The sequence below is a fragment of the Cyprinodon tularosa genome, unplaced genomic scaffold (genome assembly GCF_016077235.1).
Source record: "Cyprinodon tularosa strain WSP-4 unplaced genomic scaffold, ASM1607723v1 ctg558, whole genome shotgun sequence".
Lineage (NCBI taxonomy): Eukaryota > Metazoa > Chordata > Actinopteri > Cyprinodontiformes > Cyprinodontidae > Cyprinodon > Cyprinodon tularosa.
In genome coordinates this window covers 390,548-462,636 of record NW_024039294.1, presented here as the reverse complement: position 1 = coordinate 462,636, position 72,089 = coordinate 390,548, and the positions used below count along the sequence as shown (strand labels likewise).

The 72,089-nt window shown below is 37.5% G+C and overlaps 2 protein-coding genes across 2 annotated transcripts; both read left to right on the top strand.

The window, feature by feature from the left end:
- The first annotated feature begins 32,261 nt into the window (after positions 1 to 32,261).
- On the top strand, positions 32,262 to 48,666 carry LOC119796725 (glucagon-like peptide 2 receptor). Its single transcript, XM_038305401.1, has 14 exons — positions 32,262 to 32,521; positions 33,577 to 33,579; positions 35,424 to 35,520; positions 35,601 to 35,705; positions 37,654 to 37,775; positions 37,883 to 37,989; positions 38,466 to 38,619; positions 42,678 to 42,837; positions 44,278 to 44,338; positions 44,423 to 44,489; positions 44,782 to 44,870; positions 45,174 to 45,312; positions 45,401 to 45,442; positions 48,095 to 48,666. The coding sequence occupies exons 1-14, from the start codon at positions 32,447 to 32,449 to the stop codon at positions 48,461 to 48,463; spliced, it is 1,590 nt and encodes a 529-aa protein (XP_038161329.1). The 5' UTR covers positions 32,262 to 32,446; the 3' UTR covers positions 48,464 to 48,666.
- A 14,213-nt stretch (positions 48,667 to 62,879) lies between these two features.
- On the top strand, positions 62,880 to 69,426 carry pts (6-pyruvoyltetrahydropterin synthase). Its single transcript, XM_038305400.1, has 6 exons — positions 62,880 to 63,061; positions 64,944 to 65,023; positions 65,134 to 65,156; positions 65,240 to 65,296; positions 68,649 to 68,719; positions 68,798 to 69,426. The coding sequence occupies exons 1-6, from the start codon at positions 62,970 to 62,972 to the stop codon at positions 68,919 to 68,921; spliced, it is 447 nt and encodes a 148-aa protein (XP_038161328.1). The 5' UTR covers positions 62,880 to 62,969; the 3' UTR covers positions 68,922 to 69,426.
- The last annotated feature ends 2,663 nt before the right edge of the window (positions 69,427 to 72,089 follow it).

The following is a 72,089-nucleotide window of genomic DNA, read 5'->3' as shown; positions in this document are numbered from 1 at the left end:
CTCTGGGACATTGATTTCCAAAGGAAATGCAAAATTTACTTTCATCAGAGAACATGACTTTGGACCACTCACCAGCAGTCCAGTCCTGTTTCTCTTTAGCCCAGGCAAGACGCTTCTGACGCTGTCTGTGGTTCAAGAGTGGCTTGACACAAGGAATGCGACAGCAGAAACCCATGTCTTTCATACGTCTGTGTGTGGTGGTTCTTGAAGCACTCACTCCAGCTGCAGTCCACTCTTTGTGAATCTCCCCCACATTTTTGAATGGGTTTTGTTTCACAATCCTCTCCAGGGTGCGGTTATCTCTCTTGCTTGTACACTTTTTTCGACCACATCTTTTCCTTCCCTTCGCCTCTCTATTAATGTGCTTGGACACTGAGCTCTGTGAACAGCCAGCCTCTTTAGCGATGACCTTTTGTGTCTTGCCCTCCTTGTGCAAGGTGTCGATGGTCGTCTTTTGGACAACTGTCAAGTCAGCAGTCTTCCCCATGATTGTGTAGCCTATAGAACTAGACTGAAAGACCATTTAAAGGCTTTTGCAGGTGGTTTGAGTTAATTAGCTGATTAGAGTGTGGCACCAGGGGCCATCAATTTTGAACCTTTTCACAATATTCTAATTTTCTGATATGATGAATTTGAGATTTTCATTTGTTGTCATTTGTAATCATCAAAATTAAACAAAATAAACATCTGAAATATATGAGTTTGTATGTAATGTATGAATATAATATACAAGTTTCACTTTTTAAATGGAATTACTGAAATCAATCTACTTTTTCATGATATTCTAATTTTATGACCAGCACCTGTATATCCGTAGCTCGCTAATATGCAGCTTCATATATCTGTCTCTCTCACACTCACACACGCCACTATCAGCTGTGGTAATTTTATGAAGCTGTGGCCTTACCTGTCCAACAGAAAACTGGCAACTTGAGCGTCACTTTGAAAACCTTTTTCCTCCGTCAGTGCCTTCCATCGTGTAAATGCCGTGCCAATGTTGATCCGTGTTTTTTGCCGTTTCTTGTCACGCTTGCGTTTATTCTCGTCGTGTTTCCGCTTCTTAGATGACGGGGGTTCGGTGTCCGCCGCTTTTCGTTGTGATACAGAGTAGGCATGATCCTCCATTCGTCTGATGTTTGGCCACACAGTGCCAAACAGTTTGCAAAGTCACTCACACCTGCCGCCTTGTTCACCTTTCTTGTTACTGAGGCGCAGTATACCTGCTTCTTCTTCTTCTTTGGTTTCAGGCAGACTAAACGCTTCTCAGGCATAATACTGCCATCTATTGTTCAGTACCGTCTCAGTTAATCTCTCTCAACTTGCCGTAGTTACTTTCGAGCGTAATGGGCGATCTCGCAATCGCTAGTTTGTTGCTTCTGCGCTGCCGTAGCGCAAAGATGTCTGCCTCCATGGCTGCGAGACCCGCTCCTATGTAATTATAAATAACGAATTCTAAGGCAACGTAAATATTATGGTTAAAAGGCTGAGCTCGTAGATGATGATAAATAACATAGTTATGTATAATATATTCAATTTCTGACTTTATATCCCTGTAATTATTACACACTGTAGCTTTAACTACATCAGAAGCTACTTAACGTTGTACCAACCTAATATCAATTCAAAATGAGTCTGACACACTAGTTAAAACATTTATTAAAGATCAGCCAATGACATAACACAGTGTAAACATTGCTTTATGATCAGCATATTAAAATAAAAAGTGAAGTAATTACTAATAGACAAACTAGTAAACAATCTGATGTTATTAGAACCAAATGAAAGGTACTGTGTATTGTTCTACACATCGAGACATGGCTATGAGTTTGCATTCAATGGACATCTCTAGGGAAAACAAAACCCTACAAAAGGCATCTTATTTCTTTAGGGTCTCCCTTAGAGAAAACGTCTTCAGACCTCAATTAAACAGTCGATTCAAGTAACAAATGAAACTGTTTACAAAAAAGGTGAAAAAATAAAGAAGCTAATTAAGTGATACATATATTTATGTCTCACCATATAATTTTATTTCAACCTACATATTTATTCATTGTGTTTTTGGGGGCAATTAATTGAATGCTTATTTATTTATTTATTGAGCATTTATTTATTTATGTATTTATTTTATATACGGTAGAGCTGTTCCTCCATAAATAAAAAAATCTTGTCTGTGCAAAGCCTAAAAACAGATTTATGTAAACATCCTGTCAGGTAAACTAGTTTCACTACTGCTCTCTAATTAGAGTATCTTAGTGGCACATATGGGAGAATTATCCTGCCATAATGCAAGAACACATCATTTCAATTTGAGAAAAGAATTTCATCTTCTTGCACTCAAAACTTATAATGCTCACACTCAAAACATGTGCTCTCTCTCAAATATTTTCTCTTCTCTCTTTGTTTCTTCTCTCAGATTTAATGCTTCTTGCACAGATATTTTCTCCTCTCGCTTGCCTCCTTCTCTTCGCGCACAATCCGCGCTCTGCACGAGTCTCAGATACGCTCGCAAACCCGTAGGCTCTGCTTGCGGATTTTTTTTTTTGCTCTCTCGGACTGCAGTTGGATCGTCGCCTAGCAACCATTCCAGCCAATAGAACGACAGACTCGGAAAGGGTGCGCTTGTTTAACCCTACTGAGTGTGCCTGCTATTTACAGTAGCTTGTGGCTGATTGTTGTTTCAAAATAGAAAACCTGGTTTCATTTCTTAGTTATGCCCTGGATTTTGTAGCGTTTGTGGACGCTACGTCGCTACTTGATCAAAACAATAACGTCGCTACAGGAAAGTTACTTCATAAATAAAGCAGCGACGCTACGGTCAAGCTACTGGAAAATGTAGTTAAACTAATAGCTTCGCTACATGTAGCGGCGCTACTGCCCATCACTGCCTCTAGAATAAAACTACCAAATAGACTGCAAAAATGTTGCGCTAATCGGGAACATAAGCAAAAGGCATGATGCAGTCCTATCAAAAACTACCCAATAAGCTATATCAACATGTCTATTATAATGCTTATTATTTGAACGTTCTCTGTGTTAGGAATCCAGTGTGTGTGAGCTGTGTTTTTTTTTTGTGTTCTCTCTCTCCACCACCAGATGGTGCCCCATTCTTGTTGGTCCTCCCACACACCTGCGGCTGGTTGTGCTCATTACTGAGGACTCTTAAGCGGTGGACTGCCACTACCTCGTCGCCAGAGTGTTTGCCAGGTTTAGGTATTCTCTGAGTTAGCTGAGTCAAACTTAGTCTTTGTCTCTCTGAGTTCTAACCTTGTTTTTTTTTTCTTTTTTTCGTTTTTTTTCTTTTTGGCAGGAAGTTATCCTGCAAACTGGATTTTTGGCCTTCTCCCCCTGGAGGGATTGTTTTGAGCTTCACACTGAGCAGAGGATTAATCTCCACACGACCCGTTCAAGTTCTCCTGGAAGTCTAAGTGGCAGTCCACTCCATTGCTCCTCAAGGAACCAACCAAACCAAAAATCTGTCCGCCCTCCATCGAGCCCTCCAATCTCTGGATAAACCCACACCGACTGGATTCTGGGAAGAGAACCTTTTTCTGCTAACGTGAGTCCCAATCATCTCGGATTTTTACAAGACGTTGTTCAAAGTTCCCACGGACCCTGAACTAACCTCTGAACTTCCCTTCTCACTTCCAGTTACGGTTCACAGCTCTCTCTGAGTTACCCTGGATCAACCTTATTGATTATTTCAATAAACCTGTTAAACTTTTACTCTGGTTCTCTGAGTAGTTTCCTGCATGTGGGTCAGATCTCCTAAAAACATCATGACACTCTGTAGCTTATTGCTTTGCTATGGCTGTCATGACAGAAGGAAATTCCCTCTTAGACTAAGATTTTTTAGTCAATCCTTCTTCTTACTGTTAGAGGCTGCTGGAGCACACGCCCACTAAAGTCCTTCACAAAATCAAGGAGAAGTTCCAGCTGATTTAAATTAGATTGAACCCAGCACTTCGAAGACATGATGCTTGGGGACAGTTTGATGACTTATGTGGATAATAACTCCAGCACCAAAAAATAGATGTATCCACCTATTGCTTTGCAACCTTCAACTTGAACAAAAAAAAATAAATACTACATGAAAAAAAAAATGCTACTTTGCTGGATTCTTAACTGTAATGCATGATCTCATTTAGCAGGAACATGGCAAATACTGTCAAGTAAATGAGAAAAAAAAGTAGAAAATGGAGAAAACTAAGTAAACTCGAACAGCATCTAAATATATACCCAAAGAGCTGGAGAAACTAAATTAGATTTCTTTTTTATTTTCCTTGATATTCTTCCCTTTAAATACTTTTATTAGTCTTTTTATTTTAAAGATTCCTTTTGATAGTTAAATTATTAAAAAATTTCGAAAATCTCTGTTGGTCGTCCCAAAGTAGCTGCATACAAAATATAACTGGTTGCCCTTACAGAGACCAAGGCAGATTTCCTTTCCCGGGACTATCCTGCCCAGCAGAGATGAATACCTTACTTAATAAACCTAGAAAGATGAGACTTAATCATTATTAAAGTTTACATCAGGGAACATTGACCCTACACAAAAACCAAATCAATCACATCTTAATGATTTGTTTGCTTAGTGTCTGTTTGACAGTCTCCTCCTGAGGCAGTTCCCTGTTGTGTCCTAATGCTCTGCTTTGAGCGTTGTTATCCTCTGCGTGAGCTCAAAGAACAAACAAAGCTGAGCAACAGATCTGGGATGAAACGCCAAAGAAATGTCCTGCACTGTGGAGTGTGTGTACGCCAAGCTGCCACAGCGAAGCACATAAATCCTGTAATATTAATTATTTGATCCTTATCTGATGGTTTGAGCAAAACAAAATTCAAGCTGAGAGCACAGAGAATGACGAGATGTGCTGTTTTGATTCTGGAAACATGCAAAGCACAAATACATCAGTTTTATGATGTGCAATTATTATTATTATTCCATAAATCTCTTTATGCATGCATTCCTCTTAATCTCTCACCTGCTTTTGCTCATCTTGTTAACTATTGTTGCTAATGGTTCCACTTTAAATATTTTTTCACTTCCCACCACAAAATTTTTAACTACTCACCCACCATGACATTGCTTCCCAGCAAGGAGAGCCGTAAACTGATGTAAGCTAAGAAGCAGTAGTGGTCACAGCTAACAACAAAAACTAGCACTAACCAATTGAGCACAATGTAAAAGCTGCCCACCTCAAAACGTAATCCCTCCTAAAAAATTATGTTAAAAGTATACAACAAAAAAAAAGTGCAAAGCTTGTCTGCCTCCTTGATGGACAGGCTACCTACAAAGTACGTATGCAATGGAGCAAAAGACTATTAACACAAACAAAGATAACTTTATCAATCATGCTATCACAGAAATAAATAAAAAAATACCCAATACCAACATGAATGTCAAATCCAACTTTTTACAACATTTGCAGGCTCTCAAACCATCTTTCTCTCTCTCTCTCTCTCTCTCTCTCTCTCTCTCTCTCTCTCGCTCACAGCACTGGTAAGAGGGATTAAGTCAGATAAAACAGTGAAACAATAGAGCACACTTACTACGCCCTATCTCCCTTACACGTTGCTCTCCATTGTTTACTATCCTGATTTCTGTCACACTCATGACATCATTAATTTGAACTCAGGGTGATGGTGTCACTGGACACGCAATGGCGGGTGGCAGAAGACCCGCAGCTTGGCAGCAGGGGGTTAGACACTGTTTTTTTTTTTTTTTTGGAAAGAAGCCAAATGCTGATTATTAACGGGTTGACCCATGTTTAAAAAACCTGTTAACCCACTAACACCAATGGGAAAGAGGCTTTACAAACACAAGTGGAAAATAATCCTTTACAAGAAGCTATTAAACATGTTGAAGTTGAATGAAACAAATCAGTTAGACTGAAGAAAACCAACATTGAATGCATTTATACAAAATAGACAAACAACTAAGGTTGTAATACTAAATCGGTGCTGTTATTGGTTGGGATCTTATTGCAAAAGATTTTACTCTGCTACTCAAAAAAGATCTTTATTTTTCGTGGCACCATACTATTTCATATTATAAAGTGTAATCTGATTTTTGTATTATAATTGCTTTGAGGTCCATCTCTGAGAAAAGAGTAAACAAAAACTTTATTTATGGGTTGGCGGGGCTCAGTCAAGTTCTAGATCTTAATATCGATTTGAATAAAATTCAGTTTATTTTTATAATGCCAATTTATTACACATATAATCCCAAAGCTCTTAACAGAGACAATTCAATCAGATTGTGCATTCTGATTGGTTAAAAGTCTACATGAGCAAACTGCTCTAGTTGTCTCAGGGTTGAAGACAGCCTGTTTCTTCCAAAGATGCTTAACAGGATTAGTTCATAGAAGGCCACTTCAGAATAGTCAAATATTTTCCTCTGTTTCTTAGGTGTCTTTTAATGTTTGTTTTGGGTCAAGTTTTTTTACACTGGGCAACACATTTCTCTCTAGAATCTGGATTTCTTGAATCTGTGGAGATTCAAGAAATCCAGTGCCAGAAGAAGCAAAGTATCTCCAGACCACAACCTGCTTCATACCCCACAGTATGGATAGTAGGCCTCATGCAACAACCTTATTTTATTCTTGTTGTAAATTTGTCTTGCTTTTTCTCCTACCGTGGGCTTTTGCGAACAAGACACATCAGATTCAACAAACAATCTTAGGTTCAGTAAATTATAATGGATCCTCATAAATGTGATGCAGTCCACGTAAGTCAGTGTGTGTTCCTGTGAAATGTAAATCTGCACAATTATAATATATAATTCCTTCTTATATTATAATATAAGTAGGAAGGCTACAACTGTCCACGCTTGTGAGAGGGTGTTCATTCATAGAAATTACATTGAGGACGAAGAAGAAAAACTATTTGGGTTTGATGATCGAGGATCTGCTGACTGAGAGCTGGGCAGCAGAATCAAGGATCACAAAAAGCTAAAAAGATTACAAGAGTTGTAAATGACGTGGTTGCATTATTACAGAAGAAACAATATAATAAATAAGAAAAACATAAAAAGAAAAATAATTTGATCAGAAATGATCAATGATAACTTTATGTAATAGTAAAACCAAGGAGCTGCCATGGAGGGGAATGAATGCAAGTCTTACTCTTAGTCGAGTTACAAGCAGCAAGTTGCTAAACTTTATTCTGAACTTCTACAGTATCCATTATCTGCTCCAGATGTTATCTCAATAGTAGCTTGAGCTCTGAAACTTATTTCTTTTGAGGAAATGACAGCAAATCAAACCAGAGTCATGATCTTGCTTGCTTATGACTGGCCTGATTACTCATTCCATTCACCTGCTAGCTCCGCCCAGTTTTTCACAACCGTTCAGCTGTTTCACCCGCTCGATATAATCTGCCTTCTTCCAGTCATCATTGCCAGATTATTCAAGCCCTTGGTGAGAGTCTTCTAGCAGATATTATTATCTCTGATTGCCTGACCCTGACCCGTTCATCTTTGACTTCTGAGCCTGCCTGTCCCCATTCTGATCTGTTTGCCTGACCTGTCTTCAGACTTCTGCTGAATTCTGCCTGTTTAACAAACCTGGAACGGCTTCCGGACAGCGTCCTGGATTTACTTTCAGTGCCTCCTCAGGTTTCTGATCTCCTGGCCCAGTTTCCTGAATACATCCTTGACACTGCGGCTTTGGCTTCACCCTCTAGATTATCCTGCCTTCCTTCATCTGCTTGGTTCTGATCTCCTTCCTGTTCTTCGACCTCCGGGATTTGAGTGTCTTGGACTCTCTGGGTGGTGCCCGCAGTGTCCTTCTGCAGCTGACCACCTGGAACCAACCTTGTCTTCTGGACACAGACTGAATTTTAAGTACAGATTAGTGACTTACACCTTCATAATTATCCTCTGTCTGATAGACGTGGTCATTAACCTGTGTTCTCTCCCTGCAGAGGTTCCTGCCTTAAACACTCTGTGTTCAGTAAAGATCCCTTTTCTTAATAAACGTTTTTGAGAAATCTGTCTGCCTGCTTTGAAAACTGGTTCCACTGTTCTGAGCCTTGACAACCAGTTTCTTTGGACATTGACATGCAAGCTGTGGGTGTAGCGATGCCTTCCATCATCAGTGAATAAAAGTGTAATTCATATTTGCAGAGTGGCTTGATTATAATGATGTAGGCTAATAACATGGACAATTGCTTCCAAGCAACAACAAATGTACTCATTTAGTGAAAAAACAGATTTGTGTAACAGCTGACTGATTGTGTAAGACTCGTACTTCAAGCCTGGAGCACTCATAAAATTTGATCGTACCTGAAGGAAGATTAGTAATAGGAGAGAAATTATGGATGTGACATTTCACCTAATCACTCATGTGAAAGATTTAAGAACAAATTTATTCCTATGAACTGTACTTGTATGAGGCACAGTGTTCTTTTCTTAACATGCTTTGTTTTTTCCGTCTTTGAACATAGAGCTGATGTGCTTTAGCATGAAAGAGTCCCATTTTGGTCTTATCTGCGCAAAGGACATTCTTCCTGAAGCTTTGTTGCTTTTAAAGTTTGGTAAATTCCAGTCTGGCTTTTTTATGATTTGTTTTCAGGAATGGTCTGATCCTTTTCCACCTCACATTTAGTCGACTTTGGCTCAAACGATGAAGTATGGTGTAATCTGAGCCTGATGTTCAGATTACACCATGTCACCAAACATCACAGGAACTTTCATGAGTTAATTTTTTAAAAACCTTACTTTTAAAGCATGATTGAAAAGCAATGTCTTTCATTTATTCATTTACATGAAATTTCTGTTTCCTATTACTTTGCCGGTTATTCTTTTTTCATTAAAAAGTGATGCAAAAACAATTGTGTCCATGTGTGTATATCTAGAAGAGAAACAGGACTAAACACTGAAAAACAACCCCAACTCTGTCATCTTAATCCTGATAAAATGTCTGAAGGCATATACTTATAGCCATTAACATATATTATTTTTAATATCTTGCTTTTGTTGATCTCCATTGCATAGATAAATAAATACAACCTTCAGTCTCTACATTTGCAAAGATTGGATACTGTAATGGTGCAAGGAAAATGGAAGACCACAAGGCATTTTTAGTTATTTTCTCTTGTATGCCCTGTATTGGTCTGTTGCTTCAAATCCCCAAATATATATACATCTTTGCATTTAAAATCTGACATAATGGTGTTGATGCTGATGCAGTTCACTGCATATGTGTCAGCAACTTTTTCCAACCTGTCTTTCAAAGATAAACAACAAAGGCAAAGAAACATGTTTGATTATAATAGCTTTCAGTACTAATAATTTATCCCCAGTGATTAATAACAAATGTCTTTTACTCCAACAAGCTCATAAATAACCCAGAGTGTTTCATTTGTAGATTTATATGTGACAATAACATGACTAAAAATATCAGTGGAAAACTTCCATGTTCTTGTATGTGGGGTTATTCAGGAGTCTTTGCCCTGTGTTTACGCTACGGTGCTGAGTGTGTGTTTGGGAGAATGTAAATGGGTGATAAATCTGTGCTGACATCCCCCCCTGCCTCCCCCTTGTCCTCTCTGTTTCCCCTTAACCAAAGCTAATCTCCTCGTCCATCTCCACTCCAAGTCTTTTGCATGATACTAATATGAATCTGGATTACATGTGATTGCTGCATATTTGTAAAGTTGAAGAAGATCCATCTGGCAGGGGCGTGTAGCTGATGGAGGTGGTACAACAGTTGGAAGTGAAAGGTGGGAAGTATGAGAAGCATCTATCTTTTTGCAGCACATCAGCCTGAGGACAAGTAAAGCTGCTGAAAGAGTATTAGAGGGTTGAACCGTGTGTCACAGCCCTGTTAACAGCTTCATTGGCCAATGTTATGTCCAGCAATAAGAGCCTGGCTCCTTTTGAAAAGTGCCCTCAGCTATTTATGGGAGGAGAAAGGTGTGTGGAAAATATACCAGCACATCGTAGAGTATGATAGTGAAACCCAGCAGTGGAGGAAAAGTAGCAGCATGTGGAGGGCATATATTTAGTTCTCCTTTTTCCCTCCACCATAAGCTAAGCTTTATATTTACCTTACCCGTGTCTCTAATGAGTCAGACCAGGAAACGTGGTGTCATGGCTACCAAAGTCCTGTATTTCTCTGTTGGCTCAGTCGTTTATCTATTCAGCTCCTTCAGGTGAAACTCCCTCTGATTGTGTCAGTGTGCACATTTTTACAGTGGGTAGTTAAAATATTCAAAGAAATATAACTATATACTCTGTATTTTATGGTATTTTATGTAATCACTCATCACAAATGAGTGTGCAATTTATTGAAGATATAAAAAGTGTGCAGAGAGTATCAGAAGAAGATGATACTGTTCGCCGTTAGACATTTAGTGTACGCATCAATTATGAAGTAGAATTACATCAAACTTTAACTTTCATACATAAACAGTCCTTAGCACACCGGCCCAATGTTTAAACATCGCAGGAGAAGCATTATGCTATGGGAATACTTTTCTTCCAAATGGAAATAAATGTCAGTTCCAGCTGAAGGAGGATTACTGCATATGCGGAAAATTAACTTTTAAAAGAGCTATAATGGAATGGTTTACATTTCACTATATGAGTTAAGCTGGGCATACATGTGTGATTTCTCAGTCGTTGCACGCAGTTACAGCTCACACTGTAGGACGAAACTGCAGGGTTTAATCATACAGTGCAAGTTCACAGCTCATGGAGAATGTTCTCCATGTCGGACTCAGCTCCGCAGTCAGATGGTGCTACTCGGACTCCTCTATCCGGAAGCCAAATGAGTAAAAGAGGAATATGAAGCTCACTAGAGTGAAATGCACTGCCTTGGCAATTTGTGCAATTTTGGTGCTCAAAGCCCTAAAAAGAATAGGCAGTGATGTATTTGGACAAAGACATGGCTGAGCAAACCTGGCTAATACGGTTTGTCAATTTTACAGAAAGAACACAATTTAACTCACACCCCCGCCACGCTTCTGTGTTTTCATCTGAGAGGAATAGGAAGAAACCTTGTTTGCGCATGCCCACTGAGCGATTTGCCACGCTGGCCGACTGAAAATCATACATATTTGATTTTCTCCTGACCTCACGATTCCTGATCGGGAGGTGGTCACGAGAGGCTTATCGTCCCTCGTTCCCCCCTGTACACTATATGACGCACAATGCACAATCAGGGTGAAAGTCGGCCTGATCAAAAAATTATTGCACGACTGAACAGAGAATGCCCGAGAAGGGCAAAAATTCGCTCAGTGTAAGCCCAGCTTTAGAACTGCCCAGACCAAAAATAATCATGAATTGGTGGCAAGACTTGAAATTCGCTGTTCGCAGATTTTCTCCAGCCAATCTGACTGAGCTTTAGCTTTTCCTAAACGACAGAGGATAGAGCAGAAAAACATACAGTACAAGTCTACTGCCTTTTAGCCAAGGTGTGAACTATTATTTTCTGATGGAGAAAGCATGAGGGGTAATGGACATCTCAGAAGTGATAAGCATGCCCAAGTTACTCCAAAATAACATCTACAACTACATCAGGACAAAATACGGCAAAACAACAGATAAACCACTACAATCCTCATTGGCCCAGTTAAAGGTATAGAGGACAATCTTTTATTTCTGGGTAGATCATTTAAATAAGTGGTCCTCCTTATTGTCAATCATTCTGGTGATATGTGTACTTAAAGCTGTCATACGTGCTTACCCCGTTAACTATGTGTGGGTGAGCTACGGTTTTAGACAGTCATTGTAGCTCATCTTTCTCACTGCGGTTATTTGAAAATGGCAGAGGGTCATAAGAGAAAAAAAGTGTCAACGAAGTGTATGAGAAGAAAAGAAAGGCCTCAGGAGAAGCAGATATATCCTAGAATTCTTTGCACGGAGAGCTCTCCTTGCAAAGCATTCTGGGATATGCTGTCACAGCGGCCCGCTGCCGCAATAGGCTGTCGCTACATGAAAGTGGCAACTAATAATAAAGATGGCACAGGCACCGCGTGGAGAAGGTGGAGATAGTTACAGTAGCAGTGATTATCTGTCAGACTGGTCCGTTAAATGAGTTTGCTACAAAGTACACTATATAGTCCCTGCTGCATGTGGACACAATAACCTTGTATGAAGTATGGGAACAGCAAATTTTAAACAAGAGAGCATGAGGAGGAAAAGGCTTGTGCATGCTTTTGCCTGCAAACTTGGTGGTGATAATGTTTGTTCAAACGCTGCTTTGTTCTAGATATCGCAACAACGCCCTTTTTTTTTTTTGGAAAAAAATTCCATATGAGCCAATACATTTTCAGTGGCTTTACGCCAATTTGAAAAGCTGGCATTCAGGAAGGGATTGTGTTTTTTAAATTTGTCTCCGGATATGACTTTTTTCTGAATGCTTTCAGACAAATAAAACACAAAATATGGTCTGTCTCTCCACATAAAGCAGCCACAGCCATCTAGCAAACCAAGACAGTGCCACAGAACGTGAGAACGTTTTATTACAACAACATCGTGCAGGAAATTTGAAACCAGATGGTGGCTGGAAGGGCATGTCAAATCCAGTGACGCTAGGTGGGGTTGCACGTTCTGGGACTGTGCCTGCCGTTGCAACTGCCATCAGAGGTGGGCGGACAGTCTTCTCACTCTGGCTTCTCTCCGCTGTCGAGGTTGTGGTCCAAGTGTTTTTCTTCACTGGAGTGGTTTTCCAAAAATCTCCGCAAAGCATTTCTTCATATTTCCTCCTCGTTATTTGTCATTAGACTATATAAATTTACTAGTCTGCTGCTGCGACTCAGATATTTCTTTACATTGCATCCACCAGCTTGCTTGACGTTGCCATAACAACGTAACTTCCATGAACTTGTATTGATCAGGCCTCAAAGTAATCATTTGAAAATATATGTAATAGTAAAAAAAAAAAGTCAAAATAATTTCCCAAAATAATCTTCCTCTCACCACTAGGTGGTGCTGCAGCACCCCAAGCACCCCCACTTCCCGGGGCCATGGTATTAAACCCCTCCAATTTAAAAACCTTTTTTCAACCTGTGGCCAATATTTGAAGGGACTTGTTTTTTCTAAGGTTGGAACCATTACTTACATCAAGCCATGGTGAATTGAGAGACCCCTTTCCAATGAAAGAAAACTTGTATTCTTTATTTGCACAGTTTATCTCTGCTATTACTAAACATTTATTTATGTCGATTAAGGGTAGGCCCTTTTAATGCTTTGTTTGTCAACATTTTTTGAGAGAACCGTTTTATTTACATCTGTTTTCTAGTAGCAAAAAAAAAAGAAAAAAACCATCAACGCTATGTCATCTTCAAACGTCACATCAGATATTTGCCATTATCCGACTTCCGAGAAAACAAAGAATCAGCTGGTATCCAATTATCAATGATGCCACTTTGATGCTTTATGTCGGTGGAATAAAACATCAATTTCCCTTGTGCACCACCCTGATGTGGCTCTGATGTTGTTATTTGGCTACGGTGCGATGTGGTGCCTGGAGCTGTTTCTGCTATTGACTGAAGTGAGCTGGTGGACAGGATGTTCCTGAGTGTCCCCAGGCTCCAGGTGGGCTCCTTCTATTTGCTTCTATGCAGACCTAAAGGTTGTTTGTTTTTCCGGCTGAGAGCTGCCATTTGCCCGTCGCAATACTAACCCATGCACCTCCCCTCCGCATGGAGGAGAATGTAAACACAAAGCGGATATGTTAGTATGTGCTGTATATATGTTTGTTCATTTACAGACAGATTTATAGGATAGAATATCCACCTTAAAGATACATGCTTAGAAATTTATTTGGATTATCCTCCAGCACCTGCAAGTAAATATGGACTCAGATACAATGTTTTGTCAACTTTTAACTGGGTTATGCAGGCATATATGAAAACATTAATTACAGCGTTCACCCCCTAGCTTCAACATAACACAGCAGCCTAATGTCTTCACACCACGCAGCCTCCTTACCAAGAAATGTTTGTGCTCTTGATGTGAAAAATGGCCACGGCTCCCTTCTGAGCAGTGTGCGGCAGGTCTGCAGGCATCAGAGACCCAAACAGTTTACACACCGGAACCACAGCATGTTAAACCTCGCACATAGCACCTGTCGTGTCTGCTAAACACTTTCTAACCCATTTAGGGGAGATTGTAAACACCGACCAGGCTATGTTTACGTAATACGTGTTAGAGCGGCATCTCTCCACGTTAATTCAAGCACTGACTAGCACAGAGGAGGTGGTGCAAGAAGGGAAATCTGCCTGACCTTTTACTACTTTCACTAAAAATTCACTCCCTGATTTCAGGCCTGTTTGTTTGGGTCTGAAACACCTTTTATGTAATCATGTTCATAACAGAAAGTCAATTTGATTAGTAGGGAGAAGGAAAAGTTGCATAAAAATATTTCAAAATGATTAAGAATTCTGTCCATCTGTCCAAAGGCGAGATCATCTTTTTGAGATATATTTCAGGTTAGAATGTTAAGCTATTAGAGCATCATTAGAACCAAAATGTAATGTCTAAGGAGCATATTAGTATTAGTCTGATTGTTTCAGCATCTTAGATAGATAGATAGATAGATAGATAGATAGATAGATAGATAGATAGATAGATAGATAGATAGATAGATAGATAGATAGATAGATAGATAGATAGATAGATAGATAGATAGATAGATAGATAGATAGATAGATAGATGTTATTATATCTATCTTAAACAAATTAAGTGTGTTAGACTGGTCAGGTTTAATTCCTCTCACAAAACTTGGGAAAGACTAGTAAACTGATACTGGCAGGTGTTCTTCTTTCACTTTTTCAGGGCTTAAGCCGGTTAAATCACCAATAAACATTGGGGTCAATGGGTAAAAACAAAACCAGTGTCTAGATATGTAGAGATAAGACATCATCCAAAAGCATTACAGCCAATCCTGAACACTTTTTTTTTTATATAAAACACTAACTAGCAGAAGTTTTTTATAAATACTGAAACCCTTGAGTCATTTCCTCCACTTCACATGTGTGCATGAGTTGTTTGATATCTAATAATTTTGAAAAAAATACTTTTTAACCTAGTATGAAATAATGTAAAAAGCCTTGAGGAGTATTAGCCCTTTGCAAACCATTGTGTACTGTAGGAGCTTTCTTGAACGGTAACTCGACAGCTTTACTGCTTTACTGTAGCATGGTATATAAGTCAAGCACATAGCAGAAAAGGTCGGCTGCTCTGGCGGGGAGCCTAAATCAATGTGTCGGCATTTAAGTGTTTTTAGCCTGTTGCATATAAAAGTCCCAGTGTTGTTCAGGGTTTAAGACATGAAGCCCTCACATGAAACATTCTGGCTATTCTCACATTTGTGTGCAGTAATAACCTTCTTTACATATAGTATATTCTGGACTCTCTGGATGATACATCAAATTTATATGTAGCTGTCTTGTTTAATTATTCTGCTACATACATTTACTTATCTACCTGTCATAAGTTACAATTTCTGGGTATATTATAACATTTTGGATTTTTTTGTACAAGTGAGATAATCTCACTTTTTGCTTGAATTTACAATTTAGGTTGTTTTTTTTTAACCGTTTTATCGTTATAATGTTGCTGAAAAGACAGTTACATTTTTATTACAGTTATCTCTCACTTGGGAAGTACTTCTCTTTCTTTACCATCATAAAGTGTCCCCTCCACTCTCCACAAACTTTCACCTCATTTCAGTTACTAAGAAATAAACAGTTGAGCCCTGGTGTAATAAACGCATTAAATAGACTAAATCTCTATATATATAAAAAAATAAAACAGACTAAATTGCTTGTGCAAACAAACAAATACACATATAAGTATCATGAAATCCTTCAAGGAATAGTACATATATATATACATATATTTATAAACTAAATAGGATTAAGAATCCTCTGTCAAAAACAATTCAAATTTTGTTAACAAAAGCAAAGCTTATCTTCATATTAGAGGCAAACCATTTCAATGAATATACCGATCATATGCTTACGAAGCATAATGCATAAATGTACTCCACCTTTTCTATTGCCTAGAATGTCATCTTTCTCTGAAGTGCATTTTTAGAATCAATGCTAAATGTTGGTCAAGAGGGCACGGTGTCTGCTCCAGTTCCCATTGACTCTCCAGTCATGTAGGAAAAGGATCCCCAATATTATTCCCACAAAGTCGTTAGCATTCGTTTTTTTAAAATATCTTGTTATGCTGAAGCATTAAGACCTTCCCTCACTGAAGCAAAGGAGCCTAGGGTTTATTCCAAATACCAAACTTTACGTGACACTAGTCAGGCAAATGCACTTATCAGAGCAACTCCAAGCAACTGATGCACTTAAGACTTGTCAATTGTAATCTTAGTAAGCCTACTTGATTCATTATTCCACTGCATTTGGTGAAGTAAGGTTGAAGCAGCTTAGACAGGAAAATCAACCCCATAAACACCTCTATGCTGTACACTTCTGTTTTTGAACAATTCTAACGTTGGTTTGGAGGTCTATAGCTGCAGAAAATTGGTTGCCTCTTTTACCCAATGCATTTTTGCTGGCTTACATCTTTATAGCTGAATTGCTGTTTTAACCATTCACTTCCACTTTGTTACGATACTGTCAACCGTTCTGTGTGGAATATCTATTTCTGAAAAATGTAAATGATCTAATCTAGAGGACTTATTACATATACTTGCATACTTGGAATTCACAATACTGAAAGATATAAATTATTCCTTTCTTTCGAAAATGAAAAATTTGTTTAAATTCCTGTATGGTTAATTTCTAAACACCTTTGGCAAGCACCAGTCTAAAGTAGCAAGTAGACTTTGGTGTTAGGCTCAATTTCCACTCAATTTCAATGCAAATTGAGCGGAATAATGTAGAGGGGGCTTAGCTCACATTTCTAGGACTAAGAGCAATCATTGCCTTTTTATTTGAATAAAGAAAGAAATTTATGACACAGGGGAATTAAAGAATGTAGTGTAAAATTGTAAATATGTTAACACAACAATCAAATAAAGAAGATTCAGATTTCCTAGTCAAATGCTTTAACTCGTCTTACTAGTTTCCTGCTGAAATCTTTAAAAGATATATAACAAAATTGTAATATTTTTATTAGAAAACTATGACAAACTTGTAACCAATGGCCTGTGTTAAAATTCAATAAATTACTGGAGAACCATGATTGTTTAGGGGCCCCTAAACTGCTGCCTATTTTGTCTATAACTACCCAGTCCTGTGGTACGGACTGAAAACAAAAATTCATTAACTTGAAAAAGAGCAAAAACTCTACATGAATAATAATACACATCATTCTAATACACAGGGAGTCCGCGACCCCTTATGGGTCCACAAGATTACTGTCTCGGGGTCGCGAAAGTTTTTGTTGATTAGACATTTTTTTTATATCCCCCCTGCACTTTTTTCCACTAATTGTGTCTTTAAAAACACATTACACAATACACATTAAATATAATTCAACACACTGTAGTAAACAGATAAATGGAGGCAGGACATGTCTTTCAGTCATTAATGCACACATTCAGCGACACACAGGAGCTCTTTCAATCTGGGCACCGTTTCATTTACAACACCTGTCCCATCAATGAGGAATCAGAATCAGAAATACTTTAATAATCCCAGGGAGAAATTAGTTTTGTTATATTACTCCATCTGTGATAGAGTGACTATAGGACCAGTTTGATATAACACAATTTCCTACAATAAAAATAATTAGGGGGTCTCCGCTCCATTTCGCCATCAGTTTTGGGGTTCATGGCCTGGAAAGCATTGAAGACCCCTGCATTAAAGTAATTTACAATTATACAGAAAGAAATCACAAAAGCAAATTAACTTTCTGGAAATGTGAATCACATTAACGCTCTGGAAATATTTGTTTCAAAATTGTAGGATTCATATTAACTACATTCTCCATTGACTGGTTCTGACTTGCTCAAAAATAAAGTTTATTTATAAAATGTTTTGTTTGCCTATGCTTTAACCACAGAACTGACCCACCCCTGGAATGCACAGCAAACTAGATCCCCCGTCTCTCCCTTCATCCTAATGCAGCATCAGTCCATCATTGCACCCTGCGGTCATGGAACTACCTGAGACTGATTCACAATTATGTTAAATGTTCCAATTTATGGCAGAAGGTTTTGATCTATGTACAGTATTTTCTCTCTAAACTGAACCTCATTTTCCACATTCAGCCACACAGTGAGGATATATGACCCAATGATATTTCCATGCTTCTAGAACTGGAGAAATGTAATTTCAGCGCTACGTAACTCACAAGTAATTGCCATATATATTACCATATCTTTTTTCAGCAGTGGATTATGTCACATTCATACCTCAAGGAAGTTTAAAAGCTTTTTCAGGGGGTAATAAAACCTAAATTATAGATCCATATAATACATCTCTGAGGTTTTTTTTCCCCTCCATCTAAAACAGATAAGTGTCTCTCTTTAGTTCACACGCCTCTAGCATATTACCTTTGTTTTCAAATTATCTTGCCTCTCTATTTTCACCTACAGTCATTAGGATTTGTTATGTTTATATTGGATATTCTGAACTAAGTTTAGTTTCAGCCACAGACAGGGATAGCTAAACTTGATCATCTGATAAAGAAACTTGATTTTCAAACTTTCTTTATATGCAAGTCATTGGTTGTTTTCTATATACATTACTGAGTGTTTTTAGAGTTCACTCTCAGCAGAAGCCTATGGGTATCATAAACCTTTTTACTGCCTCTCAGAGAGTTTGAATAATAAGGCAAAATCATGCTTTTAGACTCATGGTAACATTTAGGGAAAGCCATTTGTGTCAAACGATCATTTAAATTTTGCCTATATATAAAACGCTAATTCATATCAGATGTAATAAGATGGTTAGCAGAGTTAAATCAGGTAGATTGAGTGAAAGTATTACATAGAACACAAGCTGATTGCATTAAGTCTTTAACATTGCAGAATTCACTCCTACTGGATAAGCATGTAGTGACAGTGGACAGTCGCTTGCGTAGTGTCACTGACTTTGCAGCAATCCCTCACAAAGAACAGCAGTGGAGAGAGAAAAAATAAAAATTTTTAAGAGGAAGAAACCTCCAACGGAACCAGAGTTAGTGTGAGAGGCCTGTTTTTACAAGACAGAGGTAAACATACAAATAGAGCACAAACAGATAGTGTCATGACTCTGCACTTTTTGGTTCTGTTTAAGTTTTCTTTTCGAGTTTTCAATTATACTTTTAATTCTTGTCTTTCTGTGTTTTCTAGTTTATTGGGTTTGTTTCCATTTTTTGTAATTCTAGTTGTTTTTGGTTATATTTCTGAGTGCTTTTGTATTTCTTGAGTTACTCTCTGTTGCTCACTGGTGTTTGTTTCCTTTCTCCTTGGTTTCCTTCTAGACGCTTCCATCCACACCTGTTCGCTGTCAGCTCATTAGTCTAGTCTTTGTACTGTCTCGCATATATAGTCTCCCTGTGCAGTTCCTGAGTGCTCGTCTTTTCCTGGGTCCTCACGTATGTTTTCTCTGATGTCTTCTATATTCTCCTTTTTTTTTGTATTTGTTATTTTGGATCTCTGCTTCATTAAATCTACAAAACTCACCTCTGCCTCGTCACCTCTGCATTTGGGTACTCAAGACCTCAACCCAACCGTGACAGTAACAGTAGAAGCTCAGTGTATTGCTGTGTCTAGAAGAGAAACAATACTAAACCTAATTTATAATGGTAGTTTTTGATGGCAGCAGACCAACTAAGGACTCCCTTCAGGATGTTGTCAGACCTAACGTGTGCCAGTCTCAATGTAGCTATGATATGGAAAAAAAGAGATAAAAAAAGTAAAAACGTCAACCAACAAAATTAAGTGGATTTGAGCAGAATGAGGAAAAATGGTCTTTATGTCCTCCAGTAGCACAAGCCTATAGCAGATAATACCACAGCATAACCTAACTATAAGCTTTCTTCAGAAGGAAAGTTTTTAGCCAAGATTTAAAAGTAGACAGGATGTCTGCCTCATGGATTAAAACCCATAGCTTTCTCCAGAGAAGAGGAGCCTGATAGCCAAAGGACAGTATCTGCATGCCTTTCTCTTTAGAGTTTTGGCTGTTTTTCAGTGCTTTGCACTGCATGAAAAGTGAGATTTTCGTCCCCGTAAACCCCCGTAAACTCCCGCAGATCTGCCTGATTTTCGTCAGTTTCCGACAATTTGCAACCCGTGCTTGTCCGCGTTTGTCGTGCCACAAATTGTCGGAAACGGACTCTGACGTATGTGGAGAGCGATCAGCTGTACTAATGGCCCTAATTAGCATATGAATGCAGCAAACCCGCGCGGCTGGCCAGGTCTGGCTTGAATAACCTTCTCAGTATTGGCTGAAACCACTATTCTCAAACAAATGAAATCGCTCGTGATTGGCAGCAAAACCACACGTGGCCACGCCAGGCTTTAATTTTCTTACTGAGTATTGGACGGAACCACTTCTTTTTAAACAAGTAAAGTCGCTCGTGATTGGTTGGCATATATATATTTACATATATATATTTATTCATATATATATATATATTTATTCATTCATATATATATATATTCATATATTTATTAATTCATATATTTATTCATTCATATGCTGTGTATTTATGTTATCCTACACTACTACACAATTATTATGCTACCATCAAGGACATGAATTAATTTATACAGGAAATGAAGATTTGCCAGGAAGCTGTTTATGCAAAGAAAGAGCTTTATTAAAACACACACACAACTATATACAACGCATATCCAAACACATGCGTATCTAAAAATTACAACTCCGTGAACGGTCCGTTTGCTTCCTCGGGGTTGGAGGTAACAGGCAGCATTCCCTCCGAGGCAGGTCCGATGTGCAGACGCATACTGTGCGTGGCCCTGTACTTCGGCATCGCTTCTAACCGGGACTGCAGCTTAACACAGAGTTCAGTGAGATCTGGCCTACGAAATGGCGGCGACCGTACAATCCATCCAGAGACACCGCCGACGACGCCATCTTCTTCGTCGGACATGAGGTCGACGGTGGCGGACTTACAGAGTTCCACTTCCTCATCTGCTAGCACACTCTGCCTCGCCTTCAGCAGCTGAAAAAAAAAACAATGAATCAGCGCACTGCATATGGACAGAACACATCTATCAATGCACCTGAAAAATAGTCACCAAATAAAGTCTTACCCTCTTTCTTCTGGCCCGACTCCGAGCAGATAGCCTCAGCACGCAGCGTGCTGGCTAGCAGCGTGTATCTGAAGCTCCTGCATACCGTCTCATAATACGTCTTACAGGCAGCTGGAAAACAATTAAATGAGAGTGGTATGAATAAAAAAAAAAAAAATCAAACGCAAGTCACAGTAACAAGGAAGGAGAAAACATTAAAACAAGTCACTTACACACAATGTCGTCTTTATCAACATCGTGCAAATCCGAGCAAATAGGAGGTCACCGCCTCATTGTGAGGCGACTGTAGTCTGTGAAAAAAAAAAAAAAGTACAGCTATGGTCGGTATCCATCCGTATCCATGTCCTTTTACCGCTGAATGAAAGCATATTCTTTAAACCTTACCCCTGCTCCGGTTCATAGCGCCTGCAATTAGTCTCCGAGTTGTTAAGACGGCATAATGCTTCCTGTGAATCACAAAAAATACACTTTAATAAAGCTTTAGGCTAGGCTGCTTTTAGCTTACCTAGCTAGGCTAGGTTGTCTTTAGCTTGCCTAGCTAAGCTAGGCTGCTTTTAGCATAGCTACCAGTAATCGAACATATATTTACCGCTAGCGTGGCGTTGTGCACCCGTCTTCTCTTCCTCGAGTTCATATATCCCGCAAAGTTGCTCGACTGCAGATAGGGTGGCCAGATGTCCGGCTTTAGGGCGGACAGTCCGGATTTTCATTGCACTGCCCGGCGTCCGGCGCTGCACCCAGCCGGACGTGTATTTGTCCTCCTTTACCCCCAGATTCCACATACTCCGTCAGCGCTCCGCCCCGCTCACGTACGGAGTACTTGTCTGTCATGTAAATCAATGAGAGCTGTTCCACATCCTCCGCTCGTCACCGCCCACGTACGTCTTCTCCGTCCTTCACCGTCAAAATACGGAGCTGAGCTATTTTTTGCTCCCCTCCGGTCCGTCCAGATCAAGACCCGCTATTGCAATCGCACCAAACAGAAAAAAGAATGTAGAGAAGACCCGGTTTGTCAAATTAAATTATAGTAAAAACAGATCGGTATCTAGAAATTAGAGCATAGTTTGTATATATTCCCAAAAACTAAGAGCAATTAATTAAATAATTGGATGCAGACTATTGGTGCTTCAACAGACCAGGAAGAAGTTGTGAGATTCTAGAGTGAATCTCACAACTTTAAAAGAAAATTCTTATTGCAGGAATGGATGAAGAGATGATGAGTTTGGAAGCAGAGAATAAACAGAGTTCATACAAACTATGTATGATCCTAGTTATCCCTGTTACAAAAATCGGCAACAGAAAGAAAATATTTGGGCAGAAACTGAACATCTGCTGGATGATGATGGGGATTTTTTTAATATGTCAGATTAAATAAAGAGTTCACAGGTTTTATACAGGAATGAGGAACTCTAATTTAATGCTCTTTTAATGCTATTAGAAATAATTTTAATGCCATCAACAAGTATCATGTACACAAGTTATTAGTTTACATGAAATAAGGAGCTGTAAGCACAGTTCCATGACTCAAGTTTATATATATATATATATATATATATATATATATATATATATATATATATATATATATATATATATATATATATATATATATATATATATATATATATATATATATATATATATATATATATGTATGTATATATATATATATATATATATATATATATATAGATAGATAGATAGATAGATATATAGATAGATATGGATAGATAGATATATAGATAGATATGGATAGATAGAGAACATGGTGAAATCATCTTTACTCTCGACAGGCTGCAGCCATGTCATGAATTCCTCTTTTCCAGCCACTTTTTGCAGTTTGCATCGTCCTATTCTCTAGCTCTTTCTCGAGCTTCTTTTTCAAACAACTGCTTTATGATCAATTGCAGCAGTTCTGCGCAAATTAATTGTGTTAAAAAAATGGTCACTTTTTAAACACCACAATGTATTAAATAAATACAAATGCTGGGAACCAATTCTTTTTTACATTTCTTTAATATTTTGTTCTATTCAGCTACACAAGCATCCTCTTTAAACTACTAAGAATTGTGCTATAAATGTGACTTTACCCGATTCTTATGTACACCTTAGTAATTTATTGATATGCCGCAAAATGTCCTCCTTTTTGGTGCTATAGAAATGGCCACCCTAACTGCAGAGCCGCCATCTTGTCCTCTATGGACTACAACCTGGAGTGCATCGAATTCTCCAGCTGAGTGAGGCGCTCATTCATGTCGGCAGTATGTTGGGCAAGCTGACGAGACAGTCCGCTGATAGCAATCAGCAGTTTCTTCTCGTCAGTCTGCGGGCTGGCCGAAAGTTGTGGACTAAGAGCAGTTGGAGGCGAGTTGAACGAGACGTCGTGCAGCCATTGTTCACGTAACAACAAAATACAAACACGGTAACTGGAGATGAAGCTCTTCTGAGTATAGTAACACAAACATGTCTGCTAATATGCTGGTCTCGCGAGAAGTCGTAGTGCACAAAAGCTCACACGTGATTGGACGATGGGGCCGAAGGCTCATCAGGCTCCTCCAACCACATACGACGTCATTGTTATACGGAAGGACTCGCGAGAAGAGCTCGCGTCGCTCCTTTCTGGAAGGTGGTGGTAATGCACCTATAAATTGTTTGCAATTGCAATTGTTTGTCTCCATAAGATTGAATTTGAGCAGGTGGACATTAGAGATAATAAATGCAACAACAAGTTTTTGAATCAATATTCTATAAATAATATGTACCCAGGAAGAACAAAAAGCACAGCTCTCTTACAAAATTTTAAGAAATCTATGATAGTCAAAATTAGGACAAATTATTTGAAATTCCCAATTCCTCCTAAATATAAAGAATTACAATTTAAAATAATAAATAACATATATCCTTCAAATGAGTTTTTAAGAGAGAGATTTAAGTTTAATGTTGAGAATTGTGGCTTTTGTACAACTCAATTGGAAACAACTAAACATCTTTTTTATGAATGTAAAGAAGTATTAAACTTATGGGATCAACTTCGAACCTTTCTGTCGTCTAAAACAATAAATTTAGATTTTATTTCCTGGCAAAACATTTAATTCGGTTTATCCATTAAAGAAAAAAAATTTGGAATTTTTAATTAATATTCTAATAATTGTAACAAAGTATTATATCCATAAATGTCGCTATGCAAAATGCTCCCTCTCAATCTCTGCTCTCAAAAATGAACTTTCCCTTTTCAAAAGATGTCTGAGAAAGATGCAGAATTTAAATGCAATTAAATTGTTTGAGTTAATTGAAGAATTTCAGTTGGTAGTCCCCACTGATTAATTTACTTTAACTACTATTATTATTTTATTTATTTTTATTTATTTTATTTTATTTTATACTTTGTTCCAGCCTGTGCATTTAATTTTATTTTTCAAAAGCAGGAGTTGTGATATTTCTTCTTGTATTGAAATATTTGTTATTGACTTGTTATTTGAGATTGTTATTGTTTTCTTATATATTCAATAACAAAAAAAAAAAAAAAGTGGAAATCTAAAAAAAAAAATTAACCATTACAGCCAACTGATTCTGATAAAAACTAATTTTTGAAGTAAATTATTTTGTGTATTTTTTTTTTACATAACATTTGCATACACAGTAATCTAGCGTACTTTAATTAAATAAATCAATTCAAGCTAAAATGTAAGAGTCTATAATTAGGCTATACTGAGCCTGATCTATTTCTACCATCTATTTGGGGGATATTTATTGCCACACTTTGGGCCACTTAATACCAATTTAGCATGCTGACCTATGACCTTATGACCACAGTGTACCAATCTTCTGATGGCTACTTCCAACAGGATAATGCGCCATGTTATAAAGTGAATCATCTCAGAATCATTTCTTGAAACTTTTCCACTTAAGTAATTGTGAATTGAGCATATTGACAGACAACATTTTATTTTTTTATCTTAAATGCAAATTAAAAAAAAAATAATTACAGCTCTAAATGTATTGCTCTGTCAGCTAAAGATCTGTTTTGGTCTCTATACTTTAATTAAATAAATCAATTCAAGCTAAAATGTAAGAGGCTATACCTGATCTCTTTGTATCAGAGATTTTCTTACCCAAAAGCAGATTTTCAGAGATTTTCTTACCCAAATGCAAACCAGGGTTGCAGGGGGGGGTAAAACCCCCCCTGCAACCCTGGTTTGCATTTGTATAGCTCACAGCATGTTCATTTACATGTTAAAGCCTCCCCTAGAATTCCATGGGGGGGAGGCATGGGGGGAACACTGCCTAAGAAATTCCACGTCAATTTCTGACAATTTACGGGAGTTTTCGTCGAAGCCTGCAAATTGCCGTAAACTGCCGCTAACCTGAAGTTCCACGACAATCTACAGTGCCGTATATTGACGAAAATCCCACTTTTCATGCAGTGTTGTCTTGTCCTTACCCAGACAAAGCTATGGGCTCATCTTTCACTGTGACGGTGTGTGCTCTCTTTCATCCATTTTAGCATGAAAACTGGCCTTGGAGCTTAATTACCTTACAGACAGAGTCGCCTATAGAGCTAGTCTACTGTCACCTTTTTGAACATACAGTATTTATGGATTAGTGCTTCTATGTTGATTGTGTATGTCCTCTTCTGTCTTCTTAAACCCAGTCGATTGTTTAAACTGGACCAGGTTCTGCTGGAGATAAATAAATGATAAATGAATTATCATTAACACCACATAAAAAATAAATAGAACAAGAATATAATATTGCATATCACATCAATCTGAGGGAATAGTTTAATGTATGAATAACTGATGATTTGGATTTTGCATTCTTAAGTGTGCTAACTGCTGAGCCATGCTCAACTTGTTGTGCTCCACTGAAATCACTCGCTGAAAGCCCAGCATGTTTTATAATCCTCTTGTATTTGTCCCCACAAATGCTGTTCAGTCCCTGATTTGCCTCTTCCAACTCACTTCAGTGTTTTTGCGAGTGACTACTTATGAGTATCGGGCACAATGTGAGTAACAGAGAGCAGTGTGTTTGTTTGTGCTTTCTGTCTGGCAATTGTGACAGCAGCAGACATAAAACTGAGGAGGTCTTGCTACGATCGTGCCCAGACAATTTAGCTAACTGTACTAGTTCCCGCCTTCTTTAAATAAAGGTTTTCTATTCAAATGGCTGCATTGTGTAAAGCAATTCACAGAAAAGAAGTTACACTGTCAACAGAATCATCAGTTTGTAAAGGGTATAAATCAAATGACCGTTGTTTTTTCTGCAGCAGAGCATGTGAACGGTGCGGAGCGCCACGCAATAACTGCTCCCCACTCAGAAGGATGTTCGCTCATTCGCTCCACCGCTCAAAGTTGCGCCAGGGCGCTCGAAATCCGCTCCACGCTCACCTTCATTTTCCTGCCGCTCTAGTGAAATCGCTCCACGCTCGCTCAAATTTTCTTGGGAAGGCATTTTCTTACATTTTTCCCTTATGTAACCGATACATGTGTATTTTCTTATTTAACTGGCTATTAAATTATTGCAATGTTCCCAACTGTGAATGTAACACCTCGCACCACCTTTTCAATTTAACTGTTAATTTATTTTACTAAACTTCATTAAAAACTGTCACTTTGCATCCAATTGCAAAGGAGATAATAGCCTATAATGCATGTATGCACTCCGTTTACAAAAACAATCTCTTACCACAACCATAATTTTATGTAAACCCGCTCTGTATTGTTAAGTATAGTTGGTGTATGTTTTTATGATATATTATCCCACTTTTTACTACACAATATGCGATCCTCATCTCGGCGATTGAAACATAGACTATAACAGATTATAGGCACAGTCTACAGCATAGGCACTGGCCTAGGCTTTTAGTCAAACAAGAGAGAACGAAGAATCGAGTTTGAGGTTGACTGCAAAGCAAAGATGGAACAAATTGCAGAACTGGAAAAAGTTTAGAACGTGAACGTAGCATAAGACTCAAAAGTGAGTAGAAAGAGGAGAAGCAGGAAACATTCAGTGTAACCCAGCCTACAGGTGCGTCAAAGTTACCACGCATTCCCACAGTTACAGTGTGCATCAGTGTCCTACGTGAACTTGCCTTCCTGAAGAGGCAGGCTGAGAAAAATGCCTGTAGAGAAGGGAAGCTGGCAGAAGCTTTGGTAGAGGAACAAGAGCTGAGGGTAAAATATGAGGAACAGCTGAAGACTAAAACTCAACATGACTCCAGATTCAAGGAACAGGAGGAGTAGATCAAGTCTCTGAAGAATCAAGTCTCACAATTGACAGCAGAGTTGAAACTTTCTTTGAAAAAAGAACATCATGAGGCTTCCTCACAACCAGAGGAGTCCATGAAAACTGCAGCTTCCTGTCAAAAAGAGGCACACATGCAAAACAGGCCCCAAAGAAACAGATGTGGTTTCACAGCTAGAGGCCCCACCATGAAAACGGGAGACAGAATACAAACGGAGGCTTCAATGCAAACCCAAGCGTCTACATCAATGCTGGCCATCATCTGAATACAAGCAACCATCGTGACACAGGTCTGTACATGAACCAAGCCCTCCCGACACATGGAAACCAGCATCCAAACAGAGGCCTGCATGCAAAGAGAAGATTTCCTCCCTACAGTGGCTATTAGACAAACACAGGTCACCAGGTTGCCAGAAGCACTAATGAAAAATCCAGCTTCAAAGTGTTTTCTCATGTAAATAAAGGCAACAGCTTTTAATATGTGCATTAAAAAAACTACAAAAAAACACTACAAATTAAAAAAAAACTACAAAAAAAAAAAAAATTACCCCTCCCTGAACCGCCACCTTATCGTGGTGGAGGGGTTTGAGTGCTCAGGTAATCCCAGAAGCTATGTTGTCGGGGGCTTTAATGCCCCTGGAAGGGTCTCCCATGGCAAACAGGTTTTGGGTGACGGGCCAGACAAAGAGCGGTTCAAAAGGTTCTCAATAAATTTGCCATAATAAATACATTATTGGGATAAAACTGTGAAATTCCCTTTTTGAAGATTTTTAAAGTTGTAACAAAATGTGTCAATTCATACATATGTTTAAACAAATTATATTTAGAAAGTATAAATGTTACAAAGTTCATGTTATATTTTCCTTATATGTATTGTTCATCTTGTATGACTGATATATATTGATATTTTCATAAAAATATGTTTGATAATTCAATTGAACACAGATTGTTATTTTATTGCTTTGTTTCATCTGTAATTAGCTTCACAAAGGTTATTCAAATGTTTGTTTGGGTCAGAAAAAACAAGATTTTATGTTCTTTCTGCTCCATTTGGCTTATGATAAATGTATGGCAAAGTGACTGTTTTTTCTAGGGAGTTTTACCATGGAGCAATAAATCTGAAGACATTTCACCCCTGCACCTTCAGATGGGGTGAAGGTCTCTGACTGTTTTCAGAGGCAAATAGGTGGGAAGAAGTGCCAGACCTCCTCTGTATCCCTGCAAGGAGGTTTTGGATAGCACCCCTTTAGGGATTGTATCATTCTGCTTGGGAATCTTAATTCCCATATGGGAAATAACAGTAATTCCTGGAGTGGTGTGATCAGGAGAAATCGATCCAAAGCTCTATAACTGAGTAGTGTTTTGTTATTGACTCATTTAAATCATGAATTGTCTATAATAATTTTCTCTGGTCCCCTCCCTGATCTGACCATTGATGAAATTAGCTGCATGTCGTCATTCAACTGCTGGTTGTCTAGGTGGTGTTTTTTTGAGGAATGCCTGGTCTGATTCAGGGAGACGGCATCCGTCCCACTTTGGATGGTGCAGCTGTTCTTTCAAGGAATCTGGCCAAAGTTATTAGTCCTCCAAGACCCTGACAATCCAGGGTGCAGACCAGGAAGCAGAGTTGTAGTTTAACACACGGCTCTGCAGCTTCTCTACTGTTACCCAATCATTACTGTATCCAGACAGTGTCTTTCCGACAACCAAAATTTAATAAAGTATGAAAGATTCCCAAAGGAGTAAATCATGATAATCTAATTAAAATTCAAATAACACCAATTGAGAAAAAAGTTAAAATGACTAAATGTGGTTTATTAGGATCTCTTTCTTCAAAGGGTCTGCTAGTTATTGATTTGATTAGTGATAATCATATTTATTTATGTTGCCTTAAAGAAACTTGGATGCAGCAAGAGCATTATGTGAGCATAAATGAGGCAAGTCCTTCTAGTAATTTAAATTTTCACATACCCAGAACTTCTGGTGGAGGAGGAGGAGTAGCAACTATCTTTCAGTCTGACTTACTGATTACTCCAAATGCAGTTAATAATTGCAACTCTTTTGAACATTTAACCCTTAGTTTCCCTCATCCAAATTGCAAAGCAAGAAAACCTCTTCTTTTTGTAACTTTGTATCGTCCACCAGGTCCTTACTCTGAATTTTTAGAGGAGTTTTCAGAGTGACTATCTGATTTGGTTTTAAATACTGACAGGGTCATCATAGTGGGGGATTTTAACATCCATGCTGACATTGAAGGTGATGGCTTAAGTGCAGCCTTTAATGCTATCTTAGACACTATTGGCTTTGTTCAAAATGTGAATAGTCCCACACATTCTCATCTTTATACTTTGGACCTTGTGGTGACATATTGCATAGAATGTGAAGAAATAACAGTATTTCCTCACAATCCTGTCCTCTCTGACCATTTTTAATAACCTTCAGGATTACTTTAACAAAGTTCTCCTCCCTCAAAAGAAGGTTTCACTTTAGCAGGTCATTATCAGATAGTGCAGTCATGAATTTTAATGCTGGGAAACTGGAGAGAAAATCATGCTCCACAGGGCTATGGGAACCCTACCTAGTCTGGGAAAATAGTTCCAGTCCTTAAATAGCTTTTAAGGTTGCTGTGATTCAACCTTTACTAAAGAAACAGGCTCTTGACCCAGATGACTTGGTTAATTATAGACCTATATCCAATCTACCTTTCTTATCAAAAATTCTTAAGAAAGAATTTTCCAAACAAGTTTGCAAACACTTACACCATAATGAACTTTTCGAAGAGTTTCAGTATGGCTTCAGAGTTCATTATAGCACTTAAACATCTCTGGTAAAAGTCGCTAATAATATTCTCATGGCCTTGTATGACTTGTATCTATGTTTGTCCGGTTAGATCTCAATGCTGCATTTGACACACTTGATCATGATATTCTTTTAGAATGACTTGAATATTTTGTAGGAATTAAAGGAACAGCACTGCACCAGTGTAAATCTTATCCATCTAATTTATTTCAGTTTGTTCACGTTAATGATAGATCTTCCTCATGCTCAAGGGTTACCTGTGGAGTACCACAGGCATCAGTGCTAGGACCAATTCTCTATACTATATACAGTATATGCTCCCAATCGGTAGAATTATTAGACAGCATGGGATTAATTTCTACTGTTATGCTGATGATACTCTGCTATATCTGTCTATAAATCCTACAAATCCAGATGAAGCTAACCCATTACATAGATTACAGGCATGTCTTGAAGACATAAAAACCTGGATGACTCTAAACTTTTTTCTCCTGAATGCAGACAAAGCAGAAGTCATATAGTCTTTCAGGAAGAAGCTGATTAGTCGGTCACTTCATTTGGATGGGATTAAATTGATTTCAGATAATAAAGTAAAAATTGGTGTTATATTTGATGAGGACATTTCATTTAAATAAATTTTGTCGCCACAAAACAGACTCTTTATTTTTTATATATTAAGTTTATTCTTCTTCCTTCAACCTTAACGGCTGGACACATCCACACAATATAGGTGTCAAAACGCCCGTCTGGGTCCTGGCAGGTGAGCTATCATTTTTAAAGCAATTGGAGTTACTATGGTGATGTAATTCACACAAAACCAAGCATAAAAATCCCATATGAATGAACGAGGGAGAGGGGAGAAAGAAAATATAAAAATCCACTATTATTGAGCCTTTGCTATGTGGTCATACATTCACCTAGAAACACAGCTTAAAGATAAATCCTTCATCTTTCAAACTGAAAACGTTATGTTGATAACTGCTACAGTTTTTCTAAAATCAGTCATCAAGCAACACAAAGTTTGAGAAAAATCCTGAATCCAAGAGCATGTCACATGACTTTTCAGACTGAGGGAGAGACATTTTTTTTTTTTTTGGATCTGGCATTCTAAAAATTTTCCCCAGCTAAAAAAAATGCAATATTGATTGTTCTTCTTTAGTGAGATTAGCAAAGTTTATTTTATCTTTTTAAATGAAAAGATGACTTAGAGATTGAAATTTTAACAGATTTTTTGTATTTTTATTTTTTTGTTGCTTTACTTATTTATTTATTTTTTTACCCAAAAATAAAAACCAAGCAGATCTTATTTCTTAAAAAGCAATCTTGTATTTACTGGTGCCTAATTATTTAAGCTTTCTAGTGAAAATCATTTGTGAGAGGTTTCATGCATGATACCAACCCTTGCTGGCACATCTGGTTATTTGCTTCTCCATTAGCTCCCCTGTGTTTGGCTTTAGTGCACTTGGTTTACATTAAGATCCCCATTAGTGTCAGAGATGCTGTTTGATGCCCCTTAACTAAGTGGGATAGTTAAACAGAGGGAAGAGCTCAGCCTCTTCACCATCTCTAAAAAGTACAGGTGTTTTTTACTGGGACATGTGCATGTTTCTTATTATTTTCTAATGGTTAGTACTTCTAAAAGGGACTGTTTGCTTCTGTGTGACCAGTTTTCCTGGATAAGAGTAAGTCCGGTTATACAGGCTGCTCCCCTCTGGAACTTGTCTTGATTGGTTAGGGGATGACGGGGTGGGAGAGGCGATCTGTCTGTTAGGATCTCAGCCTAGCTGAGTCTATAGGGAGTAGAGCCTTCACAGCCTCTTCCTCATGGAAAGATGAGGTCTTCATTACTGATAAGCCTCCTGCTTTGCAACCAAGCGGTTTCAGATTTCCTTCAAAGATTTACTAAATGGATCTTTGGACAAATCCTTAAATGAAAAATATATTTTTTTTCTATTTCAAGACTTCTGTAACAAAGTGGAACTCAGGTTAAGTGAGTATCACACTTAGCCAATCACTGGTTAAAGAACCAATTATTCTTTAACCAGTACCCCACCTGATTTGTAAAGGATTTATACAAACGAAAACCTAAGTAAAGTACACCTGACTTGTGCTGAGAGGAAGTGGAGAGCGGAAGCTAGAATGAGGCCTGAGGAGTCCGTAAAGGAGGTATGAAGTGTGGGTGCAGCGAGAAGAGCAGGAATCAGCTGTTTCGATGTGAACTTCCAGCACCATGCCAAACCTGCTTTCAGCCCTGCACAAGAAAAACAAGCTCCTTCTTCTACTTTTTATGGTCTTCAGCAAGCAGGTATGGTGCTAATTATTGTCAGATAAAATACCCAAATATTTCTCTTTATCTCCTATTATTAAATGTGTTTTTATTCATATATGGTAGGATTTTCAGATGAAAACTCTCATTAAAATACACTGTTGAGCACCTTAATCGTCTTTGAGAGTAGCAGTGAAGTATCTGAACTGACGAAAGACATGAAAGATGAATAGAATTTTCAATGGAACTTAAATGAATTAAATGGTCCTTTGCTGGAGATGTCTCTTCTTGATGAGTTAGGGATCAGATTGCTCTTTGTCATTAGGCTTATGAGAACTTTTGTGCAGAATAGAAATCAGAATGAGCATCGAAGTTTGAAGTTTAGATGCTGCAGTGGAACTGATCTCTCAAGAAACAGAAAATCAGCACTAAGTGGTAACCATGGGAAGTTTAAAAAAGTCAAGCTACATAGAAATAGACATAGACAATAGAAAGATATATTAAGTAGTATGAAAAATTTTACTTTTTCTCTAAAATAGAAATTGCTTGTTAAATTGTCTGAACAGGTTAGATTGTTACTTTAAGCATAAAATATTGCCCTAAAATCTATCCTGATCAAACACTCCCACCAAGTGGGTCGATTCAGAAACTGCAGCATCATATCCTAAAATACCTGTCTATAGACACTAAGGAAATACAACAGAAATGTTGTGCAAACATAAGCGCACATTATGATCAGTTTGAAACTAGTGGTGTCAAGCATTTATTTTTGTAAATGTTTAATGTAAACTGTAAATAAGTACATAGCAAATAATTTATGTTGAAATATTTTTACACCTCTATGGTTTACAATATGATGACATTTAACCAGGAAATATTTAGAATAGAGTAGACATCATCGAGGAAAATTCCCCTGAAATTAATATTTTGTCCATTTAGTAATCATTTATATATATTTTAACCTCTACATCTATTCAACCAAACATGTCATGTTGATATAGTAAATTCCGGATTCATTCCCTATTAATGTCAATATGCAGCTTTACAGACATAACAGGCCAAAAAAAGTTGTGTATTCTGTGTTTTCTGTGAAGAAGGTAGAAAAAACTGTGTCCTTTAACATCAACTGGAGCATTGAGTTTCTTTGTAGCTTAAAGAAAGTTGTATAACAGATCTAAGAGTTACTGCTTGACCTTTGTCACCTTCGATCATTTTTAATGTAGAGGATGGTTCAGAAGATGAATTTTAGTGATGTGATTCCTCAAAAATGGGTTTGATACTAGAAAGATATATGAATAAGAGAAATTAGTCATTTAAGTTATAAATTAAAGGAATAGTTTCAGTGCCGATATATAAAACACACACACACACAAAAAAATGACAACATCAATGATAAAAAAAACAAAACATTAAATATTGCATTACATTACATGCTTAGCAGAAAAGGAACCTTTTTTTTTTCTTAAAACCTAAGTGGTAGCAACAATTAATGGAGTGGTTCTGAAAATGTTGTTTTATCCTCATACAGACTAATAATATACATATAATATGTTTGTACTTCTTTGATTACAAAAATATATTATTTAGTTTTCTTATATAGCCCAAAGCCTTCGGTCAACTTATCCTTCCATATTGCTTTTGGGTGCGGACATTTGTGATCTTAGTTGGTTGTATTTTCTTGCACTGAATTTTAGTTAATCATAAATTTTGTCATTTAAAGGTTCAAAATAAATACTGTAAGTATTATTGTATTTTACTGGAAAGTTTAGGCCACCTGTGTCTCTGATTAGAAAAATCAAGCCTTTAACTGTTTGAGTTGAGTTTAGCACTAGTTGTTTAAATCAGAACACCATGTTATCACCATTTATAGAATATTATCAGCTATTTATGTTTTTATTCAGAAGATCTTTATGTTTCTTGCTGCTTTTCTTTTATGCAAACATAATCTTACATTTTGATATAGGACACCAGTGATGGAGAAGATTTATCACAAGCAGGATTACTGTTATATACATTCATACAATTTATCATATCATATTTAGAAGGAATATGAAAATCTGAAAATCTGGATTGATAAAAATTTCACTAGTGTCCTGAGATCAAGCAGCACCTGTCCTAGTCCTTGAACCCTAAGCAGCAATTGTGTGACTCTTGCTTTTCAAGAGAGTACAGTAACGACAAACTGTCCAATTATTTTGTAGAGCTAAGGAGGAAGTTTTTTGTTTTTGCATTTTATTATATTAACTTTGGCTTGCTCTCTTGCGGCTGTGACCAGGAGATGGTTGGTTCTCATAAAAAAAGAAAAGACATCTCTGTTAAAACTAAAAAGCGATTTAAACTAAAAAGAAATAAATATTATACTTATACAGCACTGCATATACACTTTGCACTTTACTCCATATGAATGAGAAACACATTCAAGCTAAACCAGGCAGTCATATTTTTTGGCATACCAGAAAATATAAATAGGATACCTTATATTTATATTTGCGCAGCTGATAAGTATTTTACGTAAATGATGTCGAAAGAGCGACCAGATAATTTGCACTTAAAATATACGGGTGCTCTGTTTACGCTGGCGAAAACTCTGTCAACTCAGCAGACTAAATGTAGGAAGTGGCCCCAAAGGTAGGGCACCCTGATCTAGTTTATTTAATCTAGATATTTGAGCATTTTGGAATCTAAACCCTTGATTCTTTTACATTTTCACATTTTCCAGGGTTTCTACTAACTCCGTTTTTCTGTCAATGTTGTTTGTAGGTTTTTGCTAAAAAAACAAAAAAAAATTTTAAATGTGTATATATATATATATATATATATATATATATATATAATATATATTAGAATAGGACTGTATATATCTTTAATCTAGATATCCTCCTATTCAGTTTCATAGTTTTAAAAATTGTTGAATTTTCTTTTCTTCGTCTCTGTGTGGAAGGCGACAGGCTCCTTGCTGGAAAGTATAATTTCCAAACGCACGGAGTACAAGGAGAACTGTAACAGAACCCTGGCTTCTACTCCATTCCCAGCAAATGGTGAGCCCCTATCAACCAGCAGTCAGACTGATTTATATGAGTACGAACTACGTAAACATCATGTTCCTGTTCTGTTTTAGGAAACTACTGTAAAGGAACTTTTGATAAGTTTGTGTGCTGGCCCCATTCATCTCCAGGGAATGTCTCTGTCCCCTGTCCTCCCTTCCTACCATGGATCACAGAGGGTATTGTTGTCACTAATACTGAATATCACGTATAAAGACACCTTTATTAGACTGTTGTTTCCATGCTTACTTCAACCGTTGATTAATTTGGAATGAGTGTTGACATTTATCATCGCAGAAGCTAGTCTCAGTCAATGGATGTTTGAAACTATGAATATTTTATATTTTTGGAGTGATGTTTGCATTGGATCGGCTCATGCTCAGGGTTTCAAACACCTACAATTTATTACATTTAAATGTTAACACTGAAGAACCAAGATCTGCACTCTGTTTCCAGGTTTTGTATGTAGATATGTATATGTATATATATATATATATTTATATATATATATATATATATATATATATATATATATATATATATATTCCACTTTTTGATAAAGTATTTTACACACTGTTACTTGAGTGTAGTATAAACTGTTATGGGGTCATTATACTTAGAAATGTGCAACCCCATGCACACTTTGTAAAGTTAGTAGAATTAGAGCCAATAATATTTAGTTTTAAAAAAGTATTTATCTATTCATAAACATAAATATACATATGAGATGTGTTCTTTTTAACTTGATTTTTAAAACCATTTTTTGTCAGATGATTTTGTAAACCCATAAAATCCAATTTTTTTAACCTTGCAGTGTGGAGCCAAGCAAAAGAACCAAGCAATCTTTAGTTCTAGATTTTTTAGTATATTACTATGATTTTCTTTAATGCTTTGTGTAATAGAAATTCAACTGATTAAATGCAGCTAAAAAAACAAAGGAATGGCCATTTAAGTTTTGAACCAAAGGAAAGAAATAGATGCTATTTTTAGTTCCTACCAGTTTCCCTCTTATGGAATTCTCCCAGCACTTATATCCTTTAGGTCCCTATGTCACCATTTATTTTAGCTGTCATAAACCAACATTGCTAGAAACAAGATAATGTAAAGCTGGGAAGGTTTCAGTAAAATGGCAGGGAGAGCAGTTATCTTTCTCAACAGAAAGGAGCAACTTAAGAAATAAGTAGTAGGGAAATCATATTTAAATATCAAATCATTTTGGCTTGAATATAAATGTACTCTTTATCAGACCATATTGTCCCAAATTTTAGAAAATTTCTATAAAAAAAAAACATCCTATCTTAAAATCAGTTATTTATGCAGGCCAGTTAGTTATACGTCAGCCTAAACACCTATATTCGGCCAATCATATATCAAAGGTCATCTGTCAATCAAATTTTTCTGGTCATAGCATCTTGATTTATATGTCGCAGCTAATATACGAAACGGTTGAAACAAGAAATATGAATCATTTCCTTTACCAGTGAGTTCCATCCCAGTCTTCACGGGGATGCACGTCTGTGTCTTCAGCAGGCGTAGAGCTAACAGAACTGGCAGCGTTGCGAGGCAAGGGCTCAAACATGTACGGCTGTAGGCCTTCTACACCAAACCAAGCTTCTGCCGCCCTGGCGTCCTCTTCCACGACATCTCCTTCCCCGATTTCCTCCTCTAAATAAAAAATGTATGCGGAGGAGACTCATCCATGACCTCGGACACAAAACTCTCCTCTTGCATTTTTCCTCTGTCCATAGTGTTTCTTGACAGTGTCGTTTCTAAGTCACCAATTTAGTGCTACTTGATCCCAACGGAATTTCCCATTGGGAACCTACTAGTTGCTAACTGGTTCACAAGATGCTTCCGACAAACTGGCCACAACCAAACGTGCTTGCAAACAATCCCACTCCCTTTATAATCGACCAATCACATTCATTTTATTCACTCATGTAACACTCGGAAGAATTTGGAAATTCAACGGTTGGAACATCCGCTTCCCTACGACTTTAAGATTAAACATAAATGATCCAAACATCCTCACATCTCTATCATGAAAATAGCTCAAAGTTAATACACTTGAAAAGATTATGCTTACTGCTACTATATTCTAAATCTAAATGTATCTTGTTGCATCAGGTGGTAACAGGAGAGCACATCGGGAATGCTTAGAGAATGGGAGCTGGAGGCAGTTGGAGAACTCCACAGATCCCTGGAGAGACCATTCTGAATGTTTGGAACACCAATACTTCAAAGACATGGTGGATGGATTTTTAAAGTTTGATTTGTCTTTATGAATTATAATTCAAATGTATTAAAATGATGCTAGAGTTATTTTATTTTTAATTAAATCTCTTTTTGTTTTCAGGAGGATCAAATACCTCGCGACTCTGCCCTCAGGCTCATCTCTGTCATTGGTTATTCGTTGTCACTAGTCTCCCTCTCTCTGGCCACTCTGCTCATGGGCATGCTAAGGTCAGTTCTCATTAGACAAGAAGTTAGAAATTTAACAAGACTTTCTGCAGCTCAACACTAAATGTGAGGAAGAAAGTACTGGGGATAACTTTTAGACACCCAGCTATCTTCCAGCCAAACTTATATTAAAGTATAATGGAATTAACCTTTTTCAGTAAGTGCGCCAATGTATTTAAGTTGTAATTTTCATCTTTGCTCCAGCAGAGCCATGCTGAATAGGCCATTGACTTGCCTTAAATGTATATAGAGTTGGGTGGAAAGGCAGCTGGTTCTCTGTAAGAAGTGATTAATGAGACTATGGAGGCAATTAACTATCACTAACAGCATTATGAAACCACAAAGATGTCCTACCTGTACCTCCATTACTTTAATTTCCTTCTACCAAATGAGCAGCGCCCTTGCATTGATAATGCTGTTAGTGTTGTGCAGGAAGCACCAATTAATGTATCCTCACTCTTCCTGTATCTTCTTACCAGGAAGCTCCATTGCACCAGAAACTACATTCACATGAACCTTTTTGTGTCATTCATCCTGAGAGCTGCGGCCATCATTTCAAAGGAAATTATCTTCCAGCTCATGTATTCCAATTCACCGGATGACGACCATGGATGGAACTTCTATAGCTCAGCTGTACTATGCCTTTTTTATGTACATTTATATATGGACAAAATTGTTGGTACCCCTAATTAAATGAAAGAAAAACCTACAATGGTCACAGAAATAGTCCAAATCTGACTGGAGTAATAATAAATAAATATTAAATAATAAGAAACCAAAATAAGAAAGATTTTTTTTCTACAATTGTGCTGCTGAAGGTGGCTGTGCGTTGGAGTTCTGCAGGCTTGACTCTGATAATCTTTTTTATGAGACCTTTAGTTTCTTTGTTTGTGGATCAGAATTTCCCATTTCTGATGTTTTTTGCTTTTGGTGTTGAATGCTGCAAAACCGGGAGGATTTTTTTTCCCCTTTTTGGATACTTGTTTCAGTGCATACGAACAGCAACCATAGCAAGTTTTACAGCCGAGAGCAGCTAATTAACACCTTTAAAGCTGAGATAACACATCGATTACATCCTCTAATACCAGATGAGTTGAAAAGGTGGCACCAGGGATGCAAAGCAGGAGAAGGGACTCTGGAGGAACAAGAAAATTGAGCCATCTCTTCCATCAATCATCATGGGTAACATGAAATCATTAGGAAACAAGAACCCAGCCATTAGTTGGTTAATGCCATATTATATGTTTTACTAAAACGTGGCTGCAGGATCATATCTCTGACTCCAGCGTCTCTCTCTGCTAGGCTTTCTGATCATAAGAGCAGACAGAGGTTTAAAGAAGACTCAAAAGAGAATTGAAAGGGGGTGTGTCAGTGTTTGTCAATAACAGATGGTGTCATCCAGGCCATGTTACTTTGAAGACTTCTCACTCCAGCCAAGATATTGAACTGTTGGCATTTGGTTTCTGACCATATTATTTGCCCAGAGAGTTTACCAGTGTTCTGGTTACATTCTACCTTCTGCTGTTGCCGACAGTGCATGTGAAGTAATCAGTTTCATTGTTGCTGAGCTACAGAGACAACAGACAAATGCATTGTCTCGCTCTCTGCTAAACTGCCAATGTTCCAAAAGTTTGTCAGCTGCTCTATTAGAGAAAAACAAATCCGGACGTGTTTTATAGAAATTTCAAGGACTCCTGCATGTCTCAAATAAGACCTCCTCTTAGGAAATTAGAATAGAATTCAGCCTTATTGTCATTCCACTGTCACAAGTACAGAGCAACGAAATGATTTCTCTGCATTTAACCCATCCCTTTGGGGAGCAGTGGGCTGCCATTGCGCAGCGCCCAGGGAGCAGTGAAGGGATAAGAGTCTTGCTCAGGGACCCAAGTGGCAGTGGGGGATCTAACTCACAACCTCAGGATTCAAAGTCTATGCCCCAGCCACTCCCTTAATTAGGTCACAATGTCTCTTGCCCACAGTCACATGGACATAATACCCTCCTCTTTCGTTGACACCACTGTTTCTATGAGTTCGTTATCAGCCAAATCAGAAGATCGTGCTGTGCCCTCCGCCTATCACCATCTGTCTCTAAAAGTCAAATGAAGAGGAGCCTAGAGAAACTGAATTGTAATCAGTCACCAGGTAAAGATGGTGTCAGCCCCAGAGTCCTGAAGGCCTGTGGGATTCTACAGCACCTCTGCAACCTTAGTCTGAGACAGGATACAGTTCCAGTGATGTGGAAGACCTTCTGCCTTGTTCCAGTAGCAAAGACGACTCAGCCAAGTGTCCCCATTAACTATAGGCCTGTCGCCCTGACATCCCACATCATAAAAGTTCATAAGAAACCTCCTGTTGGTTCACCTCAGCAAACAAACAAGCAGCTATCAGGACCTCCTGCAGTTTACTTTTCATCATTAAGTTGGAAATAAAGATGCTGTCATAAACCTGCTTCAGCAAACCCCATTTAGACAAAGCAGACAGTACTGGGAGCATCATGTTCTTTAAGTTCTCCAGTGCATTTATTGCAATTCAGCCTGACTTTCTATGTGAGAAACCTCGGAAGGCTAAGGTAGAAACATCAACAATCGCTTGGATTAAAGACTACCTGACAAATAGACCATATTTGTTTAGAGGGGGTTTTACTCTCACCTTTCATTTTTACACTGTACACCTCTAACTTCCAGTACCAGAGTCCTGTAACCTACAGAAATACTCAGATGACTTTCCAGTCATTGGGTGCATCAAAGATGGACAAGAAGCCAAGTAAAGAGAGCTAGTGAACTACTTTGTGACATGGTGTGGAAACATTCATAAATAGGAACAAATTTAATCCTGTTGACATGATGGGAGAAGAAGTAGAGGTGGTGCATACCTTGGTGCTCATCTTGACAATAAACTAGATTGGAAACACAACTGTGAAGGCGTCTACAAAAAGGGACAGAGCAGATTGTACTTTCTAAGTGAGCATAGTTCCTTAGGCGTTGGCAACAAGATGCTTTTGTCTTTTGTGAAGAGTGCGATCTCTTCCTCTATGATCTGCCAGGGTAACAGCACCAGAGCAAATGACCTAAAAAAACTCAACAAGTGAATAAAGAAGGCCGGCTCTGTTCGATGGAACTCCTCTGAAACTTCTGGGGATTAGTTCACAAAGAAAAATTTATCATAAAATTATTAATATTATGTACAATGGTGAACATCTTCTTTAGAAGATATTTAAACAACCAAGTGTCTCCAGTAAAATGCTTCTCCAGATGCGGTACAAGACAGACTGGTACAGAAGATCCTTATAGCCTATAGCAACATTTTATTTCCCTTTGTGATTCATAAAGTATTTATGAATTGAAGGCCTGGGAAAAAAAACTCTGGTACCCCCATTTTTTGTCGTAAAACCTTATGAGGCAATAACAGCCTTCAAACGATTCCTATAATGTTCAGTGAGAACTGCTAAATACCTGCTGCACCTCTCAGTAGGTATTTTGGTTCTCACCTTCTTGAGCAAACTGCTCCAGTTGTCTCTTGGAGTGTTTAGCTGTGTGTTTTCTGGTCATTATCCTGTTGCGAGACTCATGACCCATGACTGAAAGCAGGTTTTCTGAAAATGGGCAGCACATTTATCTCTAGAATCATTTGTAGTCTCAAGATTTACCCTGTACAAGACACCCTATGTTAGATGAAGCAAAGCAGCCCCATAATATAACAGAGCCTACTATAAACTTCACAATAGGGACAGTGTTCTTTTCATGATATGTTTCATTATGCTAAAGATAAATTAAACATATTGGCAAAAAATTACACCAAATAAACAGATATTCTCTAATTTATCCATAGGAGATTCTCCCAGAAGCTTTGTATCTTGTCAATGTTTAATTTGGCAAATACCTGTCTGGCTTTTTTATGATTTGTTTTAAACAATAGTGTCCTACTTAGTCATTTCCCATTTAGTCCATTTTGGCTAAAACAAAAATGGATGCTGTGATCTGATACTAATGTTTGTTGGGGTCCACCTTAAATTCCTAGAGGTGTTTTTTTTTTTTTTTTTTTGTATTTTTTTTTTTTTTCAGGGACTAGTCGTCTCTTTGATTTTTCATCCATTTCCCTCCTGCATCCATGTCCTAGGAGTTTGTTACAGTCCTATGGATCTTAAATATCAACAATCAGTTTGGTAACAGGAACACCAAACTGATTGGAGATGGTCTCACATTCTGCTTGTCTGCAATTTTCTTCTAATTCTTCTGCGACAATTCTTTCCTTCATTTCCTCTGGTCCATGTTGAGTGTGATACACACCATGTCACCAAACAGCACAGTAACTACCTCCAGTCATATATACAGACCCACTGACTGATTGCAAGATAGAAACCTTTGATGCTAAGTAGTGGACACACCTTAATTGAACATGTCCTTTTTGTCATTTGTAGAAATACCATTATTTTTATTCCAGGTCTTTTTCAAGAGTAGATTTCTTAAACTCATTCTTGAATCAAGATAAAACGGCAATGTCTGAATTTCACTGGGTGATTTTCATGGAATTGTTAATTATTTTTATTATTGCTTTTGTAAAATTCTAATTATTTCTGTGACCATTCCGTTGTTGTTTCTTTTTTTCATTAAAAAAGGAGTACCAACAATTTTGTCCACGTGTTTACCTGTGTCCAATGTGTACAGCTTCAGCATGATCTTATTCCTCAACAGATAGGACTACTGTGCAAATTCTCCAAAGTTTGCATGGAGTACTTCGTGGCATGTAATTTCTTCTGGCTCTTGGTGGAGGCCATTTTTCTTCACACACTGCTCTTCACGGCTGTGCTGACCAAGAGATGCCTGCTGAAGAAATACCTGCTGCTGGGATGGGGTAAATCCTCCATGCTTTCATACCTAATGCTGATACACCACAATTTCCCCACTGTGGGACAAAATAGGATTATTCTATTATTTTCTACGCAGGTTTTGTTAATGGGAAGGACACGGCAGATTAAATCTTGGGTATGCTGGGGCTTTAAAAATGTGCATCTATAGTGTGTTTGTACTATTATAATCTATTTAGGTGTCATTAGCCTTCTTGTTGAAAAATCCCCATCAACTGCATGTTGTTGAAATTTTTGCAGCACTGTCGGTAGGTATGGAAACCTTTCACATTTAAACCGATATGCTTAGAGAGGGATTTTTACTGGAACTTAATGATACCGATTTTCTGTACCATTGTGTGTATTTGTGAGTCAATACATTTGATTTGTTTAATAATAAAATCTCAAAACTTTAACCTCATCTTAAACTCTAAATTATGATACACCTGCCTTACAGGCAGTGTCACTGTTGACACTGACATCACCAAATGTTTTGAAAATTTCATCTCCAAAAATGCAGGACAGGTAACAGTTCTGAAAGCAGGAGTTGTAGCCATAGATATTAGGCTGCCACCTTTAAGCTTTGAGACAAAAAAATGTGTGGTTAAATAGGTCCACCCTCAGATATAGGCTTGCTTTAAATATAGCAGTAAAAAGTGTAATCTGCATTGCATTTAGAAAAGTGGATCCATACTTCAGAGCACTTTTTATGAGTCATGCTTTTAATGTAGACTGTAAAAGTGGCTAAGACGTCATTGTGTCCATGCAATGCTGTTTTCGTCAATTCTTCCTCTCCCTCAGTGTCTCCATGATGGGTTTAGATACAGAGACATGGTACTATTTGATTTTACATAAATGGATACTGATGGAATTAGGTGGAATCTGGCACCTATCCCTAATTTTACGTGCACAGATTTCATATCAAAGGAGTCTTCTTGATATTATTTACACCCTGATAATCAATACAAAATGAATTAAATGATGCTTTATTATAACAACATTCAGAGGTTTCCTCTCCTTTTAATGAACCCACATTTGGTTGAGAAGTTGTAGCCAATTGGGTGAATTGATTCACGTTACAGTGTCGGCAACGGTAATTATAGCAACACAAATGCAGGTTGAGTGACTCATCTGCAACAAAAGTAGAAGCTGTAAATATTTTCTATCTGCTACTATAGAGACATAATAAACGGACATGGTATACCATTTTTTCAATTTTATGTTTTTAAGCTAATTGAAGCTTAAAATAGGGTCGAATCTGACGTCCACTGTTCTGAGGTTTAAATGCAGCGAAAAGTCTTTTGACTGACTTATCAAAGAGGACCGAGCTATCTTTTTAATGTTTATTCTGGTTATGTTTTTGAAAATAATTTTAATTTGTGGGATACAGGTTTAAAATACCAATGTACTCTTGGAAAACAGCAACTCTTGCATCTGTCACTTTCCAGGAACTCCAGTCCTGTTCGTGACTCCGTGGACAGTCGTTAAAATTGTATATGAAAACAAAGGGTGAGTTTCTTAATTAAATGCATCGATTTAAATTTCTCATTACACTATTAAACATGCTTACTCCACATGTATTTTTCTGTTAAGGTGCTGGTCAATCGTGAACAGGTGGTTCTGGTGGATAATGAAAGGCCCGATTACTTTATCAGTTCTGGTAAGAATGTTTCTCAGGCACTTTTTCAGCATGCTATCCAGATTTATAACAATTATTATATGTTTGTATTGTGTGTACAAACTGAAATCTACAACGTTTCTATCTGATTCAATGTTGCATTTCATGTTCACTGGTATTGTGATGATACAGTTATGCAGCTGTATTCACACAGAGATACGATACTATTTTAAACTAAATGCATTTTTACATGCAAAGTTTACTGTTATTTGTCATCTTAAAAAAGATAGTCCAAGTGCAATACATTTAAATATACCATTAATGTATTTTGCAGGTAATTTTCATTATATTCATCAAAATTCTGAAGCTGTTGTTGTCCAAGCTGAAAGCCGATCAGGTGAAATTTACCGACTACAGATACAGGTACTCCATCCTCTATACCCAGTGTTACACGGACATTTAGTCAAAATGTTTGTAGGTTCCTCCTTTTGATTTGCTCTCACAATGTTAATTCCAAATCCCAACTTCAAACATCCCACACATAAGCTGGAGACATTAACGTCACTGAGTGATGAATCCCTCGATGCACTTCAGAAATTCCTTTCTATCTTTATTCTCCTTTCGTCTGAACCAGTATGAATTTATGAAGTTTCTTCTGTTTTATTATTAGGAATAGTTATATTATAACAAATCTAATTCCCTGGATCTTGTATTTATACCCTTCAGTTTAGCCAGAGCAACGTTGGTGCTGATTCCCCTGCTGGGACTCCATGAAGTTGTCTTCCATGTACTAATAGATGAATGTGTGGAGGGTAATAGTCGCTATGCACGCAACTTTATCAACCTAACCCTAAGTTCCTTCCAGGTAACATAATAATAAAAATCATAATGCACATGTTGCTCATTTGTGTATGTTCACAAAAAGCTCTAAAATGTTCTCTTTGCATTTTCAGGGCTTCCTGGTTGCTGTGCTTTACTGTTTTGCTAATGGAGAGGTATTGTCCTTTTTGGGTTGTTGTTCTACATTAGTATAAAAAGTAGGAATAGTTGAGTTGAGGGAAACAGTACATGTATTCGGCAGAACCATGATGCCAAGCTGAACTATTTGAGAAAAAGTCATTCCTTTTCATTCCTAAATATGAAAAGAGTATTTTTTTTTTACATATTCATTAAATACATTTACATTAATTGATATTAGATTTTAAAATAAAAATTTTGCAAAGATGTGATTCTAGAATAACAGTTTCACGGTTTTAAGCTTAAGCTAAAATGTCACAGTATCAAGGTGGTAACAAATAAATATAAGGAAATACAGCATAAGATGTTTTTCATGTCTGTTCTTATAGATCATAAACACAAGAAGCTGAAAGAGGTTGTGAGCTTAGAAAATTGTGCGCTTAGATGAGTGCAAGATAAATCACAGTAATCTGTGGTGCATTTTAGTTCCTACATCCTGCAACAAACAATCTTTTTTAGCACCTATTTTTTTCTTTCTTGTCCACTAAGTAATATTGTAGAGGCCCACAGATAGCCAAGGGGCAGTGTGCTGCAGCGACCTGGGGAGGATTTGGACATAATTCCTGTTTGATTTATGTAATGTTAGAGGAAACTGTTCAAAAAGCATGATGAAAAAATGTATTGGAGCTTTTTTTAGACTTTGCTTTGCCTCGTATCCAGTAGTCTAGTTGTAAAGAAAAACAAGGGGGATCGTAGAATTTTTCTGTTTTTTTTTTTAAAGCATACATAGACTAATTGTCATGATCTTATCTAAAGCTCGGACCCACATGCAGAGAAACCAATTCAGAGAGACCAGGGAAAAGGTTTAACAGGTTTTATTGAAGAAGTTAAACAGAGGGTGAAGTGTTGCTCTGAACACTGCTCAACCGGAACTGAAAAGTGAGGGGAAGACACAGCGGTTAGTTCAGGCTCAGTGGGGAAATTGACTCATAAACTTGGAGAAGAGGATTTGGTTGCCGACTCACGTTTCCAGAGAAGTAGTTGAATCCTTGACTCCTGTCTGTGTGCCGTAGTTCCAGTGTTTGTCTGATTCGGTGGAGGGCGGAACAGGGTTTACCCAGAATGCGGTTGATTGTTGGTGAACGGAGAAACTGACTGTCACTCAGATTTCCTGCGGTACTTGAACGGGTCGTAATGGAGAATAATCCCTTTCTCAATGAGAAGCTCAAACGATCTCTTGGGGAAAAAGGATCCAAACCTCCTGTTTGAACCCCAGCTCAGTTTGAAGCTCAGATGATCCTTCCAGGGAGAGAAGGTCAGCGAAATCCAGTTTGCAGGATGACTTCCTGCCAAGAGGCAAAGACCAAAAACAAAGTTAAACTCAGGTTGAAAAAAACTCAGCTTGACTCAGAAAAAACTCAGCTTGGCTAGAGTACCCTAAACTGGCAAACACTCTGGCGTCAAGGTAGTGGCAGTCAGCAGCTTAAGAAAACTCCGTTAAACGAGGAAACCATCAGCCGGTGTGTGAGGAGGCGGACCAGAACCAGGCGCCTCCTGCTGGTGGAAGGGAGACAAACACAGAAACACAAACAGAAAAACAGGAGTCCTGACACTAATTAATGTAGTCTATTAACCTAAAGCAATATGCATGATATGGTTGTTCCATGTCAGGTACACCTGTCATTGACCTAGACCAAGGCAACTTTCCGTTGTCCCTGGACTTGCATGGCTATCACTGCCCCTACATAGTTAGGGAAAATGCAGAGGACACATTTCCCACTGGATCAGCTTCATAGTCATGGTAGGCCACTTCTTTGATTTTATTTATATTGCTCAGGCTACTCGTAAGCCCACAACATCTTGAATTGGCAATATAATTGCCATTACTGTTAATATATAGTGGAAATTTTACACATTCAGTAATAAAATGTCACAGGGGATGTTATGGGGGGATGTTCATTTAAGAAGGGGGGTGATTTTTAAGATTTCTTTAAGAAGGGGGATGCCATCCCCCCTCAACTCGAGTACTGCTTGTACACTGGAAAAAATCTAAATCTAGATAAGTCAATTCCTTTCTTAAAATAAGTGCATTTGTTCTTAAATTGAGAAGGTAAAAGATACATTTTGCAAATGGAACAAGATGATTTATATTTAAAATATGAAAATACAATTGCATTGTCTTATTTTAAGTGCATTTTATCTAATTATCTTATTTTAGGACTAAGAATACTAATTCCATTGGAAGATCATCTCATTTACCTACTCAAATGAATGGTAAATACACTTAATATAAGACATTTTTGCTCATTTCTAGATTGTTTTTGCAGTGTATCCCTTGTTTTTTATAAAAGCAGAAAGTTTCAATTCTAAATAAAATCAGTTTGTCAAAGCATTAGAGCTTTTAGTTTAATAGAGCCATATAAAATAATCCACGTATTTTCTGTTATTTTTCTCTGCAATAATGTAATCTGTCCAACAACATGTATGCAACATGACTTCAAAAAGTTCCAGTACACAAAAAAATCTTTCAGTTCATCGTTGAAACTTTGCAAGGACCTACCAATTTTAGAGCGATTTCAGAACTGTTGCTTATTTGTACAATTTATAGATAAGGATAAGGATTTTTTTTTATTGTTCTTTACATAGGGAGAATAATAAAGAAATCATGTTTGTTTTTTCTTACCCTGTAGGTCCAAGCTGAGCTGAAAAAGCGCTGGCAACTGTTTTTGTTCACGAATCACTTCAAGGTCCACACCTGTTTTCGTGGCACAAATCTCAAGAACCTTTGGAAATGTACTCGACGGCAGCACAGAAAGCGCTCTCGACAGTTTGATTCTTACGGCAGAAACACCACTTTGAAGGCTCGCCCACATCTCCTTCAGGTGGCTGTGCAAGGAGGAGTTGGCCCTCTTGGACGGGGACAGATTAGAGGCCATGGACTCGAGGGCTTCGAATCACCAGGGCTTGACTTTCTCACCAGGAAGAGTCTCTCCAGTAGCGATGGAGAGATGACCCAAGGGGAGACCATGGAGGAGATCCTGGAGGAGAGCCAGTTCTAAACCCAGTTGGTTTATAGGTAAAAATCAAAACTAGTGGGACTGAGAAAAATTAATATATTGGTTTCAGTAGAAGCAGTCAACTTTAGGGCTGGAGAAACACCTTGTTTTCTACCAAGACATGGACCCCAGGAATTATATTAATCGGAGGTTTGATATAGTAAAGACTCTAACCCCAACTGTAATCATTTGTAAAAGAAAAAAAAGTAATGATATTTCCATTAAGATAAGCCCTGCTTCACAATGACTAGAACTTTTACCCATAAACCACTTAATATAACCACCGCTGTGACAGTTTCATACCCCTCACCCACTGGCAGAAAAACTTCTTTAAACCAGGGAACATCTTCTTTTAGTAGCAGTGGGAACAGCTCACTGACTCGTGTCTACCCAGGTCAAACAACTTAGCAAGCGACCCACATTAAAATCACCTCGCTCTGATCGGCATGCTGTGGGAAACCAGAACCAGGTTGACTCGCTAATTTACATGACACCATTAATCGCAACGTACGAACATCAACATACATCTAACAAGCCCAAATAACTCTGTTTACATTCGATAAACATGTCGCAGCACTGGTGAGAGGGATTCAGACAGATAAGAAGCAAAACCCTAAAGCACAGAAGCCATGCAGCTTGCCAGCGAGGGGTTAAACCCAGCTTTTTTCGCCAATGGGAAGGGAGCCAAATTCCGATTGTTAGTGGGTCGACCCATGTTTGAAAAACCTGTGTTAACCTGCAACTTTTAGTGGGAAAGAGGCGTCAGTATCGGTTATAATAGAACACTGCTCGAAATCCCCACCTCCACCTGTAAATCATTCTATGACTAGCCCCCTAAGTTTCTTTGAAAAGCAAATGGGTGTTCACACTGAATGCAGTGTTTGATCTGGTTTTATTTCTAATGACATTTTATTGCTGCGCTGAACAAAGCACATGTGAATCCCACTGTTGTGTGAGTCTTCTTGCCCAGCATGGTCAAATTCAAATTTGACTGCAGCCCCCGAGCGGCCAAGTGAATGCACACTGCAAAAACTTGAAGTCTAAGTAAGTTATTTTTTCTTAAAATAATTGTATTTTTTTCTTGAATTGAGGGGGAAAGTTTAATTAATGGTAAATACGCTTAATTTAAGAAATTTTACTTATTTTTAGGTCAGTTTTCATGTGCAGCCTGAAATCAGAAAGATTAGGAAGGAAATTGAAGGACTGGAAAAAAATTGAAATCTCGATAAGTCATTTTTTTTTTTTTTAAGTTCTTGGATTGAGGAGGTAAAAGAGGCATTTTGCCAATGGAACAAGACAATTTTCATTTAAGATAAGAAAACACAATTGCATTGTCTTATTTCACGTGCATTTTATCTAATTATCTTATTTTAAGGGTAAAAATACTCATTCCATTGGCAAACTGTCTCATTTACCAACTCAAATTAAGAGTAAACACCTAATTTAAGACATTTTTACTTATTTCTAGATCATTTTTCCAGGGTTACATGATGCAGCCACAGCCTCTTTTTCCTTGCTGCTCCAGTTCTTCTAAGCATGATGGCTAGTGCTACCACTTTACTGCTGACAAAAAAACAAACCCTAAACCCTCCAGCCAGTGCAATGCTGAACCCTGAGCACAGTAGCAGGTTGTCCTCTGCCAATCTTAGGTAGCAGAAGGACAGCATAAAAACATCTCAGCCTTGGCTCAACAGTATTTTGTGAAAAGTTGATTTCAGTGTACATTAATTTCTGCAAAAATACTGACTTATGAAATTAATAGAGGAGAAACTTGGAATTTGTTATGTTGGAGAATGCCTCTGGTGACAAATACAGTACTCAATGGTTCCTTCTAGACCAGGGGTCAGCAACCCAAACTGTTCAAAGAGCCTTATTGAACCAAAAAAATAAAAACAAATCTGTCTGGAGCTGCAAGAAATGGAAGTTATACAACAGCCTCATATGACAACACAGGCTCTAAGCCTATTAGCCACTATAAAAAAAGACTACGTGGGCTTAGAATTTTTCAAAAACCTCCACGGAGCCACAAGGGAGGCATTAAAGAGCCGAATGCGGCTCTAGATGTTCAGGTTGCCGACCCCTGTTCTAGTGAATGTGACGAGACTTTAAATTGAAAGCCAACAGTCAAAGCCAGATGGTGTTTTCAACCTTAACTAATCACTTCAACTTAAGGAACTGAACCATCACCATCCTCTGAAGATCTGACCTTTAATTATTCACTATTTATTTATTTTTTAAGTGTTCTTTCTTTTTGTTACAACTGAATTTTGAAATTTCTTTCTTTTCTGGTGCTGCTATGCCTCCTTGAGATCAACCATGAAAAGAGTATCCCTCAGTAACAATCAACGAAAAAAAAACAAACAATTCCAATTAATTTAGATGTAAACTTTCCCAATGGGTTTTTGCAGTTTCTTAAGTCAAAAATGATTTTAGACATTCCTTGAAAAAAACTCACCATTTGTATAACAGGTCCATTAGGTAGTTAACGCGTGATAATCACTTCACATCAGTATTTGATTGACATTATACAAAAAAAAAAAAAGCATCATAAAAAAAAAGTGTATTTTCTTACAATGTCCAAATCTATCAAAGGGGCAGTAACATTAGATTTTATGGTTAAAAACTTAGTTGTTTTTTTTTTGATAGTTTGTTTTTATAGACTGTCTCGCTGCTTGATTGTTGTTGTTTTTCTCTTGTACTAATGCATCTGTCTGTTTTGCTCTTACATAGAGTAATGTACAGAGGAGCTATTCTTATGTGAATAATGTTGTTAACAAACATATTTAGCACATGTACCAATACAGATGTGAAACATGTACTGTGATTTTAAGAATAATACCTAAAAGCATTTAAATATTGAAAAAGAGTCAAAAACTTTGAATCTTTTCAATGCATTTTTTTTTTTTTTTACTTTTTTACTGTATTGATAAGAGTGAAGTTATGTAGGATTTCACAGGGATCTCAGAGGGCTAGTGTGAAGTTTTTTAAGTTTCCATGAGATAAATATCTGTATCGTATCCTATTGCAGAGATATACTTAATCTTTAATAATGAGGGAATTTAAATATATATTCTTAAAAGTTTTGGACACTAAGTCGCTAGATGTAGATATAGGTAGATATGTCAGCTGATTTATTGTTGGGAATCAGATGATTTAAAGTCTGTGGGGATTGTTTTCAAACAAACGTGAACTCTGAAAGCACAGAAACATTCATGCTTATACAAAGAGAGAGGGACAATAAAATCTTAGACTGTTATAATTGTTTAATATAGTGTTTTATCCTAATGAAATACATTTTTTTTCAAAGGATCAAATTAACAACTAAGAAAAATCATTATTAGAGTGCAGACCTCCACCAAGTAGCTCATAACCCCTAACATATTGTGACCTCCACTCTAAGTTAATACCTGTATTCACAGAATCTTTCAAACTATTCCTGAAACAAATCATCACCAAAATAAAATAATTGGTTTTGTGAGTCACAGTATGCACCTTTTCTGAAAATATCAGTAAAATCTGTCCATAACTTTTCAAGGTTTTTCAAAAACAGACAGACAGACGAACCAATGCCAATGAAAACAAAGGTCCTTGGCGGAGATAAAAATTGTGTGTTTGTTTCCTTGTCCTGTTAGCACCCAACTCATGGTTCATATATAAAATATTTAATGGCACAATAAACAAAGAATTGCTTTAATTGGTGGAAATATGCCCTGGATTATCTTACACACTGGAAAAAATCTAGATCTAGATAAGTCGTTATTTTATTTAAGTTGAGTGCATTTGTTCTTGGGTTGAAGGGGTAAAATAGGCATCTTGCCAATGGGGAAAGAACATTACACTTAAATTAGGAAAACACAATTGCATCGTCTTATTTCAAGTGCATTTTATCTAATTATCTTATTTTAAGAGTAATATTAATTCCATTGGCAAACTCATTTACCTACTCAAATTAAGGGTAAATACACTAAATATAAGAAATTTGACTTATTTATCTATCGTTTTTCCAGTGCAATGAGTCAAACTGGTTAAAAAAGGGACCATTAAGGAATATGTTGATGGTCTAATTTGTACCCAGTATTCTTTGTTACCTTCATAGAAACTATGCAAAACTTAAGGATAGAATACGGCTGGTTTCCCATGTCGGGTTTATTCCTGTGTCTAGAGGCCCACTTACTGGCCATCACTGAATTGCCTCAAAACTCAATGGTCTCAAACCCTCAGGGGTCAGAGGCAACCAATACTGTTATAACAGCCAATAAAGTAATACCAGCCAATAACGGGATTTTGCCCAGCTTAAATTTAATGCAACCAATGATGTAATCCTTCAACAATAATAGAACTGTCTGTTTTTTTACCTTATTGCTGCATCGTGAAAAAAAAGAGATGAAAAAGTGTTAGCCGTGCATGATGGTGTATACGGTATTATGCTTCAATAGTTCTACTTCTGGCACCTTTTGCTAATCAAAAATAATTGAAGAAGGAGGACAGATCCTCATATTTATTCACTGCACTGCATTTAGAAGACAGATTTGACCAATAGGCAATTGTGCATTATTAAGGACATTGGAGGCCATTTTAGGAATTACAAATATTAATTTAGGTTGCTGCTTATTCATTTATTTATATAAACTCACTGTTTCATGTATGGGAGAATATTTAAAAAAGAGCAGTGTTGAAGTTGGTTTGTTCAGAAGGAGATTAGTGATCACATGATCAACAAGATCACTAATCAATAACCAATATGAGTGTAAGTTGCCATCATATCATGTTCCTATAGGCGCTCCTTCCCTAATGGATGAGATCAGAAAAAAGTCAAAGGGTATTATGTATAATGTGCAATCTAAACAACTTATAAATTGTATCTAACCTTTACAATGTCAGAAATGGTATAATCTGTGATCTACTGTAAGCATCTGTAACCTGTTGTCAAAAACTATGAAATCACTTTTTTACATGTTCAGATAGTTATTTTACTCTAAAGCAAAACAAATTTCATTACAGCATCGTGGTAAACAAGTAAACATTCTCACTTTCAAAGAATTGTTTTTTTTTATACATTCTAGGTAAAAAAAATTATGGACTTTCCATATATTTTCAGTTTAACCACTTAAATTAAAATAAGAGTATGGAAAGCAACTGTACATTTAGACTTGTCAATCTTCTCAGAGGATAATAAGTTCCTTCCTTCCTTCCTTCCTTCCTTCCTTCCTTCCTTCCTTCCTTCCTTCCTTCCTTCCTTCCTTCCTTCCTTCCTTCCTTCCTTCCTTCCTTCCTTCCTTCCTTCCTTCCTTCCTTCCTTCCTTCCTTCCTTCCTTCCTTCCTTCCTTCCTCTATTTTGGAACTGGTAAGTGATCTTGGAGATTCCTCGGTTTCTTTGCTCTAAAATAAAAATAAAATACAGCAGTTATCCTTTTACAATGTTTATTTAAACTTTCTAGTGTTTCTATATGTGTATATACCGGTATATATTTTTTGTGTAAACAAAAACTGGTTTCTCGGCTGTCAAAACAGTTATGCATTACTTTTATTATTATGATTCTTATCATTATGATAATCCACTAAATCTTCACAGAGCAATGATTACACATTTTTGCTAAAGACTGTATTGTCAATATCAGTGTGTTTGAAATCAGTATATAAACATTCTAATCTTTCACACATATGTTAGCAGTATTAATCTTTTAATACAGACTTGTGTGATTTAATGTATTTAAATATAATTTAGACGGCCAGTTAAGTATATAAAAGTCATATCCTCTGGAGTGAGGTGTGCATATAAATACAATGTATTTGTTTTCTGACTGTGAATAACGCATTTGTACATAGGGCTTAACTTGCTTTACTTTCATGTGATACTTAAAATGATTTAAAAACATTACTGTATATTTTGAACTACCAAATGTTTGTACATATGAACAATTTGTGATGTGCGTGCACCAATAAAAGAAGTGAATTGTCTTAAAATACCCCTCTTTGTATTCCCTCCTAGTTTTTTTTATAACTTCCGTTTCAGTGTCCGTGGGAAAAAAATAAAATGTCAGGAAAATATTATGGCTTACATCAGTGACTCAATGCTTCTATTTTTTTCCTCAGCAGTGTAGACATTTGATTTGTTTTTCTCAAAAAAAGCACAGTCTTCACCACAGAAACCTGCCAAGAGCTCATACAAACAGAAAACAGGGTCAGGGTTTGCTGCAGGCTGGAAGGGATTCACCAGAATCAGCAACCGGAACTTATGGAAGGAGATTGGACAGTTGAGTGACCAGAGAGAAAAAGAGGACAATGTTTCCAACGTTGAATTCTGCTTCACTAACCTTCCAGGAGTTTGAAGACTAACTTTGTGAGGTTCTGATGAAGCCTGTTGGCATGTGATGTCACGGGTGATCTTCAGACGATTCTTGAATCCGACTAGATAGCTTTGGAGGAATCCTTCTTTGGCAGTAACTCGTTAATCCAGGGGAAAGCACAAGGTCAGATCCATGGGAGCAGAGGCAGAATGATTAAGGGGACAAACCAGAGTATGGAAACAACAGCCGGTTCAGAGTCAGAGCCAGGGGATCGAAAATCCAGAGACAATTCAGGACTCCAGAAATCCAAAAACACACTATGACAAGCCTGATGGGCTTCAAGCAGGCTCAGAGGATCACCCCTTGCTCACACTGGCTCCGGTGCGGTTACCGAGCCGACGGAGACCGCAACTCCCGCACACCCCCTGTCACACCGCCCTTTTGACTACGGTGCGGTGCGGCTCTGCGGCTCCGGCAACAGGTCCGGAGATTTAACAGAAGTTCACTTGAGTTCACGTAACTTCACGCGATAACACGGCCCAAATAAGGATATTTGCGAGAGCTTGTTGCGGAGGGCTCCGGCATGCCGCAAGGATAGCTTTCTTGCGGAATTTTCTGCAGCGCCGGAGTGTCTCGGTAACCGCAGCCGGACAGCTCAGCAGCCGGTGAGAGAGGTTTACGGCTTTTTAATGACTTGGAATCAGTGCGGCGCCGCACCCACCGCACCGCAACGGTAAGACCGGAGTCGGTGTGAGCCTGGGGTCAGGATGCCAAATCAGGTCAGAGTTACTCACCAATGGCTCATAGTAATCTGGAACCAGTGACTGCTCTGAGAGCTGGTTTTATAGTCAGGTGAGCAGGTGAATCTGATGTAAGCTGAAATCAGAACAAAGCAGAGCTGACAGGCATGTTGAATGATGAATTAAAGTACCGTAGCACTAGTGCCACGAATCATGAGAAATATATTGGTGGCATGCTCAGATGATTCCAGAGGCTATGTAAGTAGAGGCTTAAGTGCTTCTAGTAGGGTCTCCCAAGGCAAATCAGGCTCTGAGTGACTTGTCAAGTAGACATTGGTTCAAAAAGCCTCTTTGACAACAAAATAATTCATGCAAGAGACATCTAACCTGGGGATTGTCTTAATGAGTACTCTGAATGAGTGACACAAGGCCCCTCCCCAGACCTGAATCTGACTGAGCATATCTGGGACATAATGTCTCAATTCATGCACCAACATCACATTGCACCACATACTGTCCAGGAGCAAACTCATCAAGAGCCGCACACAATACTGAGCTTTATTCCGACATTTATTAAGGACATTACATTAAATTTGGATCAGCCTGTTGTGCGTTTTTCCACTTTCATTTTGTGTGCGACTCCATTGGTTAATAAGTTGTATTTCTTTTTTATTTTTATGTGATTTTGTTGTCAGAACATTCAACTTTGTACAGAATAAAGTATTCAATGAGAATATTTCATTCATTCAGATCTATGTGCTTTTTGATTGTTCCCTTTATCTTTTGAGTTATGTAATTGACAGTATATGAAAACTTACAGACTTAGCAATAGTTGAAAAATAAATAATCCCACACATACTTTACATTTTAATATCCCACCCATGGTAATTTTTAAGATTTCATGTTTTTTTCTATCCATCCATCCATCCATCCATCCATCCATCTTCTTCAGCTTATTCGGGGTGGGGTCGGGGGGGTAGCAGCTTCAGTAGGGAGGCCCAGACGTTAACTCTCCCCAGTCACTTGAACCAGCTCCTCCGGGGGAATCCCAAGGTGCTCCCAGGACAGCCGAGAAACATAGTCCCTCCAGTGTGTCCTGGGTCTCCCCCTGGACCTCCTCCCGGTGGGACATCCCACCAACACGTCTTTCATTGAGAAAGCAGAGCCTAGGGGCTCCGGGTCAGGTTCTCTTATCTCTGGTGCTGAGGTCACTAAGGTGGTTAAAAAGCTCCTAGGTTGCAAGGCCCCAGGGGTGGATGAGATTCTCCCTGAGTACCTTGAGGCTCTGGATGTTGTGGGGCTGTTTTGGTTAACGCAACTCTGCAGCGTTCCGTGGACATCAGGGCCAGTTCCCCTGGATTGGCAGACTGAGGTGGTGGTCACTCTATTTAAAGAAGGCAACCGGAGGGTGTGTTCCAACTACATAGGAATCACACTCTTAAGCCTCCCTGGTAAGGTCTATTCCGGGTCCATCGGATAGTTGAATCTTGGATTCAGGAGTAGCAGTGTGGTTTTGGGTTCTGTCCATGGAACATTGGATCAGCTGTCACCCTCAGCAGGATCCTGGATGGTGCATGGGAGTTGGGGCTGCTGAGTCGCTGACTGGACCAGATGGGGCATTCGAACCGATCCATCCGTTCTGGGGCTGGTCCGAACTCAACCCAGTAGCGGTATGCTTCCCCCTGCCTGCCTTACCATGCTTCCCCTCTTCCCCCTCTTACTTCCACTTTTACCAGAGTGTACTTTTACTCAAGTACAGAAAGTGAGTACTTTTGCCATTTCTGACTGTAGTCAACCAAAATCCCGGACTATTTTTGATATCCTCCAGGACATTGTTTTTAAATATGAAAAGCAGGACATATCTGGGAAAAAGGGGACGTCTGGTCACCCTACCATATCAACAATCTCGATGTTTCAGTGAGTGAGTGCTTGTTGCTATGATGAATCTTTGCTAAGCAGCTTCTCTTTTTGTAAACCAATCAATCATAAAAGGAAGAAAACTGTCATGATTGGTTCTGAATCAAACCCACATGCAGAACACTACCAGGAGACAGATGAAAAGTTTAACAGAGTTTATTAAATGTTTGCACAAAAATAAGACTGCGTTCAGGAAACAGGTCCGGGCTGGATTCTCAGGCGTCTGCAGAGATGACAGTTTGGTTAACCAGGTGGATAGGAAGCGTTGTTGAGTTTTCAGATTATTGCAGACTATACCTTGGAGAGTTTCAGGCTTTCTTCTCAGAGGGGGGGAACGGGTTGGGTCCAGAGACTGTTTGTTTGACAGAGTGCTCAGCAGGTGCAGCGTCTAACTTCTGACTGTTGGATCAGACCTTGGATTGAGGGGTTAGCACTCCTTCAGAGAGCAGCAGGTGGATTCTAAAGTGAGATCTTCAGGTTTGGCTCTCTAGGGCAGGCAGGCAGATTCAGATTAAGCTCTCCCAGAGCTTCACACGAGAGACAGGTTTTCCTAGGAGCGACAAGACAAAGGCTGGTTAGAATTCAGTTTTCTCTAGGGGCCAAAATTCAAAGACAAGGAGGCTCAGGCTCGCTAACCAAACTTAGCTAACACTGCGGCGTCGAAGAAAGGTCTGGCATCTGCTTAAGTAGAGGGGTCCTCTAATGGGCTGACGAGCTCCAGGTGTGCTGGTGAGCTCCAGCCCAGAGAACCCACGGCGCACTCTGCTGGGGAAAGGTGGAACAACTCCAGATCCCAACAAAAACCTGTCATTTCATTCTGGGCCTTTTAACCAGGCTTTCATTAGGCTCATAGAACAGCAAATATGCCATTTTCAGCCCAACCAATGTTATACACCCTATTCAGAGACCTTAAGGACCAGCACCAAATACCCTCTATAATCATTCCTTGACCCCTTTAATACCTCCCTCCAAAGAAATCCTGACTTTAACCCTTCCTTTCAAAAAGAGTGGACATTCTCTCTGATGTAAAACACTCCAAGCACACAAGCACAAAAAAAATTGTCATTTAGCAACAAAACAATCATGATTTTATCGGCATTTTAAGTTTCAGAGTCCCTGTTTCACCAACCCTCTGTTTACTTGGCAATGTAATTAGAGTGGATTTTTTTTCCAGTTAAATCTATTATCCAATACTTGTTTATCTCTATATCACCATGAAAACAATTCTTAACTGCAAATCAAAGAAGTCACTACATAGTAACACCTGGACAACACTGTTAATAAATATATACATCTGGAAATCATCTAATTTGGGGAAAAAGACAGTATTACTGTATTCATAAATGTTTGGAACACATTTTTAAAATCCCAATAAATAAATTACACCTTGGGGCCATGAATGGGGCACATTCTAAAAAACTGATATTAAGATATCTACCTTTAATAAACAAGGGGGTATTCACTCGCATTTCTTTACTGACTTATGTTATTAACCTATTTATTATCAAATAACTGTTTTCTGAAGCAGTTTCTAGATAGTGACTGCATAATAGGTTAGTGCCTAACTTCACACATACACAAACATGAAATACAGGCATACCCCCAATCACACGACTGATATTCGTCACATAACCCAAGCTGAATTGGATTTAGAGACCAGAATGTATTGCTTACTCATAGACTGTGGTCACCTCGCATGATAAATCTGATAACCATAGACGTTATCATTAAAAGTCAGCTACAGAGTGTTTATTTTTCTTCCTTCTGATGTTCAAGCACACACATTCTGGACATGCTTTTATTTAAGTGGAGCAGCAGACCTTTAGCCAGTGTCTGGTAAAGTGACAGTAAATTCCTCTAGATCTAAATGTATTTACCCTTCATTTGAGGAGGTAAGTAAAATTATCTGCCTATGAAATAAGTATTTTTGATACTTTAACAAGATTATTTTATATACTCTGCTTGAGATAAGATAATAGAGAGTTCTTCTTCTATCTTATTTTTAATGAAAAAATCGTATCACTCCATTTACAGATCACTTTACTTACCCACTCGAATCAAGTGCAAATACACTTAATTCATAAACATTTTACATATTTTTGGTTCACTTCTCGGAGCGCAGAACTGCCTCCAATTAATTTTCACAAATTAGGCTTTCAAAAGTTTATCAAACCATGACATCATCTGGCCATAAAATCTGATTAACTGTGAAAGGGTTCCGGTTTTGGGTTGATTTGCTATTTGATAGTAGCAAAAAAAAAAAAAAATGGCTGACAATATATAGTCTCTGTTTGCACAGTGATGGAATGGTATGGAAACATACTCTTACATATTGATTAGCATAGCCGCTGTTTAAATTAAAGTATTTTTGTGAAGATATAATCTGGAAAAACCAACATTTAAATGTCCAGTACTGTGTTATCGCTTAGCCAAGACATTTTTCAGTGTCTCCCATTTTTCCGGTTGAAAGATGGCACCTTTTTAGTTTGCCACATTTCATCTCACTTTTCAGCATTAGATAACAATGGAGAGAAAGACAGAAAAGTCACGGTAAAATAAAAAACACATGACCTATAGGCTCACGTTTTTAGGGACACTTTCCTTCTGTTATTGCTGCTAAGATGACATAAGCTCCCCACTGAAGCTTCCAGATCATATAAAATTTTTCCCCTTTGTTAATGTGTGTTCACTATTATTACAGTATATACGGTTATATTGATTAAAAAAAAAACAATTTAAGACAAAATGCAAGAGATGCAGATTTTTTATTAGACTGGTTTGATAAGTTTCTAATGTATGAATAAAAAGGGTAACTCTACGGCTGTCATGTGAGAATCACCAGACTGTTTCTTCCCAGATTTAGTGTTCTAGACGCCAACATGTGAACTCAAAGCATGGAAAAAGTGTGAAAAACCACTAAGTTATTAGAAACAAGCTTTCTAACTTTTTAGACTAAAAAGCTGGTAGCAGGAAAGGCTTTTGCTCAGTTAAGGTTGGCGATTAGAGAGGTATCTTCTCTGGATTACAGCTTTGGTTCCTTTGGTCTTTAGTTTGTTTTGGGCTCCAAAAGGTGGCCTAAAAAGAGGGGGTGAAAATTCAGCGGTTAATTTTTTTTTTCTAAAGGTGCTATATCTTTTAAAGCTATGGTTTTAAACTGCAAAATTGTAAAAACTGGGATAAAAGGTAGCTAATGAATAGAGAACCAGAGGAGTCGATCAAGAAAAACAACCATTTCAAGCTGTTAAATCATAGATCATGAAAATAATTTCTATTTTCTTTGTCCCGTTGCATTTTCAAATTCCTTTTGCAACAACATATTTTTGCTTGACCTTCTCAAATTAGTATTACAGTAACCCAACAACAGCTCATTAACAAGTTAGTTACAGCTTAGTTACAGTTTAGTTACAGTATATTAGGAGTTTAGTGTCGATTTATCAATGGTAAAGTTTAGTTTAGTTACAGTTTATTTCAGTTTGATAACAAGCATTTAACCTTTTTAAATAGGTTAAAATCATATTAATAGTTTGAGAACAGTGTAGCTACGGCTTATTAACAGTACTGTTTATTAAAAAGGTTACACCAAAGTTAAATGAATAAGGAAAACCATTAGGAGAACGCAGAGGGACCAGTTAATAAAAGGAGAGAGAAAAAAATGCAATTGCAGAAATTATTTGAAAAGGTGAAAAGAAATAAGAAAAGGATTAAAAGGATTTCCTTCTTTAACTGGGCAACAAAGAAAGACATTTGTAATCAGAATTATAAATTGTGCTTTTAAATTGTACATTTAGACAAAAAATATTTGAAAATTAACTTATCGATTGCAATATCTATAACTGGATATTAAAAAATACAATTTACATTCCTCTCTCACAATTTAAGTGGGCAATGGCGTAAATATCGGTAAGCAGAGACAGCAGTTGCTTATGGGCCCAAGACTTCTTAGGGGCCCCATCATTGACACCTGATAGGCCCCCAACTTATTTGTCAACTAGGTCGTCTCTTTGCAGATGTAATGGTACAAAAAATTCCTCTTAAACCCACCTGATACTAAACCACACTGGACCTTATTTATACTGCAACACATGGCAGATTTCAACATGATGGTGAGCCGATTAAACACGACACCAATAGCAAAGCAGACAGCGGTACTTTTAATTACTATGTTAACAACTGTATATAGTTCATTAGATAGTTGGTAAAAGATACACTCATATAATATGTTTCAAACCGCAATAAAGATTTTAAAAGAACAATGTATTTGAGTATTTGATTTTTTTACACTACGACTTGGAATTATGTGTAATCCAGAGCGTAGATTAAAACCATAATCGTTACGTACAATCGGCCTCTGCAGATGGCCGCTCACACTGAGCCTGGTTCTGCTGGAGGTTTCTTCCTGTTAAAAGGGAGTTTTTCCTTATGCTTAGTGTGAGGGATTGCATCCGCGTCAATGAGTCAATGCAATTAACTGGTTTTCCTTAGATAGAAAACTCTGAATCAATTTGACGGTATGATCTGGTGAACTGGAAAGTGCCTTGAGATGACATGTGTTGTGAACTGGCGCTATAGATAAACTGAATTGAAATTACAATGTGTTAGTGATGTACTTTTCCAAAATAAACAGGTTCTTTCAAAGAACCGGGTTCAATAAGCATCTCCCTGAAATTAGTTTTTGGAACTTGGGATGTCTGTAACCAATAGTTCCATTCAAGGTGCGCAGTCACTATTTTTCCGTGTGTTATGTGTGATCATATACTACTAAGAATTGCATAATTGTATATTCTTGGCCTAAACCTTTATTATGTTGTACTTCATTGGGGCCCACCCAGATAATGTTCTTTACAGGCCTATTGTTCTGTTGTTACACCGTTGAAAGTGGGGCATTACAAAAATGCTTTTAAAATTAGATGTTTATTCTATAATTTAAACATTTCATTTGGAAATTGATTATTTTCTTTTGAGTGACACTCTTGTTATATAATAAAAGTTATATTTACGAGCGATAAACTAGTACGATATAAAACCAAAATCATAAAATTCAATATCATGACTTTTTACAACAATTATGGTTAAAGGTTTTGAAAAATAAGCTTTAAAGTCAAAAATATTAAATTAAAAACTCATGATTAGGGTCAAATTAGGGTTAAATTAGATTTAGGAGGGGGAAAAAAATCCTAAATCTAACCTTTTAAAATAACAGGAGCTTTCTTGCTCCTAATTATGACTTTTAACATCATAATTTCAACTACTTAGAATCCCTTATGATATACAATACAGCAGTTTGTTTTTTCTTTGAAGTGGGAGAAAAGGACTCCTTTAGAGAAAACTGGGATAAATTACATGGAAGAAAAATGTGAACAAAGATCTCTTCACTTTTTAACTAAAGCGTGTAAACAGTTTGCTGTGGTTAAATCACGGTTCAGTCCTGGTTTTATAACCGTGTAGCCATGTGAGCTTATTTACGCCCATAAATGAGCCAATGGCGGACAGCCTGAGTCACTGGCAGGTCTGACAGCAGACAGCTGGGTTTTATTCTCCATCCTCAGCTCTGCCTCTGCAGCCAACATGGCCGAATCCACTGGGAACGACAAGGCAGCGGTGCGCATCGGATATATAACCCGAGTCCAGAGCTTCAGCGCCTGCCACAGACTCCACAGGTACTCTACACACTGCTACCAACGTTTCTTTTTTTAACGCCAGAGAAAAGACGGGCTGGAATAAAACAGCGCTGCTTTTTCCTGAAATGCACGAGGGGAAACAAACTTCACGTTTAAACTCCACGTTACGTAATATGGGAAGAAATCAAATACGATGGATTTGTGAATACATTGACAGTTATGGGTTACAGAAAGAAAGAGCATATATGAGCAAGCTCTTCTGGGACTTGTAGTTTTTATTTGATTTACGGAGCTTTTATGACGCTGGACGCTCGATCCGTTCTGCGCATGCGCATCCAGATAAACACCTGGGTCTAAATGACGTTTTCCCTCACCCAAAATAGTAAATGTGCTAAAATATAATATCTTAAATGTTAATAATCTCTTTTTTGTGTGAAAATAAATGCCTTAAAATCCTTTATTTTATCAGTCGTCTCTGCCCGATCTGCACCGGAAATGGGATCAAACGCAACTTCCGGTGGTTAACTTTCAGTCTTTGGATTAACACATAAATCTAGTCTTTTTGAGTTTTATGTTTTCGTTTCGTTTAACCTTATTGTATATAGTGCGTTTTCTATAGAAAGAAACAACTAAAATGCAGATAAACATGGTTTAATAATATTTTGGATGGAGAAAATGTAAAAAGCATAAAAATTGTCTCAAAAAACTCATAACACATTTTTTACATATGTGTATTAGTATTCTACAGTGAGTTACGGATAGAAATAAGTAATTTTAGTTGCATAATGACATTATTTATGGACACATTTTTTTTCCCACTTAAAGTCAACAATAATATATAAAACATATAAGTAAACAAATATGCCAGGGGGCATGTTACAAAAAAATAATAAAATCAGGTGGAAAGACAAACGGATTGACAAACATATGCGCTGGGGAGTGTCATTTGTGCATATGTATGTATACATATATACATGTATATATTCTACAAATAATATTTATGGACACATTATTTATGGACTCGTGTTTCAGGGACAGATTGGGTAGTGACAGATGTGTCGTTAATTGTGTCGGAAAAATACATTTTATTTGTGGAGTATTTACAGAAAGCCTCAGTCATAAAACTAACATATTCAATTGCAAATACATAAACATTTTTGTGAAATAAAAATTTTTAGGCTGTAAAATGACAGTTTTTTTAGGCTTTACAAAAGTTTTATTGTAGTTTAAAACTGCCTAATTTAGTGTTTAGTGACACATCTAGTTACATTGCATTGCTTTTTTTGTGTGTGTGTTATATTAAAAATAAGTATTAGTATTACCCTCTAGTAGTTTTAAATCTGACCATATGTTATCCTTAAAGGCAGCATTTTTCAACTGGATTATTTTTATGGAGTACACTGCAAAAACAATCTAGTAATAACTACAAATTGTCTTAAATTAAGTGAATTTGTCCTTAATTTGAGTAGGTAAATAAGATGATCTGCCAATGGAATAACATTGTTTACTCTTAAAATAAGATAATTAGAGAATATGCTCTTGAAATAAGACACAGCTATTTTTTTTTTTTTTACTTATTTTAAGTGTAAATTGTCCTGTTCTACTGGCAAAGTGCCTCACTTACCTCCTCAATTCAAGAAGAAATGTTACTTATTTTAAAAAAAATTACTTATTTAGATTTAAGTTTTTTGCAGTTTATGGATGGAGTATGGATTCTTTCAAATATGCATATTCTGAATCATTTTTAAGTGATTACGCTGTACTATGTAGAATGTGCTTTTATGCAATAATGTCAATAACCCCTTCCCATGTGTTTTTTTGTTTGACCTGTGCTATCAGAGCACAAAAACCCTACTGTAAAAGCTGAAAAGAATCAGATTCCAGGAGCTGTTGTTCATATATTTTCTGCAACTTTTTCCAGTCTTCACCTGAATGACGAGGAGAATAAAGAAGTTTACGGAAAGTGCAACAATCCCTATGGTCATGGACACAACTACAAGGGTTTGCTTAGCTTCCTCACTCCTAGGCTGTTACATAATCCATACCTAGTTTCACATTAAGCCAACTCTGTTTTCTCCGTTTCACTTGACTGTTGTCCTTTTACTCCACAGTGGAGGTGACTGTGCGTGGAAAAGTTAGTATCAAACAAGTATTTCTATTGAAATCAGAGTAAACTGAAACTGATTTTAAAACAGTATCCTGGAAATGTGTTTGCAGATTGATCCTGTAACCGGCATGGTCATGAACCTGACGGACCTAAAGAGGTGTATTGAGGTAAGCCTATCCTAAACACACTGTCCTCACTCAAAATGAAAAGACATTGATACATTTTATCTCCATTTATTTTTATTACAATTTTACAATTGGCTTTTACTGTTTGCCAATAAAAGGCTAATTATTTTTCCAATAAACCTTATACTATAAATCTGAATGTGCTCCATTTTTCTTCATGCTCTTAGATGTTATATCAGTTATATCAGAACATGGGGTTTATGGATAAGATATTTTTAAGGCACATTTTTCTATCAGACTTTTAATCAACTAATAAAAAAAAAGAAATCAACAAATTTATTTATTAGCCAAATAATCATTAGTTGCAGCTCTAGATAGAATATTCCATGACTAAGATGCTAAGGAAAATGGTTGGTGCACTGCAATTACAAAAAAGAATAGAAGGTTTTGGAAAACATGGGTTAAGCACAATTAGTCCATTTATGAATATGTCAAAAATATCAGAGGATTTGCACTCCTCCAATCATCATAAAGACTGAAAATGTCACACTGGACCCCAAACTTGGATTCTGTTTTCCTCCAGACTCAGGAACCTTGATTTCCAAATAATAATAAATATAAAATAAATACAAAATGAACCTTTATCTGAAAAGAGGACTTTGAACCATTGAACATTTATTTCCCAGTCAGCTCTTGGATGGGTTTTTCTTTATAAGGATATTAGAGGCAGTTGTTGCCTGTGCAACTCTTTCTAATTGGTTTCCCCCGACTTTCATCATATTCTCATATACTTTGATTTTTAAGACTTAATTGGCTACAGGGCTGCTCAGTGGCACAGTGGGTAACACTGCTGCCTTGCAACAAGAAGGTTGTGGGTTCGATTGCTGTCTTTCTGCGTGGGGTTTGCATGTTCTCCCTTTGCATGCATGGTTTCTCTCCGGGTAATCCGGCTTCCTCCCACAGTCTATAAACATTTAGGTTAAAGGTGCACGAGGAAATCTTTTCTGACACTTTTTTTTTTTTTTACCCATGTGGCTGAAAGATCTCCTCACAGCCGCTTAGCAAGCAGGGAAATAGAAGGTCTGGACGTGAAACTAAAATAAATGGTCCCCGCTACAGTGAGAAATCAATTGATAACCTCAACCAATCACAAAAGATGGTTTGTTGTACACGATTGGTTCCTGACACATCAGTCATGGTCGTCTGCATGTCCCTTCCCCTCTGTGCGCGTACCCTGACACATGGATGAATCGACCCCCCAATCGTCGTGCAGGACACCATGGCTGGAAGCTAGCCACTGTTATGCTACATTCACACCTATGGTGATTATATTTGGGTTTCTCTTTTGGGGGGGTGTCTGCTGGGGCCGCTGACTGGACCGTACCGGGAACCCCGGCCACCGGGGATGGAGCAACCAAACCCGACCTGGTGATGGTATTCTCCCGGTGTTGGAAACATACCGTCACCGAGTCGGGTTTGGAATTTCAAAATCTTCCGGGGTTTCGGTCGAATAAAGTGCAACTGAACCCAGCCAAGAGCTCCAGGGCTGGTCGTGGCTGGGGACAGATCGACCCAACCGAACCCGGTGATGGTAGCCTGGACACCGTTGGCCCCCTGCTTCCACCCCCCTACCTCACCTGCCTCACTGTGGTGTCCCCAGCCCCGACCAGCCCTGGAGCTCACGGCTAGGGGTGTAAATCACATCCATCATGGCGATTCGATTCAGTATCGATTTTCTGACCCAACGATTCGATTATTTTCTATACTCAAGAATACACTTCGATTCGATTAATCGGTTAATTTTTTTTTATTATTATTATTTATTTTATTTTTTTTACACCTTACAGGTTAAGCAAAGTTTCAAGTTTGAAATAAATCAATGAAAGCTGTAATATCATTATGCATTTTCTTTAGAAACAACAGCAAATAACAGAAGTAGAAAAGTTGCATCAAAAATACTGCAAAAATACTGCACAATATCAGTGTAATGAGTTCAATGCAATACCTCGGCTCCAGAGAAACTGTCCAACATATTTTTTTAGAATGTAATAAATATACTCAGGAAAGAGAGATGTTGCGTAGAGAGTTAGACAGGAATAAAAATAAACTAGATATAAGGGAATTGTTTCAAAGGTCATCTGGGGATGTAGTTTTTGGGAGTATTTTTTATTTTCTAAGAAGAACGGGTATTTTAGGGAGAATATAATAGTTTGTCTGGTCCATACTCCATTCTGGAAGGTGGCGGTAATGCACCTATAAGTTGTTTGCCAATCGCCATTAAAAAAAAAGAAGAAGAAGAAGGCTCCAGAGTGTCAACGTCACCGCCCCCTTGAGAGACGCTCCGCTGCACCTCTCCCAGATTGTAGCTGACCGCAAACAGTGCCGCAGACAGGAGGCCGGCTTGTTTTGTTTTTATGACCGAAATTGCGGTCAAACTTCACAACTCGTGAAGTTTGACCCACTAGAAGAGCGAGGTGCGCGAGAACGCTGGGACCCTTTTTCCACCTGGATCTCCGCTCTTTTTGGCCCTCGTGTCCCTCCGTCATCGGACTAATCTCGCCCCCACTTCCTCACCGCCTCGGCCGTATCTAGACCCACAGTGTGTAGCACAGACCACGCTACAATATTTGGCATAAATCAAAAATGTCTGTGTCAAGCTCACTGCGACACACTGCTGTAAGAGTATAACCAGGAAGCGCGGTAGGAGGGCAAAATAGGTTTAGCGCCACCGCAGCACGGGAGGAAGAATTACGCCCAGGAGGAAATGGATAAAAATAGACCGGAGGAAAAAAAAACATGAATCGTTTATCTTGCGGACGTGTCGATGCATCGGATCGTCGGCTGTTGGATCGATGCATCGATACAAAACGATTATTATTTACACCCCTACTCACGGCTTGGTTCAGCTGCACTTTAGTCGACCAAAATCCCAGACGATTTTGAAGTCCCCCCCCCCCCCCCCCGGACATTTTTTTAGGTATGAAAAGTAGGACATGTCTGGGACAGGACTTCTGGTCACCCTATTCACACCTAAAGCAGCAATAGCAGCAAAAACGTGCGTACTGCTTAATTTTTTATGCTTGTACAAGTTTAGTTCCAATGCGCGGCTGAAGCATCTCTTACGCATGCATGGCTTTCTCTGGGTACTCCAGCTTCCTTCCACAGTCCAATAACATGATTAATAAGTCAATCAGACTATTTATTTGGTCCTTAGGTTTAATATATGTGCTTGTTCATCCTAGATGTGATAGCCTGAAAAACATACATAGTCTGTAGATGAGGGAAAGTCAAGTTTGTTGCACAAGTTTTAGTAGAGATGTAGAAAAGTTGTGACTATTTTGATTTTTTTGGGGGGTTTGGAAATCTAACATGAGATCTTCTTTTCTTCTAATAGGAAGTCATCATGATTCCTTTGGACCACAAGAACCTGGATAAAGATGTTCCTTATTTTACCAATGTAGTCAGGTGTGTAACCTTCAACAATATTCTCTGTGATTAATGATATACAGTTTACCAAATGTTTTGTTTTTCTCTGCTTTTCAGCACGACAGAAAACCTTGCCGTTTATATCTGGGATAACATGGTGAAGGCTCTTCCCGCCAACCTGCTCTACGAGATCCGGATTCATGAGACGGATAAGAACATTGTTATATATCGAGGGGAATAGATAGCGCTGACTGATGCAAAGCTTAGCACTGTTGTTGTGACTCTTACATTCCAAATATTCAACAATTTTTGATAAAGTTTTATTTTTACAAAGTGATCACTGAGATGAACAACCTCACTTCTTTATGGAAGTGTCTTTCTAACCAGAAAGTCTGATCTACATATAAATAACTGTAATTCATTTAGAATGGGCAGCTAATACTTTTATTGTAAACATTCAGTCTTCAGGCTTCAGTCTTTTTCAGTAGGTTTGGAAGTCTATGAATTTAATTTTTGTATTTATAGAATTTTCCTTTAATAGACAAACTCACATATTTTTCTGAAAAATTACAGAACCAGATCAGCCAGATTTACAGCGACAATTAGCAGCTGTTTTTTTTTTTAGCACTGTACCTTTTGATTGAATTTGCAGTTTTTTAATGATCACTGTTGTTATTGTGAAACACTTTGGTGAACTCTTGTTGTTGAATCATGCTATATAAATAAAACTGAGATTGACACTAACACACACTAACTAATGTGTTTTTTTAATGTGGAATACAGTAAATAATTAAGACCTATAGATACTGGTCCTTTCACAGTTTTGCCACTTCTTCCCTTTTGTAGTTTTGGTTGTTTCAAACAGACGAGGAAATGTGCCTTTCATTCCTGGGTATTTTGTACCAACACTGTAAAAAACAATTAAAGGCTTTTTTGTCTTAAAATAAGAGCTTTTTTTGGAATTGATTATGTAAGTGAGACTCTTTGCCAATGGAACAAGACAATTTACTTTTAAAATAAGAAAAAAACAATTGCATTGTTTTACTGCAAGTGCATTTTGTCCAATGATCTAATTTTAAGAGTAATACACTTAAAGTCATTTTTTACTTATTTCTAGATCGTTTTTACAGTAAACAATTAATTTCTTCCCACTAGAGCGAGGTTTGGTCCCCACTCGGTAAACTGTTGATGTCCAGCAATCTTCTATACTCTGTTCATAATTTACTGCTAGAAATGTGGTTCTTTGATAATGCTTCTACTTCTACTACATTCATAATCCTTCTTCACACAGGAAAAAGTTATTTTAATTTTATCAGTGGTCATTATCTAGTCAACTGGCCCAAAATAAAACGATCTGAACAAAAATTCATGGATATAAGAATGATGATTATATTTCTGTGAGATTTGAGCATTAATACAAACATCTCCAATTGATTAAAAATGTATTGTTCTTATTATGCCATGTATACTGGCATTTGAAAAACGCACAGATCTATACATTAGAAAGAAAAAAATATATATATAAAACTGTATATATGTATATATTTTTTTTGTGTGTGTGTAAAAATTGGATGAAAAACATAGAAGCTTAACAAGAATATTACTCCACTTTAAGCTAATTTAAGTGCAATTAGAGGGAGAGGAGACAGGGAAAATAATTTTTACTTTATCATATCCCTTTTCAGACAATTTACATTGATCAGTGTAATTTTTCTGGCTGTATATACTAACAGGCTTATCTGGTGGAGGGTTTTGTTTCTATTTATCTTCAGGTGAATTTAGTTAGGTTGGAAATTGGTGTTTGGTTTAGTTGAGGTCAATAAGTCTTTTGTGTGTATTTGGTTGATTCTTTTATTGTTTGTCAAATTGTATGAAATCAAGTCCTATTCATTCATTAATTCATATGTTATAACATTGGCATATAATGAACCGTCAATTTTAATATGTGTAAAATGGTTTACTTTTCTATAATGATGATATAATGATATAAAATATAACTGCCCCACATTAATTTGATAAGTTGCCAATGAAATCAAGTGCAGCTTTTTCCACTTTGATTAAAACCTTCCATTAGTTCCCACCCCATTACAGTAAAAACATTTGAACGCCCTAATCTTTAAAAAAGTAGGGTTAAGACCTAAAGCTTCGTACAGGAGTGGAAATTGGATTTAGCCTCAGAGATTAACTGAACCAGAATCAGACGGTATTTGAATTTAAACTTTAACCCTGAACAGTAGGGAACTTTGAACTCATTTATGTGTCCAATACATTCTTTAACATCAACAAATTTTAGTTTTTTTCATTACATAGAGCTCGTATCATTAAAGATAATGAACAAAGCTTACCCACTCTAATCCATTTATGTATAAATGTATTTATTCAATGTGTGCCTTTTCACTTAGATGGCTTTTTATGCCCAGTCTGTTGATAATCAACCTATTTAGTTCATATGAACTGTGTTGGCAATCATTAACCTTTAGAGGGCGCCAAAATATTTGAACGTTACATGCTGTTAGTGATTTTAATTAAAAAAACTGAAACTAATGCAAGTCTTGGTACAAGACTTAATAATATGAGGGTATTTAAAACTTTACAAGTGCTTAATAATGACTGAGTAAAATCATCACTAATACCCATTATAAAAATAATCTGGTTTCATTAAAGGTCCCTCCTGTTTCCACTTATAAATCCTCTTGCAGACAAACATCCATGTGATATGGCGCTAAAGGGTGTTTAATAATTCCACTGTAACAACAGCGGGTTAATATCTCATGCTGACAGAAAATAACATACGCAATATAATTCATTACAGTTCATTACACAGTGTTTAGTGTGGAATGCATGCAGTCATGGTGTCCTGTCTGTGGAGTTGGAAGAGCTCCAATGGCATAGTACAGTGTAAATACAGGTGGTGGTTCATTCTCAGAGGTCAATATTTAGCTTTTCTATGATGTCAAATGTTTAGTTTGCTTTTTCAACCAAAATGCCATAATCCTTCAAGGTTTTTATGTGTAATTTTAATTTTTTATTTTTTTACCAATGCATCATATTGGGAAAAACGCAGACATGCTTTGTTAAGTAAAATATAGCAGCAGGATGAATAAATGCATACGTTTTTGACATAGATCATGTGACATTTATTCTGTAAAGATAATTTTTTTTATGGAAAAAAAAAAAGGTTCACTCAAAAAGTTGAAATAATTTTAACAAATGTAGCCAAATAACTGAAAGCACCTTTTGGATTTCAGTTCAAAAGTTTCAGCATCCAGCCATCAGCTCAAGTGAATTGCATCACATGTTTAAAGTTAGCAGCCATTTTTAGAGTTTTCCTAAAATCTGCTGATTCTTGTTCTTTAGATTAAAGCCAGTTTTTGCAAAGGCTTCAGAAAGGATGCAAAACAACACACTC

Bases quoted from the DNA above. Each gene is read 5' to 3' on its own strand.
- LOC119796725 (XM_038305401.1), top strand. From the start codon at position 32,447: ATGCCAAACCTGCTTTCAGCCCTGCACAAGAAAAACAAGCTCCTTCTT. The intron at 44,339-44,422 runs GTGAGTTTCTTA...TTTTCTGTTAAG, and splicing joins ATTGTATATGAAAACAAAGG to GTGCTGGTCAATCGTGAACA. The intron at 45,443-48,094 runs GTATTGTCCTTT...CTTACCCTGTAG, and splicing joins ACTGTTTTGCTAATGGAGAG to GTCCAAGCTGAGCTGAAAAA.
- pts (XM_038305400.1), top strand. From the start codon at position 62,970: ATGGCCGAATCCACTGGGAACGACAAGGCAGCGGTGCGCATCGGATAT. The intron at 65,157-65,239 runs GTTAGTATCAAA...ATGTGTTTGCAG, and splicing joins AGGTGACTGTGCGTGGAAAA to ATTGATCCTGTAACCGGCAT. The intron at 68,720-68,797 runs GTGTGTAACCTT...TCTGCTTTTCAG, and splicing joins TATTTTACCAATGTAGTCAG to CACGACAGAAAACCTTGCCG.